General features: G+C 52.6%; 3 protein-coding genes across 3 annotated transcripts in view; 1 reads left to right on the plus strand and 2 right to left on the minus strand.

Moving 5' to 3' along the window:
• The window catches only part of Asb6 (ankyrin repeat and SOCS box containing 6), a 4,124-nt gene extending 2,886 nt beyond the window's left edge, over nt 1-1,238 (minus strand). Inside the window, exon 1 of the mRNA XM_052182098.1 lies at nt 996-1,238. Coding sequence (XP_052038058.1) covers nt 996-1,108 — 113 coding nt within the window. The 5' untranslated portion in view covers nt 1,109-1,238. The remainder of the gene's footprint in view (nt 1-995) is intronic.
• Nucleotides 1,239-19,960: 18,722 nt separating this feature from the next.
• On the plus strand, nt 19,961-56,322 carry Prrx2 (paired related homeobox 2). The gene is made up of 4 exons (XM_052182124.1): nt 19,961-20,352; nt 53,308-53,495; nt 54,463-54,641; nt 55,864-56,322. Exons 1-4 carry the CDS (start codon nt 20,109-20,111, stop codon nt 55,997-55,999), a joined length of 747 nt encoding a protein of 248 aa, XP_052038084.1. The 5' UTR covers nt 19,961-20,108; the 3' UTR covers nt 56,000-56,322.
• A 7,899-nt stretch (nt 56,323-64,221) lies between these two features.
• Ptges (prostaglandin E synthase) overlaps nt 64,222-70,169 on the minus strand; it is a 14,914-nt gene continuing 8,966 nt past the window's right edge. The window contains exon 3 of the mRNA XM_052182127.1: nt 64,222-67,653. Within this exon, the coding sequence (XP_052038087.1) occupies nt 67,404-67,653 (250 nt within the window). The 3' untranslated portion in view covers nt 64,222-67,403. The remainder of the gene's footprint in view (nt 67,654-70,169) is intronic.

Raw genomic sequence — 70,169 nt, forward strand, 5'->3', positions numbered from 1 at the left:
ACCAAGAGGCAGAAGAGAGAAAGTGGGCACTCTCGGGGACCAGTGGCCCTAGCCTGTATGCCCTTCCAAATCACCCACAAAAACTGCTCATGCCCTGGGAGGCGAGAGGTGGGGGGGTACAACTCTTTCTTGGTCAAAAGCGTGAACTGATTTCCATGCCATCCTTCAGCTTGCTGTCTAAGGGTGGCTCTGTCCAGTCCTCTCTCACACCACCTTGAGGGTGGCCTTTCCTAGACAAAACTACCTACTTAGTGCTTCTTGGGCCTGGACGCTCCGACTCTGACAACAGCCCAAACACCCCCTTCAGAGTCACCTTCTCGCCACGATGCCCCTCATTTGCTCTTCTCCCTAATCTCACCCACCAGACAGACCTCTTGCAACAGGTGGCCCTAAGATCTGACCAACGCCGGGCCTCGAAAATGCTTATCTGGGGCAGCTCTCTTGACTATGCTAGGCTCCGCCAAGGGAGGGCAGCAGCGCCTTGTTGTGCAGCCCTGCGGCCCCGCCTCCGAGTTCTGAAAAACGCCTGGCATTGCATTTACAGAGTAGGCCGCAGAGGAAAGAGCTGATGTTTAGAAAAGACATCCTTGGGGGACCTGATAGTCTGCAAATTGGGCTCACGACTCTGCCAATGCTGTTCCTCGGCCCCACCCTACTCCCTGCATCCCACGCCACGATGCTGGTCTGAGTGCTCGCCTGTCTCTGTGGCACAAGCACTCCGAAGGCGTAGCGCTCCGGGGACCCAAGGAACTATGCACAGGGCAAAGGGACCACACCGGCTTGCTTCCCCAGAGGCTCTCGGAGAAGCCTGCTGTCTGCAGAAAGTGGGGTCGGCCCCAGCCAGGACGTCTTCTCCGGCATCCAGGCACAGAGAGCGGCGCCGAGGCCCAGGCCCTTTGCCCTGTAAGATGCTGCGAGCCCGTCTCAGGCTGGGGCTCGAGCTCGCAGCCGCGCAGCTCCCGCCGCGACAACCACGGGGGACCGCAGCGACTCACTCGTCCAGGGGCTCCTGCCGCTCCAGATCCTGGATGCCCAGGGCGCCCAGGATGGCGTCCACCAGGGGCTGGTACTCGAAGATGATCCTGCGGAAGCCGTGCAGGAACGGCATGGCGTCGGCCGCGTGTCCGGACACCCACTCGCTACCACCTCCCGATCTACCGGTTCAGACCCCGCGCCGGTGAGCAATCCTCCTCCCAGGCCGCAGTTCCGCACCGGAAGTTATCCTACCACTCCTACTTCCGCTCCGTGCAGGCCTTTGAGGGAGCATGCGCAATCACACTGCCCCCTGCCGCCGGGGAGGACCTCACGGCGAGCCTTACTGCCCGACTCCGCCACGCGCTGAAATTCCCCGTGAGGCCGCTGGAGGGCGTCCGAGCTCCGAGGGGGCGAGTGTCCCCACTACTGACCGGCTCCTGTCCGAGGTGACACAGGCCTCGTTTGGAGCCTGAACACTGCTTTCTGCAGCCTGCTTGACTTTGGCTTCTCTATAAGGAAGGGCTACAACCACCTCAGGCTCTCTGCTCTGTAGACTGAGTGGCAGAATGAGGACCTTGCACCTCAACTTTTCCCCACAGACACTGGGGGACAGTTCCTTCTTCTCTGTCCCTTGACCTCCAGCCAAACAGGCTGCCCACTTTTGCAGCTCAGTGAACCTTCATGTCCTGGTCTGTAAAAGCGGCATAATGTCACTTGCCTAGACCCCGAGCAGGAAGGCAGCTGAGACGTAGCAGAAAGTACTGTACCAGGTAGCTTCTTCCTCCTACACAAATTTGAGTAGCTGCAACTTTGAGTCCGGCAGCAAGGCCCTGAATACTCTAGAAAGGCCAGTTATGGGGAGGTGCCAGGGGTCCTGAGACTGCACCATCATAGGCGTAGATCGAATCCCTTATGGGGGCGTGTGATCTCTCTGCCTGAAACCTGCCATCTGTCACAGAATCGCTGGCTCAGAACAAAGTTTCTTGTTTGTTTTAAGACAAGATCTCACGTAGCCTGAGCTGGCCCTGAACTCTCAGAATAGCTGAGGCTGACATCGTACTCCTGAGCCTCCCCGACTCCGCTGTAGGGATCTCAGGCTGGGTTTGATGTCCCAGGACACCAAACCCAGTGGACATTCAAGGATCTTACACAGAATACACAGCCCCTCTCATGTACTATGTCAGCTCTAGATGACTCTACACACAAGAGAGGAAATACCAGGTTGGTAATTGTTTTTTGGGTTGTTTAGGGAAGAATGGGGGAAAAGCAGGGGCGGCAGAGATGGCTCAGCAATTAAGAACACTGGCTGCTCTTTCAAAGGTTCTGTTCTTAGCCGGCCAGGACTACATAGTGAGGCCCTATCTCCGAAAGGGGGAAGGAGTGTGTAGAGGTGGCGGGGTATTGGAGAGATGATTCAGCTCATATACCCTCATAGTGGCCCACAGCCATCCTTAACTCTAGTCCAAGGGGATCTGGTGCCCTCTTCTGGACTCTGTGGGTATTAGGCACAAAAGTGGTGTGTAGACGTCCATGCAGACAAAACACCCATATTCGGGGGGGGGGGGGGGGAAACAAAGTTCCCTTGGGTAACATGGGGTGTGGCCCAGCTGTCAGGATGCTTGGGTGACATGCACAGAGCCTTGGGTCCCATACCCAGCACCATGTAGACTGGACATGGTGGCTTCCTGCTTCGGGTCCATGCCTTTGTCCAAGGTCACTCCTCCTTTCCTCGGTGGCTCCAGTCCCTGGATTTGGAGGCTGCCCTGACCCAGACGGCAGTATCTCAGCCTCCTGACATCTACAAGACCCTTCTTCCAAATAAGGTCACTTTGAAGGTCCCCAGACTAGAGCTTCAGGGGAACTCAGAGAATACAAGCCCCGTGCGACAGGTGAACCCAGATGTGGTGCCTCTGGCCTTGGTCTCCCCGTCCTCCCCCAGCCTAGCCTTTGATGGCTGAGCCGTGTCTCGAGCCAGGCTCCACCTATGACTTGATTACTTGCCGGCTCTCACCGGCCTGGGCCCAATGAAAGGCATCTTGATGTCACCAGTGCCTGAGTGCGGGGACAGAGAGGCTGGCTGCTGAGATGGCTCAGGAGGTGGAGGCTTGCCACCAAGCCTTTTGACCTGAGTTCAATCTTTAGGACCCTATGGCAGAGAGAGAGAGAGAACAGATGCCTACAGGTTGCCCTCTGACCTATACGTGCGCGCACGCGCGCGTGCACACACACACACACACACACACACACACACGACACACGTAAATACATGCATACTTAATATAAATACACATAGAACACACGAGAGTTGACTTGCATTTACTGGAGCCCTCCTGGGGTCCTAGCCCTGGGTTAAACCCTCTTCACCCTGATTCTGTTAAGTCCTATTAGATGAATAACATTATTCCTTTTCACGAGCAGGAATGTGGCTCAGGGAGGTTTCGGAGCTTACCCAGTGAAGCACAGCAGGATAGACTGTCAGCTAGTCTATCCCGCATCCTCCAGGGACCCAGAGGGTCCCTTCAGCAAAGTCTCTGGCTTTGGGTCTTTAGAAGGTCTAGACTTGCAGGAGGGAGGGACTGACCTTTGCCCTTTCATAGCCCTTAGGCATCTCACAGTGGAGTCAGGCTCCACTGCCAGCCAGTCACCCAGGCCCCTGTCTGTAGAAAGCCCCATGCCCCTTGACCCCTCTTGTCAGCAAGGGGTCCTGTTTCCTCCATCTGCCTCCCATTAAAGTTGTCATTCAGAGCCCCTGCCTTCAGCTCTGACCCTTCCCTCTCTCTTTCTCACCACTGCTGCTCTCACTCTGCCTGACCAGACAAGCCCCATCCTGCCACCCAACTCCAAAATTTCTCAGCCCAATGAGGGACAAACACACAGTGCTCAGACCCTGAGAAGGTCTGCACCTCAGTCTTACTCTCCCAGCGGAGTTTGGGGGTTATACTGAATAATGTCCAAAGGTAACCTTAATATATAAAGAACTTTCAAAAATCAATAAAACAATAAACATTTCCTACAGGATGTAGGCATAGGACATGCATAAGTGACTCAAAGGTGAAAAAGTCAACAAGCATGAGACAAGGTGGCTAGCCTCGCTACCTGTCCCTCAACAGTGACAACAGTGACTACCACACCTTTAATCCCAACACGCAGGAGGCAGACACAAGTGGACAATCTTTATGTGTTCATGCCCATTGTGGACTATATATTGAGTTCCAGGCCAGCCAGAACAATCAAATGAAATTCTGTCTTTAAAAAAAAAAAATTGTTTTAAACGTCTAAGAAACTCTCTCTCTCTGTGTGTGTGTGTGTGTGTGTGTGTGTGTGTGTGTGTGTGTTCATACAGACATCAGAGAACAAGTTTAGGAAGTTGGTTCCTCCTACTTTGTGGGACCTGGGGATTGAACTCAGATCTTCAGCTTAAGCAGCAAGTCCCTTTATCCTGAGCCATCTCGCTGGCCCACCCTTCTTTGGACTCGTGTGGATTTTCTCCTTTTCTGCAGAGACTGCATTCTACTAGGGACCTGAAGTTGGACAAGAGGAGAAGCTAAGGAATAGCTTGTGTGCACCTCTTACATCTCAGGCTGCAGGTTGGTCCAGCAGTGTAGACCTTGTTCCCCACTCCAGACCCTGTCATCTCCACCCCGACATCGCCACCAAGGTCACTTCCTCAGTGCTCCTGAGCTCCTGCATCCACAAGCCAGGAGTGATGACCCTCATTTGACTCAGTGGTGTCAGCTTCCGCGAGCCCTGTGCAGGGAGAAAGGCTCTAATAGCCACAGGAGCCTTGGCCTGAGGGTGGACTGGTTCCTCATTGATCCTTGGGAAGACAGACAGACCGACAGATGGACATATACACACGTGCACATGGTCCAGGAGGTGGAGGCTTACGTTTTGGCAGGTGAGGGGCCCTGCTGGGATGGAGGCCTGCAGCCTGGCTTCACGTCCTTGGAGGCCACTGTCCAGCCTGCCTTCATCTTTCTGCCCTGTTTCTGTCTCACACGAACACGTATTATCAGGTGTTCACACCTGCTCCACCACTGGCGTGTGCATGCCCATGCTCGCACGCACGCACACACACCACACACACCACACACACACACACACACACACACACACACACACACACACACACACGCAGGCACCCCGGCTCACTTTCTCAGACACAACATATAATTCACTTTCTGTCACTGTGCCTGGGGAGGGCAGCTGTCAGGACAGGTGGTAACTAGGCCCCATCCCAGGTCCTCCATGCCACTCACAGGAGACTGGTCTTTAAGCTGCTGTCCCTCAGAAGGCCCTGAGTGGGAAATAGGGAATCGTTCCCCTTTTCCCACCCTGCTTCCCCGCCGCACCCTCCCTCTGCGGTTCTTACGTACGTACGTATGTACGTACATACGTATGTAACTGGAGCCTTACTGTCCACCAAGTGAGCTATTTGGAAGTCATGGCTGCCACCACATGCTCCTCATGGAGGGCAGGTCTGAGCTCAGTCCTTGGGCGTGTGTGGGGACTGAGCCGATGAGCTCAGCCTATTTGTGAAGTGCTGTAATGGTCGCCACCCCTATCCGGGCCTTTCTGTTCCTGCTTCCCGCCCTTATGATGGCCCTGAGCAGCAGGGTCACCTTATACAGTCCTGTTCAGTCCAGCAGTCCAGTTCTTCTTCTTCTTCTTCTTCTTCTTCTTCTTCTTCTTCTTCTTCTTCTTCTTCTTCTTCTTCTTCTTCTCCTTCTCCTTCTCCTTCTCCTTCTCCTTCTCCTTCTCCTTCTCCTTCTCCTTCTCCTTCTCCTTCTCCTTCTCCTTCTCCTTCTCCTTCTCCTTCTCCTTCTCCTTCTCCTTCTCCTTCTCCTTCTCCTTCTCCTTCTCCTTCTCCTTCTCCTTCTCCTTCTCCTTCTCCTTCTCCTTCTCCTTCTCCTTCTCCTTCTCCTTCTCCTTCTCCTTCTCCTCCTCCTCCTCCTCCTCCTCCTCCTCCTCCTCCTCCTCCTCCTCCTCCTCCTCCTCCTCCTCCTCCTCCTCCTTCTTCTTTTCCTCCTTCTCCTCCTCCTTCTCCTCCTCCTCTTTTTGTTGTTGGTTTTTGGTTTTTGGTTTTTTCGAGACAGAGTTTCTCTGTGTAGCCCTGGCTGTCCTGGAACTCATTCTGTAGACCAGGCTGGCCTCAAACTCAGAAGTCCGCCTGCCCCTGTCTCCCAAGTGCTGGGATTAAAGGCGTACACCACCACTCTCAGTTCTAATGCAGGAGACAGAGGGCCCTAATTTATAAGTTCCCTCTGTAGGCTCACAGGGGAAACTGAGGCACTGGGAACTGAGAGAGAAGGCCTTTCCTACCCCTCTCTTGGGACATCTGTCCAGAGCCCCTCTCTAAGGCGAGATGCCAGTCTAGCTTCACTCGCCCTGTCTTCTGGCCTCTGCAAATGGTCTGTGGTTCAGGGTCACAGCATGGAGTCCTGGGGGTCACTTATAGCTGACCTGGGCCCAGGCTTATTCCCTGGTGGGCAGTCTAGGACCATGATGTGTATACTGAGAGGTGGCCCCACGCCATCTTCCTCATCTCCAGACAAGTCACAGGCCTTTAATTCTCTTGGCTGCAGTATCCCCAGGAATCCAGGCTTGCGACCTGGAAATATGTTCTCTTCTCAGTCCTGCCTGGGGCACATGAGAGCTGACAGGCCTGTGGGGCTGGGATGCGGAAGGTGACTTGAAGGTGACTGGAAGCCGGGATTGCTGTGGAAACAGGCTGCAAAGGCTTTGGCCATGGTGGAGGCCCTCAGGAGTCAAGGCTGGCCGACCACACATCCTTCCTGTCCTGAGGACTGACCTGCTCTGGGGGGGCGTGGGGAGCCTTTGCTCTGCAGGGGAGACTGTTGCTTGTGCTCACCTTTGAATCTGGGGCCCACATCCAAGACAGCTCCAGCCTCAGTGGTCTAGCTCCAACCAGGTGCCTGCAGGAAACATTGTAGTTTGCCCAGGGTAAAGTTCCACACTCCACACCAGACAGCAAGAAATAGCTGTTCCATGATGCCATTCCAGTTGAAGCCGGCACAGGACAGCTAGACAGTGCCCCCGGTAGGCCAAGATCAAATTGGTATGGTCAATCTAGGTTCAGTCAAGGGGGCAGCTTGCTTCCCTCTTGTCTATAACACAGAAATGACAGAATCTATGTCAGCCAGGGCAAGACCCTAGCAAATGCTGGCTCTGCACAGGACTGGTGCCAGGGTCTGGTGATTTCTCACCTGTAAAATAGATGTGGGTTTTTTCGCTTGACTTTCCCCCCCTCCCCGCCCCTGATGCTAGGGTCTCAAGTAGCCCAGGCTAGCCTTGAGCTTGTCACCATCTCTCAAGTGGTGATTTTTTATGCACTCCTGAGAATCGAACCTGGGTCCTCATGGTTGCTAGGTAAGTGTTCTCTCCACTGAGCCACACACTCAGCCCCAGACATACACCTCTTGACTACACTCAAACCCAAAACCATGCCTGCCTCGTGGCTCTCTCCTTCCTTCCTGGTTCTCCAGTCATCTTCCTGGCCCTCTGATCCCTACCTCTGTTTGTGTCCTCACAGTGTCCCTCTGGCTTGGGTTCCAGTCCCTGCCCTCCTTGTCCCTCCCCTTCTCCATGTGTCTAAGGAAGCAGCTCCCTTCTGCTCTGCTGGATTCTCTGTTCCAGCAGTGACATGGCTGAAGGAGGGAAGGAGACAGCCGGCCACATAAGATGTGGCCCTCTCCCGGCCCTCTCCAGCAATTTAATTAAGTTCCCCAGACAGCCAGGAGAGGTTCTTAATGATCAGATTTCCCGGCTCCCTCCTCCGGCACCAAGGGCCCACTGTCTCCCTGACGGATGGCGACGGGTCCTTCCTGCCCTGAGTCAGCTTCGCCAACAGGGTAGAGTACAGCGGACTGGTCTTCCCGGTGCCCCTGGCCCCGATTTCTGTCCCCCCTCCCCCCTTCCCCTACCTCCAGGGGTCCAAATGCTCTTGCTGGCTCTTGGCAGGCTTGGTCAGGCTCTGCTGAGCAGCCAGAGGGTGCCAGCATGCCTCTCTCCTGAGCTCTGCAACTACCCCCCCCCCATACCCTGTGCCTGCCAGAGCTTGAGGCCACGTAGGCACCAGTGAGCCTCTGTGATGGGGGAACCTCTGCGGCCAGGACTCTGAGCCCACTCCTCTGCCACCAGGGCATACCCTCAAGTCCCTCTGTGCCGTCTGACCACAGCACAGATGGCACAGAGGTGGAGGTGACTTGGTATTTAGGCGGATATTTTGGGGACAGGTCTGGGCCATGTTTGCCAGTTTATTACCCACACAGGGGATTGGAAGTCACGGTCAGCATGCGAATCTGGCCGACCCCAAAGGACCCTGAAAGGAAACTAACCAATCCCCTGGTCCATCCGTCGCTTGGGCGGATAGGCCTTCAGGCTGAGTGAAGGCTGGCCAGAGCCCAGGCCCGGAGTCCCTGCTGTCCCCTGCCCAGGGTCCCTGGACTCTGTGCATGTCACCCCTGTTCTCCTGGCTGCTTCTGGGGTAATCTCTGCTCCCCTCAAATCCGATGCAGCTCCCAAAGCTCAGTTCCTTCTGTGTGACCTCCCGTGGACAGCTTTGTGCCCTGCAGAGACACTGTCCTCAGGGGAGCACCCACACCCGACAGCTGGGGCCCTCTCTTCCACACGCCAGAGTGGGCCAAACGCAGCACGGCCACTCTGCCTGGTTCCTCCCCACAGTGTTACCCTGCCCAGCCCACAGCGGGCAGAGGACTAGGCTTGTCCATGTTCGTGGTGTGGATGAGAGATTTGTCACCTGAGCTCTCTGGTGGGGCGTGGGGAGAGTAAGGCACAGCAAGACAAGACCACAACGCTGAAAAAGCTGACCGCACCTTGCGCCTGGGGCGAGTAGGGCTGGCTGGTGCTCCGTGGGTCCGTCCCAGCCAAGTGCCCCTTCTGACTGCCTCTGCACTAGTCCCCTTGGACTCTGCTTGCTTACACCATGACACTCCCCTTCCCACCATACACACACACACACACACACACACCACACACACACACACACACACTCCTTTTGTCTCTCGGTTTCCTTTACTACAGGCTAAGCGGCCCCTCTGTAGGCATGCTGTGTCCCCAACACCACATAGAAAGCCCTCAATAGAATTGTTGATAGGCACTGGGCATGGTGTTACACACCTTTGGTGCCAATGCTGGGAGACAGAGGCAGGCCAGTCTCTGTGAGTTTGAAGCTTGCTTGGTCTTCTTCGTGAGGTCCTGTCTCCAAACAAATGAACACAGACCATAAAACTCCGTGAATAGTTTCTAAGCCCGGGATTTAGAGGCAGAGCATTTGAACCTGTCAAGGGATGGGGCCCAGCAGCAGCTGGTACTGGGGACACAGGAGTGGGGGTGGTGGTGGGGGGGTGGGGCACCAGGCGGTGACTCTCAGGGGAAGAAGGTTCTAGAGGATCTGGGAAGCCAGCAGCTATAGCCAGGGGGCAAGAAGCTTCAGGCCAGAATCAATTCAAATCTAGGATGAGCTATACTTCCTTGGGCGGGGGAACCCCTCAGGAATCTGGGGGCCAGGGTTGAGTATGTAGACGGGCGGGGTAGGAATGGGAAGGTGTGGAACCTGAGGAATGAGGTATGTATGGGTGCACAGGGTGCAGCTGCCAAAGCCTGCTTAAGGTTCCCCAGGAGGGACTCGAGGCATGGACCAGGGACCGTACCGCAGGCCAACCTCATGGACACTCGAACGAAACAAAGAAGTTGGAGACCTCATCCTGCCCCAGCCCTGACAAGGTGATGATGTACAGAGTTTTAAGTAAACCATCCTCATTAGACACACATCGTTTACTGGGAGAAAAATGATGCTGTCCCTGTGAAGAGGAGGGGAAAAGGAGGAAGGAGAGGAGGAGGAAGAGGAGGAGGAGGAAGAGGAAAAGGAAATTTCATTAATACAGATTGTTTTATTTAAAAGTCCTCAGGCATCGTCCCTTTGAGGACCCTGCGGGAGGAATCTGAGGCTGGCTTGTTCCTCTGTGGTTTACGGGCCAGCAAGTGTGGGAGGGGCTGGGGGTAATTCAGGGCTCCGGGCAGAAGGGTGTGTTAATCCACATGCCTCAAGAAATTTAAGCAGACCACTAAATCCCACTAAATCAGAGGAAGGGAAAGCTGGAGAGGGCCCCCTCCCCCCGCATTTCCCTCCACTTTAGAAGCCTGCTCTCTTTGATCGTAAAAATAGTCATATTTCACCCCCCTCAAATATCACCAATCAGTGGGCAAAGGAAGTGGGAGCCCTCTGGGAGTTTTCCCCAGATTAGACCCTTGGTTTAATTATTTAGCGCCTGCCTGGATGGGGTAGGCAGGCTGAGGAATTAGCCCTCCTGGTGAGGGCTCAGGGGTAAGTTACAAATGAGAGGAACAATTATAGCCCCAATTAACCGGCAAGCTCGGAGCCTTGTCCACAGCCTTGGGCCTCTCTGCACCCCAACTTGGTTCCAGGTGCACTGCAGGGCCTCTTCTCAGGGGCAGCCTCCTCCCACTACCACCACCACCACCACCGCCACCGCCACCGCCACCGCCACCGCCACCGCCACCACCACAATCACCACCACCACCACCACCACCACCACCACCGCCACCGCCACCACCACCACCGCAAGCGTAATCATAGCGAGATGTTGCTGGGCCCAGGTGAGATCAGGGCAGAGGAACCCCAGGACTTCAAGAAGGTGCTAAGAACCCCAGCCTTGTCTGTGCTGCACTGCTTAGGACCTCCCTTTCCCTGACCGCCTGAGACCAGAAGGGGCAAAGTTTGCTAGGAGAGCTGAGAGCTGGCGTGGGGGCTTGGTCGCAGCGTTAGTCCTAGTCTTCGGGCACCAGGGTTTGTCTCCTAGAGCCCCCCAAGCTTTATCAGTATACAGTAGGTGCTTACTAAAACACTTGGGTGCTTTTTCCTTTCCTTCCTTTCCCCTCCCTCCCTCCCTCCCTCCCTCTCTTCCTTCCTTCCTTCTTTCCTTCCTTCCTTCCTTCCTTCCTGAGAGACTTACTGTGGGGATGTTCAATCGTTGACTTTTAGGGTTCCCAGTGGTCAAGACAAAAAGAGAAATACAATTGTTCTTATCATTTGGTTGTTTGATTTATGTATTCATTTGGTTTTAAGGATAATTCTTCAAGAAGAAAGCATACATTTCCACCCTTAAATTCCCATGGAACCCCTGGCATGGTCGCTAGGAGCTTGGCCAAGCACAGGGTGATGGAGCTGAAGCTCTTGTGACCTTTGTCTGCCTTCCTCTTCTGAGGAGGTTGAGGGTAGTTGAGGTTCAGGAGGTCGCCTGACTTAGAGTAAAGCCTGTTGTGGTTGAAGCCCTGCTACTGTGACTGAATTTAGAATCTGTTCAAAAAGGTACATTGTCCTCTAGTGTCATGGGGATGGCCCACAGCTGCCCAGTTAACAGATGGCCAAGTCCCCTGTGCCAGTAGAGGCACATCTGCTTAAAAGTGTGCACACCTACCCTGCCGTGGGCTTAGACCATCTCTAGATGGCAAGGATTTTCCAATGCACACAACACTGGGGAATGGTCCCCTACTGTTGCTTAGGAATAATGACAGGATAAAAAAAAATATGTACTTGTTCAATACAACTGTTTTATTTTTTATTTTTTTATTTTATATTTTATTTTATTTTATTGGTTTTTTGAGTCAGGGTTTCTCTGTATAACCCTGGCTGTCCTGGAACTCACTCTAGACCAGGCAGGCCTCGAACTCAGAAATCCGCCTGCCTCTGCCTCCTAAGTGCTGGGATTAAAGGCGTGCGCCACCACCGCCCGGATATTTTAATTTTTTTAATTTAAATTTAATTCTTTTGCAACAGGGTCTTGTAGCTTAGGCTGGTCTTGAACTCAAGATAACTCTGCCTTCTAAATGCTGGGATCACAGATGTGTACCAGCATGCACAATTGTCTCAGCATGCTCTTCTGTCTATTTCTCTACTATCCATCTTCTATCTATCTATCTATCTATCTATCTATCTATCTATCCATCCATCCATCCGTCTGTCCATCTGTCCGTCCGTCCATCCATCCATCCATCTATGGGCTGGAGATGTAGCTCAGGTGTTAGAGTTCTTGCTTTGAAATAACAAAGCCTGGGTCCCACCCTGGCACCACCTCGCCAGGCCTGGTGACGCATACCTGTAATGCAGGACTTGGGAGGTGAAAGCACAGGGAAGAGGCAGTCAAGGCCATCTTTGGTGACTTAGCAAGTTGCAAGTCAATCTGCCTAGCGTGTGAAAGTTCCCTGCCCCCACGTGTGTATCTTTTTATTCCTAGCTGACTGACTCTAGGAGGGAGTGTTCTGTGGCTGGAGAGAACTGAGCCCTGGCTACAAACTGAAAGGTTCTCACTGAAGCCAGGAACCCCTAGAAATCCTCAGGAGAGAAACTGAGGCTCAGAAAGTTCATGGGAAGTAAGCTGATTGAAGGGAAGACAACCCTTACCCGCTTGGCTTCTCACACATTGGAGACTAGAGTTTTGGTTGAGCAGGACTCTGGAGTGTCCCGCTGTGATCCTAGCCTGACACAATATTTACAGAGTGCTGAGATCTGTCATGGTCACGCCTGGGCACCTCTGAGTCACATCTCCATAGTGTTTAGCACTCCCCAGATGAGCAGCAGGGACCAGGATATTCCTCTGGAAGCTGGGGGGGTGGGGTCTCTCCCTGCTCAGTGGTCTCACCTGCCCTGCTATTGAGGTGGCAGGGAGCTGCAGGGACCCACCTGGGACTCCTTCCATTCCCGCCTGTGAATGGAGTTGGATCTTTGAGTGATTGACAACCAAGTACCTTGAGGTGCTGTTACCATGGTTTAAAAAAAAATAGCACAAACATAATTCACAGAGTCTCAGAACCAAAGTTCCAACTCAGTGACAAAGGGACACAAAAGAGCTGGGGAACTCAGCCACTGTGCAGTCTTCCAGAAGACCCTACTTGGGTCTCCAGCACCCATGTTAGATGTCTCAAAGTTACCCATACTTCCAACACCAGGGATCTGACTTTCTTTCTTTCTTTCTTTCTTTCTTTCTTTCTTTCTTTCTTTCTTTCTTTCTTTCTTTCTTTCTATTTTTTTTTTTTTTTGTTTTTTGGATTTGCTTTTTTTGAGACAGGGTTTCTCTGTATAGCCCTGGCTGTTCTGGAACTCACTCTGTAGACCAGGCTGGCCTCGAACTCAGAAATTCGCCTGCCTCTGCCTCCCAGAGTGCTGGGATTACAGATGTGCGCCACCACCACCCGGCTGGGATCTGACACTTTCTTCTGGCCTCCTTGGGTATCTGCAGGCATACGGTGCATGTAAACTCATGCAGGCATGCATGCATATTAAATAAAACTAAACTAAAGAAGATCTGTAAGTCTTAAGAAAAATGAGGTGAGAGGTGGCTCTGTGGTTAAGAGCACTGGCTGCTTTTCCAAACGACCTGGCTCCAATCCCTGGCACCCACAGTGGCTCACAACTGTTTCTAACTCCAGTCCCAGGCAATCTGATGTCCTCTTCTGGCCTCCTAGGTCACACTGCACAGACACATATGCAGGCAAAACACCCATTATACTCATTGATTGAAATAAAAACGAATTGAAAACATTTTCCTGCAAAACCTTTGACCCACTGTGTGACTTTTCTGAATTTCCAGTTTTTTCCTGTTTGTTACTGGAGCAGCTTGTCACATACTTTTTCTGTCCCTTTTCCAGAGAACAGAACAGAGTGCAGCCCAGCTGCACACGAGGTAGACTGCCCAGCTGCTTCCCTACTGAGGTAGACTCAACTGTATTTTCTTTTTCTATTTTTTTCTGAGACAGGGTTTCTCTGTGTAGCCCTGGCTGTCCTGGAACTCACTCTGTTGACCAGGCTGGCCTCCAACTCAGAAATCCACCTGCCTCTGCCTCCCAAGTGCTGAGACTAAACACATGTGCCACCACCGCCAGCAGCAGCTTGCAGCTGTATTTTCAAACAATGTATTCTTGATGTCTTGTAGTTCTGACAATCAGAACTTTTTGGAAAAAAGCCATGGTCATGCCTGGGCACCTCTGCCACATGATAACCCTCAATAGCCTGGCAGAAGTGAATGTCCTCCTCCTGGTCACCTCCACCTTCTGTAGGCCCCACAGCCCTTGCAGGCGGTCAGTCACAGTCTGTGTGCAATGCCAGAGGCAGCCACATTGACTGTCCTGTGTCTTCCATTTTGGGGGTGCCCTTTGTGATTAAGCCCAGATAGACAATCCTGCCCCAGCTCCCCAGTTCGAGATCTCCCTGTGAGCAACCCCAATCAGCCTCGGCCTGATTTCCTTGGTGGCATAGCCACAGGTTTCATGAATTATGCTGTCAACAGTTTTTGGAGTCCACTGACTGTCGATCACATCCATCTGTCTTGTCTCTCCTGACATTTTTTTACATGGATACAGAGCAGGAGGAGATAATACATAGCTAGGCTCTCATTTAAAATTATGGTTGGAGGTGGCTCAGTGGTGAAGAACACTGGCTGCTTTTGCAGAGGACCTACACAGTGGCTCACAACGGTCTGTAACTCCAGTCCCAGGGGATCTGATCTCTGCTGACCACAGTCACCCATACAGTGTATGTACATATATACAAGCAAAACACTCACACATATAAAATAGTAAAATAGTCTTAAAGTGTCGTTAGGGAGGCTCAGGGGATGCCTCAGGCTGGGGACGGCTTAGTGGGTTAATGTGCTTTCTGCTCAAGCATGACTTGATCTCAAATCCCCTGCACCCACATAAAATTAAGGTGTGGCCAGATGGGCACTGGGAACCTCCATGCTGTGAAAAACAGGATCAGGAGGATTTATCTGGCTGCCAGCCTAGCTCCAGGATCAGTGAGAATAAGGTCCCCTCCTTTAGCCTTCAGATGTACACACACACACACACACACACACTCTATACACACAAAAATATGCTATAACAAATATATATGTAGCCGGGCGGTGGTGGCGCACGCCTGTAATCCCAGCACTCTGGGAGGCAGAGGCAGGCGGATTTCTGAGTTCGAGGCCAGCCTGGTCTACAGAGTGAGTTCCAGGACAGCCAGGGCTACACAGAGAAACCCTGTCTCAACAAAACCAAAAAAAAAACAAAAAAAAAAAACAAACAAACAAATATATATGTGATGTGCAGAGAGTTACCTGAGCAGTTAAGAGAACTTGGTTCCTATCACCCATACCCGATGATTCACAACTATTTGTAACTCCTGGATGTCATTTTCTGGCCTCCAAGGACACCAGGCATATGGTGAACGTACAAACATGCAAGGCAAGCACTAATACACATAGAGAAAAAAAATTTCAAAATAGGACAGGTGTCAGGCGTAGCAGTGTGTATCTGTAATTTTGGCACTCAGGAAGCTGTAGAACTCAGGACCATCCCAGGTTACACTGAGAACCTATCAAGAAAAAAGTAGGAGGGGAGACTTTTTCCAGATACAGAAAGCAGTTTATAAAACAGTCAGTACAACACAAATCAGTGTTTATGATATCTATGGTAATGTCCCTCTAGTTAGCTAGATATCTAGATATCAGCTAGAAGGATAGACCTTAAATGATTTTTGGTCATTTCTTTTTGTGGTGGTTTAAATAAGAATGGCCCCCATAGGCTCATATATTTGGATGATGAGTAGCCAGGGGTTGGCACTATTTGAAAGGATTAGAAGGATTAGGAGACGTGCCCTTGTTGAAAGAAATATGTCACTTTGAGGGTTCAGAAGCTCATGCCAAGCCCAGAGTCTCTATCTCAGGCCTGTGGGTCAGGATATAGCTTTCAACTACTGCTCCAGTGCCTGCCTGTGCGGCACCATGCTCCCTACTGTGACAGTAATGCACTAAACCCCCGAAGCTGTGAGCAGGCCCCCAATTAAATGATTTCTTTCATAATAGCTGCCCTGGTCATGGTGTCTCTCTACCACAATAGAAGAGTAACTAGGATTTTTCTTGACTTATTGCTGTTTCTAGGCCTTCAACTCAATATTAAATAAATTGGATGATTCTCTTCAACCCCCCTTTATTAAACTACCTTTCTTTTGTGAGACATGGTCTCAGTGTATGTTCCAAGTTGGCCTGGAACTTGCTGTGTAGCTGAAGCTGGTCTCATGCTCACAGTCCTCCTGCTCAGTGCTCAAGTCCTGGGATGACAGATACATATCGCCAATGTCTGACTAAATCAACTTTAAAAATATTTGAAGTAGGGCCTGGATAGATGGCTCAGCCCTGGGTTCGATTCCCAGCACCCACATGGTAGCTTGGACTATCCATAAAGTCCGATCCAGGGACTCAGCACTCTCTGTTGGCCTCGGGTGGCACTGGGAACATTTGTAAATAAATGCAAGTGTTGACTGCTGTGGGCTGGGCTTCTTTGCGAATGAGATAATTGTGATTTTCAGTTCTCTCAATTCTACTTCAAGCTTAAAACTCTCGGTAATGGGGTTGGTGAGACGGCCTGGCACCTGCTGTTAGGTCTGCGTACATGAGCTTCACTCCTGGAACCCACAGGCCGGAAGGAGAGAGCCGATTCCCTCAAGGTCCTCTGACTTCCGTGTGTGTGTGTGTGTGTGTGTGTGTGTGTGTGTATGTGACTTGTGTGTGTGAGAGAGAGAGAGAGAAAGAGAGAGCACGTGTGTGTGTGTGTGCGTGCACAAGTGTGTGCACACACCCAGAATAAATAATATAAAAACAAATAAGTAAAATGATTTATTTTTATTAAATAACATCTGGGAGCTAATCAGTGCTGTACCTCAAGGTGAGATCCACGTCCCGGGTGCCGACAGAGTCACAGCTATCCACAGAGCCCAGCCGCCCATCCCCATGCTCCAAGCCCTACAGAGCAGGACTCCCTGGCCTCTCCTCTGTCCTCCTCAGTCCCAAGATGCCACTGAGCCAGTGGGTTGCTTGAAGGGAAACCCTGACATCTATTCACTGCTGTCTCTGGGTTAGCCTCTAGGATGTGCTCAAATCACCATGGAAACACTTTTAGTCCATCCCTCTGGGAGGGAAGTCCCTGAGTTCTGCATTTTCTTGGTTATGGGTGTCCATTGGCTGTATTTCCAGGCAGAACTGGGTCTGAATCAAGTCTCCAGGGCTGAGCTCTGGCTCAGCAGCTGATGCCTCCTGCCCCTCTCTGCTACCCTGCACTTATTACCCAGCCCTCACCCCAAGACTGGCAAGAATGTGACTATGTGGACCCACCTGCACCTTCATCTATTTTGCTGATGCTGGAGCGGGAGGAGAAAGGGATGACTTAAGGCAGCAGAGACAGGCAACGGCGCTGAGCTCAGTCAAACCTGTGCCTCCAAGCTCCAGGTCCAAGATAACAAGATAACACCACCAGCCTGGCCGGCGGCTCTCAGTAGATGTTCCAAAAATAGCACTTGCTGAGCTGGAGAATCAGCTCAGAGGGTACCACTTGCCCAGCACTCGCAAGGCCTGGAGATCCGTCCCAGAACTACACAAAGCATGGCAAAGCAATAAGACAACCTTGGCTGTGGTGGTTCACGCCTTCAAAGCCTTGCATCCAGGAGGCAGAGAGGTGTGGGTCTCTGAGATTTCAAACCCAGCCTGGTCTACAGGACAGCCAGGGCTACAGAGAAGCCCTGTCTTGAACTTTTAATGTAAATACTGTCAAGCCTTACTGGGTGCCAGAGGCCACTCTTTTACTAACTTATTATTTATTTATTTATTTATTTATTTAAAAAACTATTTAATATTGTGTGTGTGTGTGTGTGTGTGTGTGTGTGCTCCGTGGCAGTGAGAAGATGCTTTGGGCCCCTGGAACTAGAGCTACAGAAGGTAGGGAGCTGCGGAGTGGGTGCAGGGGAATTGAACTCAGGACTTCTGCAAGAGCAGTCAGTGCCCCTTAACTGCTGGACCATCTCTCCGGCTCCCCAAACTTAGTTTTAAATTTGATCTTCATGTGTGTGTGTCATGTGTGTGCATTTGTGTGTTTGTGTGTGTGCGTGTGCTAGCATGTGTAGATCAGAGGAAAAATGTGGTTGGTGGCTCTTTGCCTTCTACCGTATTCTAGAGGCAGGGCCTCTCCTCAGCAGCCAGGTAGCTGACCCAGAGTTTGTCTCTCTACGTTCCATCTTTTCATTTTAAAAATCTTTTTAAAAATAAGTGCCAGGAGCCGAACTGACCTTACTTTATGTTTAGAGTTCATTTTAAAGATGGGCTTAGGTTTTGACTTCTCCTCAGCACAGACCTTGGAGAGATCGGGTGGTCAATGGTCACTGTGCCCTCCTGTCGAAAACCCCCGTGGGCCGGCGCAAATAAGAGTTATGTCATGTTTTAATACTATTCCTCCCTTTCCCCCTCTCTCCCCCTCCCCTCTCTCCTCCTTCTCCCTCCCCCCTCTCCCTCTTCTCTCTATCTCTCTCTGTGTCTCTGTCTCTGTCTGTCTCTGTCTCTCTCTCTGTCTCTTTCTGTCTCTCCCTGTCTCTGTCTCTGTCTCTGTCTCTCTTTCTGTCTCTCTCTCTCTCTCTCTCTCTCTCTCATGCATGTGAGTGCTCAGGCCTGTGGAGTTGAGCCCCCCTGGAACTGGAATTACAAGTAGTTGTAAGCTGCCCAACACAGATGCTGGGACTCGCTCTGGTCCTCTGTGAGAGCATCTTTCTCTCACTCTCTGCCTCTCATCTTGCTGTGGGAGCCCTGGGGTTACAGGTGCCACTGTGATCGACCTTGACATGTGACATCCTAGTCACACAGCAAGCACTTTTGCCAGCCCAGCCATCTCCCCCAGCCCTTGTCTCCACTTCCTTACTACTCTCAATAATTTATTTGCCAATCAAGGAAACTAGGGGCTAAGAGAGTTGCTCAGGGTCCAAGCACGGTCTTGATGTGAACACAGGAGGCTGGAGCGGAGCGTTGCTGCAGGACAACTCAGCTCTACTGCTCTGAATGGCGACTCCATGAGTATATGAAGGATACCACGTGGCCACAGCGTCCCCTACACCCTAAGGAGACGCATATAGGCTCTGGACCTCACTTTGCACAGCAGACAACAGCCTGGACAGACCAGCTTCAGTGGTTCTCCCAGCACTAAAAGGAACCTTCGCCTTCCATGCTCTGTCCATCTCCCAGACTCTTCACAATATCCCTGTGTCCTTGGGAAGAGGGTGCCACTGGGGTGGGTCAGAGTCTACGTGGAGTCCTTCAGGGTGGGTCTTGGGAGGGTTTTCTGCTGCCTGCTCCACACCCTGAAGACCTCCTGGTGGAATTCTTTTTTCATGTCTCTCTGGCAGTAGCAAGGAGAGAGAAAGCAGTTTAGGGGGTAAAACTTCGGGTGTTTGGAGTCTCTGTTCTTCTCACCCGCTGCTATTTCTCTGGGCTTCCTCGAAAAAGTTCCATTAAAGATAGACCTCGCTTGTCTTTCCCTCCCCTGTCACTCATCTGTCACCCTTGCTGAGTCTCTCCCTTGTGAACCCCAGGGATCCGGAGAGAAGCTCGCCGCTCCCAACTTGGTTTTCCTTAGGAGGGCCAATTCTGGGGACAGGCGCATAAGTGTCACTCACTGCGACATGAGAGCGAATGCCCAGCCTCCATCCCAGAACCTTTCTTTCAGCATGGCGGGAACAGGGTGGTCCTCAAAACCGTCTGATTCTTTCCATCAGGGTGGGAACAATGACGGAGAAACTGGGAAGCGTTCAAGGCCGGTTCTTGGCTCCGTAGCAAATTCGAGGCTAATCTGCAATATATGAGACCCTGTCTAAGGAGGAGTGGATTGGAAGGAGCAGGATCCGTCAACTTTCTTAGAGTGCCCCACCCCCAATATGCAACGTACAGAGGCGGATCCCCCACCCATCACCTCCAGGGACTCTGGTTAGGGGATTTAAGGACCCCCCCCTCGGGATTTGGGCTCCCCTAAATCGCTTCTGGGAGTCCGAGGACCCCGTCCTGGCCCCGCCTCCCGCCGGACGGCGCAGGACTGCGGGGAGGGGAGCCAGGGGGCGAGGTCCGCCCCGACAAGGGGCGTGTGGCCCGGGCTGCTGGCTAGCGAGCAGCCCGCCCGCCCGCCCGTAGGGGAGGGCAGAAAGTTCGGGTCCCGGACCGACTTGAGAGCCAGCGCAGCGAGCAGCGGGAGGCGGCGGCGGCCGGCAGAGGCGCGGCCGGGGCATGGACAGTGCGGCCGCCGCCTTCGCCCTGGACCCGCCAGCTCCCGGCCCGGGGCCCCCACCCGCACCCGGCGACTGCGCCCAGGCACGCAAGAACTTCTCGGTGAGCCACCTCCTGGACCTGGAGGAGGTGGCGGCTGCCGGGCGCAGGGCTGCGGGGCCGGGGCCGGGGCCCGAGGCGCGGGAGGGAGCGGCGCGCGAGCCGTCCGGGGGCAGCAGCGGCAGCGAGGCGGCGCCGCAGGACGGTGAGTGCGGCGTGGGAACCGCGGGGGCTCGGGGCTCGAGGTCGAGGAATCCCGTCCTTGAGAAACTCCGGCTGCGGGGTTCACTGGCTGCGGGATCCACTGGCTCTGAAACTTTTAGTTGGTGGAGTCTTTGGCTTGGGAGACTGTGGGACCGGCAGATACTGGGACACACACACACACACACACACACACACACATACTGGGACACACACACACACACACACACACACACACACACACAGCTCCAAGATCCCAGCTACACAGACCCATGGACTACAGGACTCGTGGACTGCCGGACAGCTTTGGGCACCGGCGGACTGGCTTGTTCACAGCGGGAGCCTCAATCGCACAAACCACAGCCCAGTGGTGAGCTGCTGTTGTTCCAAAAGGCCCTCCTTCGGAGAAGCCCCGCTTTGAACCAGATCCACTTTCAGTCTTGTGGATGTGTGACTTGGGGAAGCTGGCTACCTTGCACTCCATACCCACCTACCCTCAGAAGCTGGTGCTGTCGCTGCTGGGGGAAACCGAGGCTGTGGAGGGGCTGAGCCACTAGGCTGAACTTAGTTTAGGACCTTCTAGCTAAGACAGGTCTTCAGATAGTTTGTGGGGGTGGAGATATCCGCACAACCACACCGGTCAGTCAGGGGCTCTCAGCTAGCTAGGCCTGTCTCCCCCCCCCCCCCCGCCCCCGCAGAGGTTAAAGGTCATCTGGAAGGGGCTTTAAAAACAACCAATTCACTCAATACTACCCCTACACACACACACACACACACACACACACACACACACAGAGAGAGAGAGAGAGAGAGAGAGAGAGAGAGAGAGAGAGAGAGAGAGAGAGAGAAATTATAGAGTCCTCAGCTCAGCTTTTCAAAAAAGAGGGAGTTGGTGGGAAACACAGATGTAAGGATGTAGGGGTGGATTTGGGGGAAGTGAGATGTGGCAAAGGCTGAAGAATAAAGAGAAGTCCCAACTTGGAGAGTTTTGGTGAGGAGCAGAGGGAGTCACCAAAGGTCACCAAGGAGCTGGGAGGGGTGTCTGTGGGGAACACTTCTGTCCCCTCTGGTTGTGCTGAGACACCTGACTGTCTATCCCCAAACAGTGCGGAGAGCTGACAGAACAGGGGTTGGTGTCCCCCCCACACCTTCCCACCCACCCTAAGGACTCCACTTCCTGTGGAGGGTCAGGGTTAGAGGGATGCTCACACAAGCTAGGAGTCCCTGCTTTCAGACAAAAGGGGGTCCTGGGGAACCAGAGATGACAGTGGCACTGTCTCAAAGCAAAGCTGTGAGCACACGACTCCTGGGACATCCACAGAGTGTTTTGTATAACCCCCCACTGCTGCCAGGCAGGCAGGCGTGGTGGCCAGCCCCAAGGAGGCCCCTGCCTTCTGTGCTGGTGACCACTTCCCACCATTTGCAGGGGCCTGGCCACTCTCTTCCCTCAGGTGTCGGGTGATGGATGGTGACTAGGCTGACAGCCCTGGGAGTCAGCTTTTAGATCCTTGGTGGAAAAGGAGAGGATGGGGGCCAGTTCCGGCCAGAGGTGGAGGGAGGGGCCACAGAACTTTGAGTTCTCTGGTTTCACCTTGATGACTGAAGGGTGTGAAGCAGGACAGAGGGGGAAAATATTAAGGTGATGGGAGAAAAGGAAGGGGTAGACCAAGGGAGATGAAGAAGAGGTCACTGGATCGATGGTGAGGGAGCAGAGGCACTGGCCCCGGAAAGGAGCAGACAGGCAAAAAAAATTTGGTCCCCAAATTTAAGTTCCCCCCTACCCCCGTAATCCCAGACTGCAAGTGTCAGCGGAGGAGCGAGCGCGTGTGGACGGCTCCATTGGCAGCCTCTAGGGAGCTGGGTGGGTACTGGTGCCCCCTGGAGCCCCAGGATCTGGCTACAGTCCCCGAAAGCCCAGGCCTTTCCTGGGGTCCAGCTTCTTGCACACTAGGGTGTTTGAGGACAGAGGGCATGCTAGACGTAGAGTCAGGCAGGAGACCCAAGGGCAGGGTCCAGAAACCACTCACCCCTGCCCCTAGCCTGGAAGTTAGACCCAGATTTGCCCCTGGACTGTGGCGGCTCAGTGGCACCGTGCCAAGCTTCGCTCTAGACTGCAGTCTACGGAAGGAGGCCAGGCAGCTTCCCGTTGGTCCCTTCGGTCAGTTTCCCCTTCTCACCTCCATGGGTTGGTGGTTTCACAGTCCCGCGGGCTCCAAAGACAGGGGAGGGGGGGGTCTGTCTTTTCCACGTCCTGATGAGCCCAGAGCAAAACTGCTGGAAAGAGGTACCAGCTGGGGGTGAGCTTAGAGACCCAGGGTATGCAAGGCCCTGGTGCTGTCCCCAACATAGGAAGGAGGACGAAAGGGAGGAAGGGAAGGAGGAAGGGAGACAGAATGGAGTACCAGGCTCGCCCCCACCCTGGGGCAGCACGCGTGGGCCACAGGCTATGCTGTTAACTCTCCAATCCTGAGCCCTCAGCACTTCTAGGGTACAGACACCCTTGAAAATCAATCTGTCTGTGGCTTCTGCAGTTTTTCCCCTCCAATAGATAGTTTATTCCCTCCCCCAATAGAAAAATGCGGGTTATTGGGTGGTGGGGGAAGGACAAATAAATAAGCACTCCTGTTTCCATCCTGCTAATTAAAAAAACCAAACCAATCGAACAACCAGCAGCGGCAAACTAAATCTTTTGTTTTTAAAAGCCACCCGTAGACCCAGCCCGTGTCTGCCAATGACTTTCCAAGGCTCTGCTCCCCACCCCCCAGCCCCCAGAACTGGCTTTTTAAGCTGTGGCTTTGCTAGTGACTCAGAACAAACCAGGGTCTCGGGTTCCTTCTGAATCAAATGCTGAACTATGCCAAGCACGTTAGGAAAATAAACCCTTGTTCGCTGCCTTCACGATGGCATACAACAAAAGAAACCACATTAATAACCTCGAGTTTCTTTAAACCATTCCCTCCTGTGGGCAGGGCGGAAACCAGGCCATGGACCTGCTGAGAAAATAAACATGGCCCCAGGGGCTAGGGAGAGAGGCCTGAGTCAGGACAGGCTGGGCCTGCTCAGAGCTGGTACCTGTTTGCAGAGGCACAGGATGCTGGGTTGCTATGGAGACTAAGTGGACCTCAAGAGGATCCCTGTGTAGATTTTGGGTACTGGGACACCTGGAATCCAAGGTTCCGAGGGAGCTAAGACCCTTCTGAGCTGAGTGGCAGTTGGTAATTGGGGTGAGCCTAGGTTAGGTGTGGGACCTGTCCCTTCCCCTTGCTAAACAGGACCATGGGGCCACCTGGAAATGCTGGGGATCAGTGGGTTTCAAAGATTCTACAGATTGATCCTTCTGCAGTTGGCTTATTTTGTTCAGAAAGCATCTAAACTCATTTGTATATCAAGTGTCCAAACTCCTTCCCTTTTCAGGGCTGAATGATATTCCGCTGGAAGGATGTATCTATCATATTTTGTTTGCTATTTCCCTCATGAGCAGACATGGGTTATGGGTAGTGCTTCTGTGAATGCAGGTACAGGCTCAAAGGCTTTGGATTCTTTGAAGTTTGTTTCTCTGTGTGGAATTATTAGGTCATGTGGAGTCAGGCGGGAGACCCAAGGGTAGGGTCGAGAAACCACTTAGCCCTGCCCCTCGTCTGGAAGCTAGACCCAGATTTGTCCCTGGACTGTGGCGGCTCAGTGGCACCATGCCAAGCTTCGCTCTAGACTGCAGTCTACGGAAGGAGGCCAGGCAGCTTCCCGTTGGTCCCTTTGGTCAGTTGCCCCTCCTCACCTCCATGGGTTGGTGGTTTCACAGTCCCGAGGGCTCCAAAGACAGGGGAGGAGGGGGAGTCTGTCTTTTCCACGTCCTGATGAGCTCAGCCTAAATTGTCCCTTTCACCATGGGTTCTAGAGACCAATATGGACATCAAACTGATCTGAACATCAAGCTAAGGTTGTCAGGTTCACAAGTGAGTACTTTCATACACTGAGTCTTTTGCCGACCTGTCACCTGTGGAATGGGACCAAGAATTGTTCCTTATGAGGAGGGGGCAAGTCCTAAACAGTTATGTGGCACATAGTAGGTGCTCAATATAGAGCTTCTAGACAGCTTCATGACATACTTAGAGGGCTTATGGTTCTTATAATTTGAAGACCCAGAGGGATAGAGCAACCTGTCAGGTTGGCTTTGGGACTCCAAATCCAGACCTCTCTCTCCAGCACAGCCTTGATTGAGGACAAGAGAAGCTAAGAGTAGGAGACCCCTGGCTGGGCGGTGGTGGCGCATGCCTGTAATCCCAGCACTTGGGAGGCAGAGGCAGAGGCAGGCGGATTTCTGAGTTTGAGGCCAGCCTGGTCTACAGAGTGAGTTCCAGGACAGCCAGGGCTGCACAGAGAAACCCTGTCTCGAAAAAACCAAATCCCAAAAACCAGACAGAGAGAGAGAGAGAGAGAGAGAGAGAGAGAGAGAGAGAGAGAGAGAGAGAGATCCCTGGATTTGGGAGAGACTCGGATGCTGTGGGGTGTGGGAGCAAAGGGGTAAAGAGGTGGGGGATTGGAGGACCAATGGATGGATGGATGTCTGCTGGCTTGTCCTGAGGAGGGGTGTGGTGTTGGGGAGGACTTGTCCTAAGGAAGAGATACCTGGGGGCTGGGGAGGCTTAGTGGAGAGAGTGCTTGCTTAGCACACAAAAATCCAGCCTTGATCCCTCAGCACTTAGTCCTGAGTAGGGTGCACGCCTGTAATCCTCGCAGAGTAAGAGGATACAAGCGGATGAGGAGTTTAAGGTCATTCTCAGCTACATCTTGAGTTCAAGGTCAGCCTAGGCTACATGAGACCCTGTATCCGAAAAGAGGCAGATTGTGGTTGCTTCCCCGTTGGGAGTGGGGCAGGCAGGACTATGTGAAGATGGGGCTGAAGGCAGTGTGAGGCATGCAGGGAGAGTGACCCAGAACCCAGAGGCACCTCAGCCAAGGTCCTGTCACTGTGACATGGACCCTTTGACTATCCCCCCACTGTGTAGAGAGGAAAACTGAGGCTCAGAGAACACCATCTATGTGACAAGGTAGCTCACCCTAGTCCACGTGGGATTCCAACACGGGTATGTCTTGTCCTGAGTCATTGGGGGAGCCTTGGAAATATGGAAGTGTCCTGACAGGGCTACCTCACACCCTCTGACGGGTGTGGCTGCACTCAGGGGCCATGAGGCGGTCAGGGCAGGGAGAACAGGAGTCCAACTTTGTGCCACAGGCATGGAGGAGAGCCAGGATGTCCATCCTTTGTGGGGAGTTTGTGGAAGAAGCGTGAAGCTTGCCTGTCTGCCCTTCTCAACACCCATCCTCTGCCACAAAGGGCAGCGTGACAGGAGGCACTTCCCTCAGCTCCCGCTTCCTATCTGTCCAGTCTTCTGTCTGCCCACAACTCCAGTTCTTCAGCCTCGGCCCTGCTGACCTGCCCTGCTGACCCCCCCCCCCACTCCAGGCAGGGGTTGGCATAGGGCAGATAGAGTGTAGTTTGCCCAGAAAAGTCTGTCAGCCTGCCACTGTTTCCCCAAAGAGCGATCTCTTGCAGTAGAGAAGGTTTCCCAGCTTCACTAACTGCCTCTCCATTCTCTCTTTTGTAGTTTGGGGGTGAGAATGTTGTCACCTGCTAGTGTTTGGGGACCACATGATGGGCTGGCTGTCCTGGATTCACAGACTCAGGCACACGTGCCCCACCTGATGTGTGTGCATGGTCACACACTGTGAGGCTCCAGTTGGCCTAAATAGCTTTGGGTGAGGCTGGCTCAGGCCCCAGACCTGACAGATGTACCTGGCTACATTAGCCAGGGTTAAGTTCTCTTAGGAGGTGGTGAGGAGGGGAGACACTTCCTGTTCAGAGAGAGCTGAGGGGGAGGGTGTGTCTCCATATGCTCTTGTGGTGGTCAGGGCCACGGACCTGGGTGACCTGGGTATCCGGCAGCAAGCACTGAGCCATCAGGGAGGGGTAGGGCTTGTCAGGCTGACAGGAGCTGAGCTATTTGCTGTGAAGTAAGAGGCCACAGCCTCCGCCGAGGCTTACGGGTCTACCAAGCACAGAGGCAGAACCTGGAGGCCAAGAATATGGCTTCTCTAGTCGTCCTGGAGACCAGAATACTTACATCCTGCTGGTCCCAAGTTTAGGTCCCTTCCACATCTGTTTGTTCCCTGACCGATTCTGGGCGGAGGGCGGGGTAGGGGGATGTGGAGGGCCTGTGATGACAGGACACCATCCGCATGGGGCCCTTTATGGGTAATGATATTTTTTATTGTGCCCCTAAAAATAAAGCACGCTCTGGAAGAGATTAGCTTGGGGCTTTAAGATGAATTTTGCTTGCCTGTGTGTGGGATGGGTGGCCAGGACATTGTTGGTCTTTGTCGGTAAGGCTGTGGGAAGGTCTAGGAAAGGGGGGGTATGTTAAAAGACCGAGCAGTGGCTGGGCCTGAGCTGAAATCTAGGAGGCTGTCTTCAGAGATCAGCCCGGTATAAAGTGACTGAGGAGGTCAGTCTCAGGGGCTGGGTGGCCTGGAAGCTTCCACAGAGGACTCTGTGCAGAATAAGCGCCTTGGTAGTTCCAGATGTGGCCGGTGCGAGCATCCCATCTCTGTGACACTGCTGCCCAAGCAGATGTTGCAGAAGGTGTTTCTATACAGGGGTCAGAACATCTGAGTTCCCACCTGAACTAACCCGCCTTCCACCTGAAGCCTTCCAGCCTCTGAGGCCAGTCTCTGCACCCTGTGGGTGGAGTCAAATGGCTGGGCCACCTGTCTCTGGGCATAACGAATGAGATTCCAGGCCTCCTCTGTGATGCTGATAGAAATGTATTCCCAGACTCTGGGCAATCCGAGTTCCTGATCCCAGGTCTGGGTACCTAGATATAAAAGTCTCCTATCTGCAAGTTTGTTTCATCTGATTTAGTTTTTAGAGCTGGGGTCTTGTGTAGCCCAGGGTGAACTAGAACTCATTATATAACCAGGAATGATTTGACCTCATATTCATCCTCCTGCCTCCACAGCCCAAGCGCTGGGATTACAGACTGTACAAGGCTGCACAGTGAGCCTGGGGCTCTGGGTGTGCTAGGCAAAGCACTCACCAACCGAGTGACAACCTCAGTCAGCCCCCAAGAGGGCTTTATACCCTGCTAATGATCTTCCAGAGCCAATTGCCTCCACCGCGCTTCCTTTTACTGACTGAGAAACAGCCCTCTTCGTGACAGCGCAGCTGTGTAGGGTGCCATGGAAACGTGGAGTGGAAGGATCTGGAAGGGTGACTGCTCCAGCAACAGGGCCCCAAGGTCTAGATGCTTTCCTCCACCCACTGTGGTTGGTACCGCCCAAGCACCTGCCCTGGACCAGCCCAGGGGGTCCTGAGAGGCTGGGCTGAAGCTTCTGATGGAGCGGAGTCCTGGCTGGATCCTCACCCTCAGTGCCCTGGCTCCGCCCTCAGTGCCCTGGCTCCACCCTCAGTGCCCTGGCTCCGCCCTCAGTGCCCTGGCTCCGCCCTCAGTGCCCTGGCTCCACCCTCAGTGCCCTGGCTCCGCCCCCAGGTGTGGCGGCCAGGGTTCCGCTGGGGCTAGAAACCTCATGGTGGAGCTGGCTTCTCTATCACCCGGGTTCCTATCATCCCGAGTCTCTCTTCTCTGCCACCCTTCCTTTTCCATCACACTTCCTGTGCCTCCCTTCCAGGGCGATCCCCTGGGAATGAGTATCCGCAGACCCCAACGGTCGTCATTTCTTTCCATCAGTCCCACCTCCTTCCTGTCTCGCTGTCCTCCCCACCACCGCCCCCTCCCCCATGACAGCCTCCCTTCTTGCCTTGGGTGAAGCCGTTTACATGCCAGGGATGGCGTTATTAAAAATGACATTTAACCAGGGCTGGAATTACCGCGCGGATGGCTGCAAACCTCGGAATCAAAGCAGAGCCGCGGGGCGGGCGCGCCTGGCAGGGGCCTCGCAGCCTTCCCGCCGCCAGAGCTCTGCGACGGCTTCCCACATAAAACCCCCACAGACCATCGAGGTCTTGAAAGCCAGCGCACCTCCTTTCATTAGACTAACAAATAATGAGTAACAGAAAACATCTGTTCACAGCAGCCCTAATGCTCTCAAGATGGGCTCCGGGTGGCTGGGCTAGGCAGTGGGCACCCAGTGTATACCCAGTGCGCAGGGTGCAGGCTAGGGCTGTCCCCACCCCAGGCTAGCCCCCAAGCCTCATCCTACACTTGTGAGGCCAAGAGCTGCTTTTTCCTTGTGTCTTTCGGGCTTGACCATTTACTCTCCTTTCTCACTGATAAGGATTTGTAATCTGGGGGTCTGTATGCAAGGAGGTAGGGTAGCTGGATGGCAGGCACCATAACTCTGACGTTTAGGACTGATATAGGTCAAAGCACTGGCAATTAGAAACCCAGTTTGGAGTCCTGGCCAGGCCCTGGGCCAGCGGTGTGATAATGCTCAGAAGGAATACACACACACACACACACACAGGGGGTGAGTTTAGTCTTCAGAGCCGGAGGGAGGGTGGCTCTCCTGCCCTTATAGAAGCCAGGTGCCCTGTAAAAGCCCCCTTCACTACCAATCCTGGTCTCCAGTAGCTAGCGAGGCCCATTGCTAGGGGTCAGAAGGTTAGTGGGGGCACAAGAAGCCTAAATCTGAGCCCCACAACTCAAGTGTGGAGAAGACAGGCCTGTTTCCTGCACCAGGATATCCTATCACTGACTTCCTGCGGGCATCTTGCCTTTCTTCCCTTCATGACCAGGTCACACAAAGGACGCCCTGCCATCCCCAAGAGACAATGATAAGGAGACTGTCACTTCTTCCTTGCCAGCATCAGCTCTGCTTACTTATTTAAAAGAGTTAGATGGCACTCCACTATTCATTCTGCACACAGGTACCTTGCTGGGATATACCAGTGACCAGGCCAGACACTGTCCTGGGGCCCTTGGAAGCCAGCAGAAGGGCAACAGAGCCCCCATGCCTCTCCTTAGCCCCCTGCACTCTGCCTGGGGCTGGTTTGTCCTGGCAGTCCATGGTGAGGTGGGACAGGCTCCCCTGTGTCCCAGCTCAGAAAGCCAGAGTGACTTCTCCACGGTTGCCCAGGGAATGTGCAGGGACTGCTACAGCCACCGTCACTGTCACTGTGCGTGGCAGCTGCCGCCGCCACCGCCGTGGCCATCACTGCTGCTGTTCTCTTTCTGTTTGCTGCTAAGGTTGGATTTCTTTCTGCCTGCCCCCCTTCCCACCAAGAATCTGCTGTGAGAGACTCACTAGCACACACACACACACACACACACACACACACACAGACACACCCGGCTGGGCCTGTCCGAGGCTGGGGTTGTGCTATGCTGGAGGAGAGAAGCTGGGTTTCTTAAAGACATCCTGTTTCAATTGGGAGGCCAGCCTCTCCTGCTGAGCTGGTTCTCTGGGTACCAAGGCCGAGGGAGGAGAGTGTCAGGACTCTAGGAGGGACATGACCGGAGACAAGAAGGAACAACTGCTACTCTGGTTTCATCAGGAAGGAGAAAGAAAAAGATCCAGATCTAATGGCAGCTAAAAGCAGGTTCATTCTTCAAGTAAAACTGTTGCTGGGACTGCAGATTTGGGTCTTGCGGGGGTTGGGAGATCTTGAGGGCTCTAGTTTCTGTTTCAGTGCATTAAAAGTGAGGGTGGGGTCCCCGTTAACCCTTTCCTTGTTCCTTGCCTTGTCTCACACTTGCCAAGCCCAGGCTGGGCCTTGGGGTGAAGGGCTGTCTGGTTCCTACCAGAGGGACAACTGAGGAAGGTGTCCTGGGGGAGGCAGAATGTCAGGGGGGACCTAAAGTTGAGGTGAGGTAGCTAGGAGTTGGGGTTCTGGGTTCTGGGAAACAGAGAGAGATGCAGAGGCTTCTGGAAGCCTGTCTGTCCTGGAGGCAGGAAGGAGAAGCAGGAGAGATGACCCAAGAGTGTTTCTTCCTTCAAGATTGGCCATTATTGCTGGGCAGTGGTGGTGCACACCTCTACTCCCAGCACTCGAGAGGCAGAGGCAGGCAAGTCTCTGAGTTCGAAGCCAGCCTGGTCTACTGAGCTAGTTTCAGGACAGCCAGGGAAATTGCAGAGACGCCCTGTCTCAGGAACAACAACAACAGCAAGAGATTGGATTAGCCATGGTTAGAGCCATGCCTGGTGGCACAGGCCTGTAGTGAAAGCACGCAGGAGGCCGAGGCAAGAAGATTCTGAGTTCAAGGTCTGTGTGGGCCATTTTATGAGAGCCTGTGTCAAAAGAAAAATGTTGAAATGGGGTTGGGGATGTAGCTCAGTGGTAGAGCCGTTCCTACCACAATGGAGGCCGAGGCCCTGCGTTCTACCTTCAGCACTGAGAGAAAGAAGAGAGAGAAAAGATTTCCCACTCATGTGCACAGGGCATAATTCCCCACACTTGTGGGTATCTGGAGTGTGGGACCAACAGCTCCCCATCCCTGGAGGTGGGGTTCTCACAATTCCCAAAAGTCGAATGTGATAACAGCTGCTGTGTCTCAGTTGCCCTGAGCCTTCTGGCTTTCTCAGTCTCCAGAGGAGCGGCTCACCAGACCCGCCCAGTCCTGGCCTCTGCTCTAAGATCGGAGCATGGCTGTCCCCACATTAGGGGCATTCAGAGGAGCTCTGGAGATCTGTGCTATGGGAGCAGCCTGGTGAGTTGCCTGGCACCAGGTGTACAGAAACACACCTGACTTACAGTTGGTTCTCTCTCTGACACTCTGAGGAGGGGCAGACACGGTGTAGTCTGGTGGGGGTGGGGTTGAGTAAGGAAAAGTTCCCAGGCCCCACGATCTGCCTGGTGGCTTTGCAGGTACCTACCCTCCCAGCCCAGTGCTTCCCAACCCACTGGCCACAGTCCTCAGATCCCTGCCCAGCTTTCACTGTGGCCCGGGGCCCCTCAGAAGGGACAGCACTACTGTGTCCCCTTGCTTGTCTGCCTGGCCCTGCTGCTTTCTCCCATGCAGACAGAGGCACGTTGCTTTCTTCTCTGTGGCATCTGTGTAACCATAGCTAATTTCATGACAAATCCCGCCTCTAAAATACAGCACAACTATTTTTATAATGTGGCGTTTGAGGTTAAAAATTCCAATTAGAGATTAATTGCTATTTCCAGATCTGTGGATAAGATGGCTTTGGATCATGTGTGTTCCCGGAGCTGCACGAGGGCTCTCGTCACACTTAGAACATGCACACCCCTACTTGGCCAGGCCTTGCCTCCTGGCAAATTTGGGTGGATGTGGCATTGATCAAAACTCTCACTGCCCAGGGCCCAAAGGCCTCAATGGTGGCCAGGGTGGGCTCCCATCTCCAGTGACATAGTAGCTCCAGAGTTTGAAGAGCAGACGACAGGAGGAAAAATACATCTAGAGGGAGCGTCAGAGAAGGAAGGGTAAGGGCTGGGTGGGCCTCCTCTGCCCCGTGCCCTTGGCTCCCTCATCTGCCTTCTTTCCTGCAACCACCAAATCAGAACCTGATGGACGCCTAAGTCGGGCCCTGAGAGCAGGATGGATGGGCAAGGTGGGAACTCTGCCAGGGAAGGAGGCATGCCAGGCCAGCCCTGTTCCCAAGAGATGGAGATGGAAAGGGTTCCCTTTGGCACACTGGGGTCATCTCAGTCTCCCCACAAGGCTTCTTGAACTCTGAGAGCTCATGATAGCTCTCAGGTTTGGTGACCACCCTGGGAACCTGAAGTGTTCCCATGGTCCCAGTTTCTAAAGATGGATGTGATGTGGAGTCAGGAAAACACATCTTCCTGAGGACTTGTTGTTTATGTGTCTAAACCCCCAGAAAAGTAGGTCCCGGGAGGCCACAGAACCAGGCTGGTGTTACTCAGCTCCCTGGGGCAAGAGGCTCGCTTCCCTCTCTGGAACTCAGTGGCTTCACTGGGTAAGTGAGGCACTGGCAACAGCTATCCCAGAGATGAAGGCTGTGAGACAGGAAGCTACCATACCTGCCATTTTTATTATGATTATTATTATTAAAATATTTATTTATTTATCATATGCAAGTACACTGTAGCTGTCTTCAGACACTCCAGAAGAGGGCATCAGATCTCATTACAGATGGTTGTGAGCCACCATGTGGTTGTTGGGATTTGAACTCAGGACCTTCGGAAAAGCAGTCAGTGATCTTAACTGATGAGCCTCCAGACCCCTATTATTATTAATTATTATTATTATTACTGCTACTATTACTACTATTACTACTACTACTACTTCCATTACTAATACAGACAGTTCCTACACTGGAAAGAACTATTTGAGCATGCAGATGTGACCCTGGTAGCTGCTAGTCCCAAAGAACCCTTATCTCCTCAGCCTAGGGATGAGGGAGTACCCCAACCCAAACTAACTCCATATTAAGGCAAAAAAAAAAAAAAAATCCTGTCCCTCTGTCCCCAGCCCACCCTGGGGCAGGTGGGACTGGAAGAGTAGGGTCTGGGTAGCTGGTCTTTTGTTGACAGATTGGGTGTCAAGATGGAGTGGGAAGTCCAGCTGCGACTCCACCCTCCCAGGAGAGCTTTGCTTCTTCCAGGGGACAGTTAAAGAGTTCCCAGCCCTACCCACAGCCTTTAGCACAGCAGATGACTGAAAGCCTGGGCAGAGAGCTGGGGCAGGGACAGCTTGAGGGCGGGACTCCACCCTGGGGGCGGGGCTCCTGCTGCAGGTGCCGCTCTCAGGCCATTAGCTTCCTCCCCAGCCCCCAACAGTCCCTGTGACTGCCTGCAGAGCCACTCAGTCTTCTCTGAGTGAAATCTGGGTCAGCAGGGCGTCTCATTGGCACCCTGCTTTGTGGCCATAGTTAATAGTCTCTGTCTTAGGGGCCCCTGCTACCTACAACACACTGTGCGGGCCTCCCTTTTTCCTTTTGGGAGGCTCTGTTTCAGCCTTGCTTCTGCAGCGCCCCCTGAGTGCAGACAGGCATCCTCCAATTGGCTTCTTCAAGGCTTCATAGCCACGCCCAGGCAGAGCGGAGACTCAGCTAGCATCCCCTTTAGCGGATGGCACAAGGCTGAGGCTACTGGAGCTCAGGACGGGCTGTGAAGAGCCATAGCTCCTGCATGTACCTGAGGGACTCACCAACTATGGCAAGGACAGGGCTGAGAGCCCCAGAGAAAGCGTTTCCAAAGTGGGTCCATCCAGCATGGTTCCCCATAGACTCGAGATGCAGAAGGTGTCCCAGGGGTGGAGGAGGAACACTGCCCTCGCTTTGCCAGGGTCTAAGTATGTTGGACCTCAGGCAATGTCATCTACCGCTAATCTGTCTCAAGGGCTGAGTTTGTGAATCGGTTGCCTGTTGCTTTGCCAGCACACCAAGGCCCCTGGGCTCCACCCCAGCACTGCCTAAGCCAATGTGATGGCACACAACTGTAAAACCAGCACTGGGGAGGTGGAGACAGGAGAATCAGAAGTTCAGGTGTGGCCCATCTCTGTAGGAAAAGGCAAAGTCAGAGACAGAAAGGCCCGTGACAGATGTGTGGATGCAGCTGTGCCTAACACCCTACCACATTTCCTAGTTACTTGTTCTGGTTTAGCCTAAGCTAGCCTGCTCAGGTCCCCGACTCTCTGGCTGCAAGCTTGCTATCCAAACAGGGCTCAGAATCAAGGAGAGGAGGAGGAAGATACCCAGCTAGCATTAGAAGGCTCGTGGCTCGCTTTGGGGCTGTGTTAGGTCAACCTTAGGGGCCTGTGGCAGCCGGGCACTCTGTTGGAACTGTCATGCCAGAGTCTGCTGGGCAGAGTCCCTCCTCATCCAGAGTCTCTGAACCGGAGTGGCACCGGCAGTCTCTGCTCTGCTTGGTTCCTGTCCCCTCCTCTCTGGGAAGATTCCAACATGGATTGTTGAAGAAGGGAGCCTGGGATTTCTTACAGAGAGTGGAGCTGGAATTATTAGGGGGGTTCAGTTTAGGGGCCAGGCCCCTTAGAGGGCAAATTATGCTAATAAGCTCCACTTGTCTTGGGTTTGATTGGGGACAGCCACCTGACATGTACACACACACACACACACACACACACACACACACACACACACACGAAGGGTTTTGCTGGAAGGGGCTGAGATTTACCAGGGTTGCACATAGTCTGACCCCCACAGCCTGCTCTCCTAGGTGGGCAAAGGGCACTGACAGCCCTGTGCAGGGCATTAAATGGCAGGAACTTGACACAGTGGAGGCTTCCCTAGGCTTTGGCTCAAGTTCACCTTCATGACATCAACTTGGGATCTGCTGCGGTCGGGGAACTGAGACTCCAGCAGTTAGCAATCCTTCTAGCTTAGTGTCCCTGCTTCTGGGAGCCAGGGGAGAGACTTGAATTTTCTTTTGTTTTTAACTTAATTTTCTTTTTCACTTATTCACCCTGCATCCTGCTCGCCACCCCCTCCCGGTCACCAACTCCCACAATCCTTCCCCTCCCCCTCCTCTTCTCCTCCAGGCAGGTGGAGAACCCCTGGGTCCCCCCCCCACTTCAAATCTCTGTGAGGCTAGGCGGTTCCTCTCCCACGGAGGCCAGACGAGGCCGCCCAGCTGGAAGAACATCCCCGTACGGGCACCAGCTTTTGGGACAGCCCCCACTGCAGTTGTTCAGGACCCACATGAAGGCCAAGCTGCACATCTGCTCCATCTGTGCAGGGAGGCCTAGGTCCAGCCCGTGTGTGTTCTTTGGTTGGTGATTCAGATTCTGAGAGCCCCAAGGGTCCAGATTAGTTGGTCTTCCTGTGGCGTTCCTGTCCCCTTGGGGGCCTGTACTCCTTCCTCCTATTCTTCCATAAGAGTCCCCACGCTCCATCCACAGCTGTGGGTCTCTGCATCCTTGTAGGTCAACTGCTGGGTGGAGCCTCTCAGAGGACAACACGCCCCTGTCTGTAACCATGACAGAGCATCATTCATAGTGTTAGGGATTAGTCCCTGCCTATGGGATGAGTTGGGCTGGTTATTAGTTGACCATTCCCTCAATCTCTGCTCTATCCCCTGTGCCTGCATTTCTTGTTTTTGTTTGTTTTTTAAGATTCTATTTAACGTATATGAGTACACTGTAGCTGTCTTCAAACATACCAGAATCCATTATAGATGGGTGTGAGCCACCATGTGATTGCTGGGAATTGAACTCAAGACCTCTGGAAGAGCTGTCAGTACTCTTAACCACTGAGCCATCTCTCCAACCCCTATGCATTATTTCTTGTAGACAGGATAAATTTTGGGTTGAAAGTTTTGAGGGTGGAATTTTATTTGAAAAAGGAACTGTCTTTTCCCCTGCTGTTTTTCTAAAGTAGATTTCCCATACCCCGTCCTCCTATTCTCTCCTACAGCTCCCCGCCCCCCCCCCCCCACACCTCAGTGCACTGTCAGGCAATCAGCTGATCTTCACAGGGCACACCACCACCAGGTGTCCACAGTCAGGGTGGGGTCACCCTGGTGTAGGGCTTTGGTGGGTTGGACAGTGTATGATGGGTGGCCATTGTGATGTCACTGCCCTGAAAATCCTCTGTGCTTAGGCTCCCCCCACTCCCTTCTCTTTCCTGGGAACCTCCGACCTGTAATAATGCAGTTTTGCATTGTTTCACTGGGAAACTTGGATGGGGGAGAGATGGCTTCCTTCTCTTCCTGGCATGCATGTAAGGCTCCCCCTCATCATTGCCATCCTCCTCCTCTTCAAAAGATGTATTTTATATGTGCACGTGTGTCTGTTTGCCTTGCACATGTGCGCATGAGCTCTTGGTGGTCAGGGCTGTTGGACTGCATGAAGAATTACAGGCCTTGGGAGTCAGTGGTCTGAATGACTGACGGGAGCTGAACTCAGGTCCTCTGCGAGAGCAGCGAGGGCTCTTAGTGAGTCATCTCTCCAGCCCTACGCCATCTTCTTTTTGAGACAGGTTTTGCTGTGTAACCCTGGCTGACCTCAAACTTGTCGTGATGCCCCTGCCTCCAGCTCCTACATGTTCTGATTACAAGCATTCAGCACCATGACTGGCTTTTGAATTTTTAAAATATTAGTGTGTGTGTGTGTGTGTGTGCCCCCAGCAAGAGTATGGAGGCCAGAGCACAAGTCTGTGGAGTTGTCATTGTCCCTTCCAAACTTTCTGTGGGTTCTGAAGATTAAATTCAAGTCTTTGGGGCTGCTAACCTACTGAGCTATCACACCACCCCACAACTGACTTTGTGTTTTGAGGCTAGCCCAAGCTAGCCTAGAATGCACTGTTTAGCCCAGGATGGCCTCTGATCCTTTCTTTACCTTAGTGCAGGAATTGTGGGTGCACCCCCACAACACCTGGTTTCTCAGGAAGAAACAGCACCTCCTTTCCAGTGTAAGTGACAGCCTGCATCATGGGTTGTCCAAAGACTCATTGAAGGACATCTCAGTGGCCCCAAGTGGGTGTTGGTGCACACAGACACTTTTAACTTGGAGTCGATCTTGCCCGCCTGGGTGATGGCTGAATTTGGCAGTGTAGAGTTTAGATAGAAACTTGTAGGCTGGGAGTTCTGCTGCCGCCCCACCCCGTCCACACTCCATTCCCTTGCAGTCTGCCTGAAAAAAATTGTCTTGTAGTCTGAAAGAAAAGAAGGGGTAGGGGGAAGGGGCAAACATGGAAATGCAGCCTTTAATTTCAGCACTTGGAAGTCTGAGGTAGGAGGATTCTTGGGAGTTGGGGGCTAGCCTGTCTGCATTGAGCATCAGGGCTACTGGGTAAAGCCCTGTCTCCAAGAGAGGGGGTGGGGGGAAGGAAAGGGAAGGGAAGGAGAGGGGAGAGAAGAGGAGGAGAGTCAAAGGCTTGGATGTAGTAGCTCCTTGGTAGCAGGAAGGGGGTCCTGGGCCCACCCCTAGCAACCATGAGCTGGGTGAGGTGGGGCTCACCTGTAACCTCAGCACACAAGCAGCGAAAGCATGAGGATTAGAAATCCAAGGTCATCTTCAGCTACATGGGGGAGTTTGAGGCTAGCCTGAGCTACTTGAGACCCCCCCTCCAAAAAACAAAGAGGTGGAGAGGAAGAAGGGAGGAAGGAAGAACAAGGGCACACTTGCCAGGCCCTTTTCTAAAGTGGAATCATCATTTTACCTCCAGCAGCAGGGACTCAGCTGCCGTTGTCCCCTGCTTGCCTGCACTTGGTGATGTCAGTTCTGCGTTTGGTCAAACCCCAGCCTCGTGGTTCCAGGTGCCTTTAAGCCTCCTCAAGTCCTCCCTGCCCATTTGCATCTTACAGCGTCTTTCCTCAGGTGTCTGCAGGCCTTGCCCATGTCCGTTTCCCAATCAAATTATTTAAAAATTGTTCATGTTGACCTTAAGACGTCCCAGCACTGGGGCTAGGGGACAGAAGCAGGTAGATCTCTGTCTGCGTTTTGGGCTAGCCTGGTCTACAGAGTGAGTTTCAGCACATCCAGGGCTGCATAGTGAAACCCTGTTTTGGAAAACACTGCAAAAAATGTTTACTGTGTATGTGAATGTGGACACACACATGCCTCGGTGCACGTGGAGGTCAGAGGACAACTGTCAGGGGTCCAGTCCCTCCTTCCACTGGGGAGGGCTTGGCTTGCCCGCACAGCGCCCAGGCTGTCTGGTCCTTGAGGGTCACGATGACTCTGCCCTCCATCTGGGCTACCAACACACACTAGTGCTTGTGGAGTTTTGTTTTTAATGTGAATTCTAAGGATTGAACTGATGTAGTCACACTTGTGCAGCAAACAGTCTTACCTGGGGAATCGTCTTCCGGCCCTGATTACCATTCAATGTTGTAAAAAAAAAAAAGAAAGAAAGAAAGAAAGAAAGAAAGAAAGAAAGAAAGAAAGAAAGAAAGAAAGAAAGAAAGAAAGAAAGAAAAGAAAAGTAAAAAAAGAAAAAAAGCATTTCTTAAATTTTATTTAAAAATTATTGCTATTATTGTGCGTATGCATGTGTGATAGAGGGACAGACAGACAGACAGACAGTGGGCATTTGTATATGTATAGAATTCAAAAGAGGGCCGGGCGTGGTGGCGGCACGCCTGTAATCCCAGCACTTGGGAGGCAGAGGCAGGCGGATTTCTGAGTTCGAGGCCAGCCTGGACTACAGAGTGAGTTCCAGGACAGCCAGGGCTATACAGAGAAACTCTGTCTCGAAAAACCAAAAAACAAAACAAAACAAAACAAAACAAAAGAATTCAAAAGAGGACTGATTTTCGTGAGTTGATGCTGGCTTTCTATCATGGATTCTGGCAATTGAATTAAGGCTGTTCCAACAAATGTCTCACCTTCTATATGGGGATCAGGGGGATGGAGGGTGATGGGAGTGGTCCAGGCTAGCTCAGAGGGGTCTAAGCTTTGGGGTGACCCCGCAGCCCAGGATGAAGCCCCACACTCTCCAGGCAGGTCAGGCCCAGCTTAGCTCGGTCCAGACCCCGTGAGGACCCCAGGACACTCTGTAAATCTCCAGGGCATTCTCAGCCCTTCAGTCCAGAAAGGATGCCCTGGACTGCACACCCTTGAGCGCTTCCCGTCTGAGAGGCATGGCGTGGAAGTTAGCCAGGGTGACAGGGTTCCGTTTAGTGGTCAGAATCTGCCACAGGCCCTCTACAGTACTGAGGGTTAGGGTGTTCGCTGCAACAGGCTTGGCCACTTGAGTTCGGTCCTCAGAAACCACATGAAGTGGCTTCTCTGGAGAGGCAGGATGAGGAGGTGACAGATAAGATGATGAATGGTCCTGGCTGTAAAGTCCCTGATGGCCAGCTGCCCCAGCCTGTCACACACACACACACACACACACCCTCCCAGCCCCACATCTTAGAGCGGCGGTCAAGGGGAACAGGGCTCCTACCCTCATCACCTGCAGGTGATCTAAAAGTAAAAATGTTTCTGTTCATTCTGGTCTCAGGGTGGGGGTGGGGTGGGGGGGATGAGGTGGGGGGTAAACTGTTACTAATGAACATCTTCCCTGCTCAGAAGTCTGCAACCCGGTTTTGTTCTACAATCCAGACTTTCTCATTCCGGGGTGAGCAAGCACCCCAAGTGGATTTGGGGTGAATGAGTGGGACCGGGTTCTTCTGTTCTGCCAGTAGACATACAGCTCAGAAAAGGGTGAGTGCCGGCCTTGATGTGGCCCCACCTCTTATAAAGGCCCTCTGAAAGATTGCAGGAGCCAGGGGAGCCAGGACTGCGGCTCAGTACCCTGTCGTAGCTCACTGCAATCTATCACCAGATACTGATGTGTGACAACGTGACGGACTGCCCCTAAAGATCAGTCTCCTCCACAAACCAGCTAGGCTCTTCCTTTGATGGCCAGAAAGGCCTTTGTAGGGCAGGGCAGCTCTCAGGAGCACCAGTGAACCTGGTTATGCTCTGGGGCCCGGCTGGGGGAATGGATGGCATTGGTCACCCAAGATCCTAGAACGTCCCAGGAAATCTCACATCTTTGAGGTGACTGGGTGTCTTACAGCCGAGGATGGCATGGTCTAACCCAGTGCCTTCTCTGCTGTGCCTTTTCTGCACATGTCCTCTCAGCCTCAGTTTCCCTTCCTGGGCCGTAGTGGGGGATGGGGATGGTGACGGTAGTACCCGGGATGCGACAGGGCGGGGCGCGCCAGGCTGTTAACGGTGTCTGGGCCGCGGGGCTGCGGCGAGGCCGGCGCCAGAGCCGCGCCTGGAACCAGATGTGGCGGCGCCGCCCTGGCCGCCCTGGCGGCTCGCACGCTCGGCCTGGCGCGCACATGGCAGGCGGCTGCGGGCGCGGTCCCCGGGGTCCTGCGACCCCAGGCCCGAGTGGCGAGTACTGGACCCGGGACCGGATGAGGGAAGGGGCGACCCAAAAGCCAGCCCCCGACCGTTCCTGCTCCTCGCGTGCTGGCGACCCTCCCGCCCCCAGAGTTTGTTTGCTTAAATCCTGCATAAGCTGTTTCAAAGCTGAGTCATCTTAGGGCCGGCCAGTTGGGAAGGGGAGGAGAGAAGGGGGTGCGGCTTTGAAACCCCGATTCTGCCATGGGCTTGTCTGCCATCCACCAGACCAGAAGAAGGGGTCTCAATGAGGCCTGGCCAGCGACACACCTGCAGCCCCAACCTGACTCTGATGTCCCCATTTCAGCTTTGGGGTGGTGGTCTCTGGGCTCCCAGGGCTCCCAGGTGTGACTTGCTGGAGTACTATGTCCTAGGTTGGTAGAGGAGAGAAGAAAACAATGTGGGTAAAACCCATCGCCCAGTTTGGCTGCAGAAGAGGTGCTTGACTTGTTCTTAGGGAAGGAACGTGTGCGTGGTTTGCATCCTTTCTATTGAGTGGCTGGGAAAGAGTGGTCCAGTCCCGAGGAGACTCCCAGCTCCCTGGTTCTGATGTAAGAGGGGAAGGAGGGTGTCCACCTCCACACAACAAGCCAACTGCCTCTTGATGCTGTTGGGTGGGGACACCCCAGGCGTTTGCAGGGTCGGGGACAGTCCAAACTCCAAGAACTCCAGCAACCCCTATACCTCTTCCAAAATCTTAGAGGAGAGGACTCATGAACCCACTTCCCAGAGAAACTGAGGTCCAAAGTGGGGTGGGGTGGGGGCATAGAGGGAATGATGGTTTAGAGATGGAGTCCAATCTGTGTCTGGAGGCTCTGGGGACTGGGTGCTTAGCATCAAACTTCAGAAAATCAGTGAAGCTGGTTGACTCACTCTGTGTATGAGCATGTGCATGTGTCTGTGTGTTTGTGCATGTGTGTCTGTGTGCACATGTGTGTTTGTGCATGTATGTGTGTGAGTATGGGCATATATGCATTGTGTCAGTGTGTGTATGTGTTTGTGTGTTCATGTGGTGTGTATATGTATGTAAGCATCACATGTATGCATGCATGTGTGTGCATGTGTGTATGTGATTATGCACGAGAGAGAGAGAGAGAGAGAGAGAGAGAGAGAGAGAGAGAGAGAGTGTGTTCCTGAGTTTCTGCTCCTTTGGCCATGAAGTATCAGGAAGGAGAGGGCTGAACTCTGAGATGCTAAGAGTTGCCTAGGAATGAGACCTCTGTGTTCCTGGCAAATTCCCAGTTAGAAAGCAGCCATTTAGAGAGGGCAGTTAAAGCAACTTGCCTAAAGTTTGCACAGACATGGCGCATGTGGGAGCTTCCGGAATGTCTTCCTTGGGAAGATGTCAGCAACACCCTCCCCTTCCTCATGAGATTGTCAAACCAAAGTTTACCGTGGGGAGACAAAGAGTGTGTTAGGCTAACTTACAGAGCATGCGTGAGAGATTTCTTATGGGAGTGTGGGGGACCCCAAAGCAGCCACACCGGAAAGTCTTCACCCAGCAAGGACGATGGCTTCCCATAGCTTCCTAGATGGAGGACACACACACACACACACAACCTCCTTCAACCTTGTCCTCGCTGACCTTTTGGCCCCCCTGCCCCAGGGGCATGTGCTATTACTGCGAAATTGCATACAAATGGCTGGGATGAGAGGCTGGACCACTCAGGCAAGGGACTAGTGGCCTTATTCCTCCTGTGAGGCACTGTCAACAGCCAAGCAGCCTAGCCTAGTCCCCTGTAAGATGGTGGCTGTTTAACTTGGAGCAACGGTGGCATTCAAGTGGGTCACAACACTGGCAGAAATCTGCCTGCCTCTCCCTCCCAGAGTGCTGGGATTACAGGCGTGCGCCACCACCGCCTGGCTTGTCCCAGACACTTTGAAGAACAGAGAGTTTAATATTCATCCCCTTGTTTTGGGGGTGGATGGAGGGATTCCTGCTGTCCCCTTTGCTAGGCTGAAGCTCAGAACACTCACTCCTGGTCTCCCAGCACTGAGTAAGTCTGAGACTTGAACCCCACAGCTTAGCCTAAGTATCCCGCATTTTTCTCCATGAGCTCGGTGAATCCTCCTCAGACTTAGCTCATTCTGAACAGCTGGTCAGAAGAAAATGCTGGAGGTAGGGGTATGGCTGGAAGACCTTCAGTCAATCAGCTGGTCTTGACAAGCCAGAGGAAGGAAGAAGGGATGGAATCCTTTTCATTTTACACAAGAGAAAAATCTGGAAGCGACCTAAGTGTCCATGGAGAGGGGGTGGACTGGATAAGCAAATGTGGCATCTCCACTGCGAAATGATGCCACTGACTGCAGGGACAGTGAAGAGGCTAGGACACCCGGCAGGTGTGGGGTGGGGACTGAGTATCAGGTACTGGGTCAGCCTAGCTTCATGCTGCTCGCTTTGAGAAGCTTGATGTCCCCCTTGTCATCTTGAACCAACTCCACGAGATGTTAAGATAAAAATTGACAGAATAAGACCTATGCACTAGCCGGGCAGTGGTGGCGCACGCCAGTAATCCCAGCACTTGGGAGGCAGAGGCGGGTGGATTTCTGAGTTCGAGGCCAACCTGCTTTACAGAGTGAGTTCCAGGACAGCCAGGGCTATACAGAGAAACCCTGTCTCAGAAAAACAAAAAACAAAAAACAAAAACAAAAACAAGACCCGTGCAGTCCTCAGTGCCAGGCATGGGAGTATGCCTTAGAGACCGTGGTCCTTGTCTCTAGTAAGAAGCCTGCGGCATTCACGGGGCTGGCAGAGCTGGCAGGCAAAGCCAGGTCTAAAATGCAGTCATTGCACTTAGACTTGTGGTCCCCACTGCATGGCGACAGGGCCTATCGACACGACAGTCCTGGAGTTGTGCAGCACACAGCCTGAGCAGACGTCCACCCTGTCCCTGGTATGTCTGTCTGCTCTGAGTCCTGACCTGATGTAAAAAAAGCAGGGGTAGAGGGTGGGTCCTCATATGCGGTAAGAAGATTCGTGGTAGCTGTGTGGCAGGGGATTCGGGACAGGAAGCATACAAAACAAACAACAAATATTTACTGTGTCTAGAGATGTATAGAGAGGGGCCCCTATTGTCCACTGTTTCTTCTCTTTAAAAGAGAATCTGGTCTCTAGGGCCCCTCTCTCTATTGCTTTCTGTGACAATGGAAACTTCTTTTTCCATCCTGCAGACACCTAGCCACAGGTGGCTACTAAGGCCATGAGATATGGCCTGTTTTGAGGCAGAGATTTGAATTTTTTTAATTAATAATTAACCAATTAAAATGTACTAGGTTTTTTGATTTTAAGTGTGACTGTTTTGCCTGTGTACGCATATGTCTGTGTTCATGCTTGATGGCCAGAAGATGACAGTGGATCTCCTGAAAACTAGAAAATGGTCGTGAGACACCATGTAGGTGCTGGGGATCGAACCCAGGTTCTCTGCAAGCAGAGTAACAAGTGCTCCGGAGAGCTGGGAGTTGCCAGTGGGTGCTAGGAACCAATTTCTAGCTCTCTGGAAGAGCAGTGAATGCTCATAATTGACAATGAGCATTTTCCCCACTCAGCTGTCTCCCCGGCCCCTCCTCCTCCTCCCCCTTCTTTCTTATTCCTCTTCCTCTTCCTCCTCCTCCTCTTCCTTCTCTCCCTCCTCCTTCTCTTCTTCTTTCTCTTCTTCCTCTTCCTCCTCCTTCTGCTCTTCCTCCTCCTCCTCTTCCTTCTCTTTGTTTCGGTTTTTTGGCTGGTCTGTGCAGCCCTGGCTATCCTGGAACTCACTCAGTACACCAGGCTGGCCTCAAACTCACAAGGATCTGTCTGCCTCTGCCTCCTGAGAACTGTGACTAAAGACATGCACTACCACACTCTGCTCAAAGGTTTGGGCTTTTTGTTTGTTTGTTGTTGTTGTTTGCTTGTTTGTTTTCTTTTGACAAGGAAGACAGCACTGGTGGAACTCAATGCTGTGGGTGCCCCTTGGAAGAATCTGGAAGATTTAATGTTAGCCCTGCTGTGGACGGCCAGGGTCATGGCTGGGAAGGCCGCTTTAGAGTGGATGGAGTCAGGCCTAGGATGGAGCTCAGTTGGGAGAGCGCTAGCCTGACACAAGCCCTGATGCATCTGCAGCTCCACAGAAACCAGTGCATGCCTGAAATTCAGCGCAGAGGAGGTGGAGACAGGTGTGCCCAGTTCCAGGGCATCTGCTGCATGATGGAGGCCCTCCTGGGCCACATGAGACCCTGCCTCTAAAGGGAAGAGGGAATCCAGTGTGGTGGCGCACTCCTTTAATCCCAGCACTTGAGAGGCAGAGGCAGGCAGATCTCTGTGAGTTCAAGGCCAGTTTGGTCTTCATAGTGAGTTCCAGGACAGCCAGGGCTACATAATGAGTTCCAGTCTCAAAGGGTGAACAAGATGTTCTTGGGAAGCAGAGTGCCCTGTTCCTGTGCCTCGAATGATAAACTCAGCATTTCTAGGAGACCCCATGAGGAAATGGATTAGGGGAGCATTTCCTAGAGCGAGGGGTCACTGAGTCTTGGGAGGCTGTGACTAGGAACAAGTCAGAGATGTTGGAAAATAGCTTCTTTGGTGCAGACTCGATGCATCCTCCATGCAGGTGCCCCCGTCCTGGATAGAACTCTGAATCCTTTGGTTACTAGCCACTCAACAGACAGAAAAACTGAATAAGATCCCAGTGCTGTGTGGCCTGGGTTTGTTACATTACCTCTCTGATCCTCACCATCCCATATTGCTAACTGGGTTTAATAGTGAGGCCTTCCACATTTTAGGAAAGGCTCATAATCTGGCATCGAGAGTGCAATGATACTGGAAGAGGTGAGAGCCAAAAACCAGGGCTGGGGAGCAGTCCAACGCTGACCGCAGGCCCCCCGCTGCGAGGAGGCAGGGGCACAGAGCCTTGCTGGAGACGGCCCTTGGAGCCTCGCCTAGCAGGGCTGGGCCAAGCTTGCAAAGCAAATTTTCCGCCTTGCAGGGACTCACAACTGGGTCATGGAAAGCTCCAGCCTGCCTTGGAGCTGGGCCTCAGGGAAGGCAGGGCTGTCCAACGGTCAGGGTCACAGCAGGTCCCACCAGCCTGGGATGGGAGGACAGAGCTGGGTGGGCAGCCGCAGCTGGGCAGGACCAGGATGGGGGTCCTGGGGCCAGAACCTGGGTTTGGGGAGTGGGTCCTGGGAAGGATCGCCATGGGGTCCTTGATCGTGTTCTTGGTGGGATGCAAACAGGTCTTCCTGGGGGAAAGGAAGTGGGGGAGGGGATCTTGGACACTCAGAGGAGGAAGAGGAGGGAACACTGCTTTTCCCAAAAGGCAGGAGGAATACAGGGCCTTCGAAGGGGGTTTTCTTAGCCCGGGGCACTCAGTGGTGAGTTTGTTTCCTTCTCGGATGCGCTGGAAGGGGGCAACATTTATTGCCTTGTGGCTGCTGGACCCTGGCCCAATTGCCAGGCTATAACTCAGCTTTCTGCAACACACCCAGGAATCCCTGGCAGAGATTGGGGATGATAGAGTTTTTGTGTTCCTGAGTGTCCAGGAAAGCAGAGCTTGGGGCCCCCACTCTCTTGGGGAAAGTCCTTGGTCAAGCTATGCCTCAGTTTCCCCATCTGCAAATAAGGGGCTTTGCTGATGACCTCCAAGACCCCATTGGACTCCGAGTCCTTTAAAAGATGAATTGTGGAATAGGGGCCCGAGAGCTGGCTTTGGATTTGCTCAAACCAAGCTTAACCAGGTGTATGGCTTGTGTCTATAATCCCTGAGTGAGGCAGGAGGATTGCCATGAGTTAGAGGCCACTCTGAGCTTTAGAGGGAGACCCTTCTCAAAAGACAAAGCAAAACACTGGGCTGGAAAACCAGCAGCTCAGCAGTAGAGCGCTCCCAGAGGACCCAAGTTCAGTCCCAGCTTCCATATCTGTCTGCTCGCAAAATCCTGGAACTCTGACTCTAAGGATTCAGACTCCGTCATCTGGTCTCCATGGGCATCCACACACATGACACACATATGACACACACATATGAACCTTTACAAGTACAATAGGTATTAACAAAATAACTGAAGTTGGGCATAGGTGGTGCACGCCTTTGATGCCAGCAATTACAAGGCAGAGACAGGTAGATCTCTGAGTTCAAGGCCAGCAGGGTCTACAGAGTGAGTTCCAGGACAGCCAAGGCTACACAGTGGGATCCTGTCTCAAAAACTAACAGACAGACAGACCAAAAAACCTGGATGTAGTGGCTCACAGGTTTGCAGTTCCAGCCCTAATTGCAAACCGAGTTTGAGGCCATCCTGGACTAGCAGAGACCCTACCCAAAACAAGCAAACAGAGAAAACCAGCAAAACCCAACAGGAAATTAGATGTCCCTGGTGTCTGGTCCAGCCTCAGCTCACCCTCCTGCTATCTGTACTCTGGAGCGGCCTCAGGCCTCACAGGGGAGAGGAAAGCCCCCAGGGCCCCCTTGGGCCTCTGTGCCCTGGTCTGGAGGCAGTTAGCAGGCAGTGCCAGCCCTTGTTAAAATGTAGGTCCTTTGCTAAATTGGCAGCTGGCCATCAGCCTTAGATTAAAACCAGACCGAAGCCATGAACCCCTTCTCAGGCTGGATTTGGAGCTGGGGCAGCCCCCTCCCCTTAGCCTCCTCAGTTCCCCACGTACTTCATCTGCTGCCAGGCCCCTCACCTTCCACAGCTTAGGACTGGGAGTGCAGTCACAGGAATGGAGACCAAACTGCCCATCTGTGTGACCAGGAACACTCGGCTCTGGTGTGCTGAGGCCTGAGAAGCCATAGGCCTGGGGGGCATGTGGGACTGTTAGCACTGGTGTCTCACGGGAAGCCCTAAGCCTGTGAGAACATCTTTGTGTGCCTGCTCTTTTTATGTGCTTGAGAATAGCTCGTAGATGTTCTCTGTCAAGGGCTGCACCCCTGTCCCCTCAGGCCCCGCAACCTTATCCCTCAGAAGCTTTGGCCTTGCTTTTGACCTATTGCTTGATCTGCCATGCCTCAGTTTCCCCACAGGTAAGATTGCACCACCAGCTACCAGTGAAGGGTTGATGTAGGATTAAAGGAGTTGACTTGCTCTTCCCACTTTGTAGCTGTGACTCCTGGGGCAGGGAGTGGTCGAAAGGCGTGCATGGCCGAACCATACCCTAGTGATAGGCGGGAGACCCAGCCTAGGATTCCCTTGCCTCCTTGGCCAACCGTCTTTTCTTCTCTCATTATTTTCTAGTTTCTTGAGACAAAGATTCACTGATTTAGGCTGGCCCCAAACTTACTCTATAGCCCAGGATGTCTTTGAACTTCTGACCCTCTAACCTCTCCTTTCCTGATGGTGGGATGGCCTGTGTGCACAACCACACCCAGTTTAAGTGGCAGTGGGGGCAGAACCCAGGGCTTCACCTAAGCTAAGCAACACTGTCGTCGAGCCACACCCAGCTTGCTAGCCCTCTTCCTACTAATGGAACATTCTCCCTTCCTGCTCTAGTTGTAGCACCCAGGGCCAGAGATGTGACTCTCTTCTCCAGGGGACATTCAAAGGAACCCTGGTCTCTACCAAGGACTTCTGAAACCACATCCAGGTCCCACACTCTGTGGCACCCCCAGCCCCTGCCTGCTCTATCCTTGGCTGTGATATGAACTACATACTGTTCTTGTACCCCCGACCCCCTCCTCTGAGAAAGGCCTCGTGCTAATTTGTTAAATCCGAGTCAAGATCCCATGGTTTATTTTTCCGATCATGTTGGCAGAGATCACGGGGAATGGAGCCTTTTTGGTCAGAATGAATGCTAATTAATAAAAGTTATTTATTTGAGTTGGAGCTCGCCACAGCCCAGGGGTCAGGCACAAATGACTGTTTGCAGTGTCCATGGCTCTTGAGAAAGGATGGATGGACGGGCTGAGTTTATTTGTCTTCTGAAGAATTCTCAGCTAATTCCCTCCAGGCTATTTAGACACTTAAATTACACGGAATAAGAAAAGCTGTGGGCATATGAAGGGGAGAGGAGCACTTGAATGTCTGGCGGCGAGAGGGACTTTAAAATGCCTTTGGGTCTCAGTTGACCAAATAAATGCCATGTGCGCCTGTCACCGTGTCATTGTGGTGTCATTGGGAACAGTGTCACTTCAGTCATAAAAGACCAAAGGCTCCAGCAAGCCTCCAGTCTCAAGGTTCCAACGCAGTCTCTGCAGAGCAGCGGAGCAGTGGGTGCCAATGGGAGCGATTTGGGCTTTGTAGATTTTCTATTTGCCTGTTCCTTTGCTTTTATTTTATTGTCTATTCTTTGTGTTGTTGTTGTTGTTGTTGTTTTTTCGAGACAGGGTTTCTCTGTGTAGCCCTGGCTGTCCTGGAACTCACTCTGTAGACCAGGCTGGCCTCGAACTCAGAAATCCGCCTGCCTCTGCCTCCCAAGTGCTGGGATTACAGGCGTGCGCCACCACGCCCAGCTTTATTGTCTATTCGTGGGGGTGGAATCAGGGCCCTGTTCGTGCTCAAATTCTAACACTAAACCTTGTCCTCAAACCCTCTGATGGTTCCTGTAGAGTTGAATGCTCACTAACTTACCCAGGCTCATCTTGAACTCACTCTGTAGCAGAGGCTGGCCTTGAATTTGTGGTCTTTCACAATGATCTTTAAATGTGTTAATCCTATGTGCTAACAAGCCCAGCCATTGTCTTTATATTTAATGGGGGAAAGTGTTGGGTTCCATAGCTGCCTGCAGCTATTACGAAGTGGGTTTCTGGAACAGAAGCTGAGGGATAAATAGGGAAGGGGCGAAAAGAAGTATGGCTAAGACAATATTCACTGATCAAAGCCAGAAACTTTAATGGCGCCAGACCTTTTAACAGTTTGGGCAAACCCTTCCCCCCAGACTCTGGGCTGAGTTCCGGTGGAAGTTGTCTAGCTTCTCTTGGAGGTCCTCGTCTTGACTGCTCCGGCAGCTGGGTGGGTCACCTGCTTAATTCAGGAATTCCTAGACCTGGAGGAACAAAGAACTTAACCTTTACTTCGAGCACTCCACCCTAGGTGGAGCAGGATCCTGGCTAACTGGGAGAAGTTAACCTTGACCAAAGTCAAACTCTGACCAAGTGCATGACTGCCCCAATATGGCTCTGTACAGGAAAGAGGGGCAGAGAGTGGTCTAGAAACCAAAGGAGAGCCGGGCGTGGTGGCGCACGCCTGTAATCCTAGCACTTGGGAGGCAGAGGCAGGCGGATTTCTGAGTTTGAGGCCAGCCTGGTCTACAGAGTGAGTTCCAGGACAGCCAGGACTACACAGAGAAACCCTGTCTCAGAAAACCAAAAAAAAAAAGAAAGAAACCAAAGGAGACTGCACTCAGCTCTCCTGGGACGCAGCCCACCAGTGAGCACTGGCCACAGAGAGAGCACCAGGATGAGACAGACAGGACCTGCACGCCAAAGGCCTGGGGCTCCGAGAGCATTTATTCATTTTCCAAATACTTGAAGCCAAGCATGGAGCCCAGAGGGAATCCCTCTTCTCAAGAGGCAGAGTTGGAACCTGTAGCAAGCAGCGCTCGCTGGGCCAGAGCTGTGGGCTCAGGACTGTGACCTCTGGGGGTACTGCCTGGGCTGGGCTGGCCGAGGCTGAGTCCCGGGTCCATCTGCCACTGTGCTAGAGAGGAGCAGAGGACCAGGCTGTCCCACAGAGCAGAAGGGCTCATTTGTTGAGCCATGGCTGTCTGTGCTCTTGTGCTGAGGACTCACATCAACTTGTGTCCTAGAGTGAGCCACTGTCCCCAACCTCCCATTAGGAAGATTTCCTTTAGCAAGACACCACCACCCAGCCGGGTGGGTGGTGGTGGCACACGCCTGTAATCCCAGCACTCTAGGAGGCAGAGGCAGGCTGATTTCTGAGTTTGAGGCCAGAAATCTGGTCTACAGAGTAAGTTCCAGGACAGCCAGGGCTACACAGAGAAACCCTGTCTCGAAAAAACCAAATCCAAAAAAAAAAAAAGATACTGCCCAAGTCTGTGGTAAAAGCTCTGAGAGCTGGACCAGACAGTGTCACCAAGCCTGGCAGTGAGATAGCTGTGGAAGGGACCCTGGAAGGCTGGAGCTATCAAGGCTTCCAGCAGGCAAGGGCCCCAGCTCCAAATGCACAGCCCTGAAAGAGCCTAGAGCCTCAGTTTCCCCAAGTGTGACATGGCTCCGCACCTCATAGCCATGCAGGGCTTCTGTGAGAGGTTCCAGGATCCTTTCTGGCCTACAGTTGGTTTTGCTGGAGTGTCTTGCATCCAACTATCCTGCTGTCCTGACCCTGGGGGACAATGGATAAAGCCCCTTGAGGGACCCCTGCTGGCATGGGAAAAGCCTGGGCCTTGAGAGTCTTTGCTGGGAGTCAACCTCCTGCATATCTGGCCCCAGAGCCATTGTTTCTTCCCACCGCTGCTCAGTGAGGCGAAACCTGTAAAAATGGTTTTCATTTAAACACCCCCCAGTTTCCAATTGCTCAGAAACTTCCCGAAAAACTCTCCTTTTTTGGCTGAAATGCCTCCTGCATTGGGTGTGTGCCCAAGCGGCCTTGCCTGAAGGGGGCCGGAAGTCAGCTCCAGGGATGGCTCGCGTTCCAGAGGCTTCCATCTCTGCTTCTGGGATCCTGCTCACCTCCTGACTTTCAGCGCCCAGCCTTGGTTATTTTGGTTTAGGATTTCTTTCCTGTCAGGGGGTGGAATGGGGGGGGGGTGAAGTGGGGGCAGGTGGGGTGGGCGTAGGGGTGGGGAGAAGGGCATTCCCAGGCACCAGGCACTCATCCATCTTAGCCTTTTCTCCTCAGACCAGACAGGGGTGTGGAGTGACAAGGAAGCGGGGGAGGGGACAGGTGACAAGGCCAGCTTGCGCCAGCCATTCTGCATTCCCAGCTGCTGCTGCCTCTCCCCTTACATTTGGCTCGTGTTTGCAAGAGTTTCCCAAAGAGGGGAAACTCTGAGTGTAAGCTCATCTGCTATGCCAGGGTCCCTCAGACTAGTTGCTGCTGCCATTTTGGAACAGAGAGTGCCTGGACACGGGGATGGTGTGCGTGTGGGTGTGTGTGGGGTGAGGTGAGGGTGGGGGTGGGGTGGGAGGTGGGGGTGGGGAGGACACACTGTCGGGTGTGCTGGAGCACACTGACTAGCATCCTTACCTCTGACTGTTAGTCCAAGTCACACCAGTGAGGAAAAAAAAGTGTGCAGGGCGGGGCTGTAGCTCAGTGGTGGAGCGCTTGCTTGCCTATCATGAGGGCCTGGTTCCAGCCCCAGGACTGAAAATAAATAAATGAGTAAAGTGGCATCAGGGGCTGGGTGTTGGGGCAAGCTTCTTTAATCCCTGCACTCAGGTTGAGTTCCAGGTCAGCCTGGTCTACAGAGTGAGTGCCAGGTCAGCCTGGTCTACAAAGTGAGTTCCAGGACAGCCAGAGCTACACAGAGAAACCCTGTCTCTGTGCTGTGTGTGTGTGTGTGTGTGTGTGTGTGTGTTGGGTGGGGATGCATGTGTCCTACTGCTCCTATGGAGGTCAGAAGACACCTTTCAGGGAGTCAGCTCTCTCCTTCCACGCAGCAGTAGTGGGGCACATCTAACACACACTCATTGGCCAGAACTTCCAGGCTCTAGGAATCCACAGCAAACGTGCACCGCAAAAAAAAAACCTTCTGGTTTACCATGGGGCAATTGATTGAATATTCTTTTAGCCTCCAAAGATTTGAAACGCACCAAGTATGTACCTTGAGGGCCCTTTAACAGTTGTGTGAGAATGCGCTAGGTCCTGTTCACAGGCTGAGTGCATGAACCCCGGAAGGCTCGTTACACAGGGGCAAACATGGATATCACAACCGACGTCCTTGGACAAAAGGGAAAATACTACACATGTTGTATCTTGAAAAGACAATACTGGAGGGTTAGAGCAAAAATTAATTAAAAGACTGGTTTCTGCAGATAGAGGGAGGGGTGGGAGGGAAGGCAGAGTTCAGTGTGCAGAATGGAAGCCTCCAGAATATCAGTAAGTACGGCGGACCACCGAAGGCCACGGGGCACAGGGCACGGCTGCCTGCTTCTTGGCTCTTACGTTTTGTATTTGGGGCATGGGTCGGAGAACATGGGCCTTGCTCTGCTTCATGCCCTCCTGTGCCAAGAGGACAGAGATGTGTCTTCATGATTAAAGCACACATTTTAGAAGCTGGGAGTTGGCTCAGTGGGTAAAGCCCCTGTGTGCAAGCATGAGGATCTGAGTTCAGATCCCCAGCACCCGTGTGAAAAGCCAGGTGCCTGTGGCTGCAGCACCGGGGTCCGGCTGGAGACCACGGATCCTGGGGATTCGGGGCCACAGAGTCTGTCTAGCTCCAGTTCAGAGAAGGACACTAACGCAAATGAATGAATAATGGACTAATAGGTGGGTGGGTGGGTGGGTGAATGGATGGGTGGATGGGTGGGTGGGTGGGTGAGTGGATGGGTGGATGGATGGGTGGATGGGTGGGTGAATGGGTGGGTGGGTGGATGGGTGGATGGGTGGGTGGATGGATGGGTGGATGGGTGGGTGGGTGAGTGGGTGAGTGGGTGGATGGGTGGGTGAATGGATGGGTGGATGGGTGGGTGGGTGAGTGGATGGGTGGATGGGTGGGTGAATGGGTGGGTGGGTGGGTAGATGGATGGGTGGGTGGGTGGGTGGATGGGTGGGTGGGTGAGTGGGTGGATGGGTGGGTGGATGGATGGGTGGATGGATGGGTGGATGGGTGGGTGAATGGGTGGGTGGGTGGGTAGATGGGTGGATGGGTGGGTGGGTAGGTGAATGGATGGGTGGATGGGTAGGTGGGTAGGTGGGTGAATGGGTGGGTGGGTGGGTGGATGGGTGGATGGGTGGATGGGTGGGTGGATGGGGGGTGAATGGTGGGTGGGTGGGTGGGTGGGTAGGTGGGTGGATGGGTGGATATATGAATAGGTAGATGGGTAGATAATTGGCAGGTGGCTGCATAGATTGATACATGGGTGGATGGATACTTGGATGGGCAGACAGATTGGTGGGTGGGTGAGTAGATGGATAGACATAGGCCAAAGACAGCAGGTGAGCTAAGAGGACACATTCCAACCCTCAGGTCCAAGGCTACCTGCAGAAGGAGCCTCAGGAAAGCCAGTGTTAAGAGGAGTAGATGGCAGATCTTATGGATGTCCCTGGACAGGGCACAGGGACCCCACATGACATGGCATATTGTGTGCACAGGGCAGCCATTTTACTGACACTCCATCTTTCCTCAGGTGACTGTCCCAGCCCTGGCCGTGGCAGTGCCACCAAAAGAAAGAAGAAGCAGCGTCGGAATCGCACCACGTTCAACAGCAGTCAGCTGCAGGCGCTGGAGCGCGTGTTCGAGCGCACACACTATCCCGACGCCTTTGTGCGCGAAGAGCTAGCTCGCCGTGTCAACCTCAGTGAGGCACGCGTCCAAGTAAGTGGTGCGCATGCCCAGGCTCCCAGGGAGCACACATCTCCCAGGGAGCACACATCTCCCAGGGAGCACACATCTCCCAGGGAGCACACATCCAGGCTGTCAGTCACCACTGACCCAGGGACAGGCACTTGCCAGTGCAGACAGTTAGCTCAGAGCACCTGGAGCCAGGAGCATGAAGTTCAGATGGAAACCTCACGAAGCTAGTGTCTAACCCTGCAAATGCATCAACAGTGCAGGCTATGCAATGATCCAGGGAGCTGACGTTTATGTAACACTGTAGAGCAGGGGCGGAAGGCCCAGTGGGCCAGGGCTTGCCGTGGTGTGAGGACCTGAGTTCAGATGCCCAGTACCCGTGTAAAAAGCTGAGGGAGGCAGTGTGCACCCACAGTGCTGGGGTGGGGGTGGGGGTGGAGACAAGAGGATTCTGGGAGATCATCTGGGAGATCGCAGCCAGTCTAGGACAGGCAAGCTCCAGGCTCAGGGAGACTCTTGCTCAATAGACAAACAAAACAAAACAAACAAATAAATAGAAAAAAGACAACGTGGAGTGAAATAAGGATGCCGTACTGATCACTGACCGCCGCATATCCATGTGTGTGAGTGCGTGTTTATGAATACACACATATGCACACAGCACGTACACACACAGCTAGGACCTTAGGGCAGTGCTGTGTGGGAAGCTTTTGGGATAGCTCTGCTCTGTGTGCCCACCTCCCCTTGTAGCCACAGGACCTGAGGGTTCACCTGTCCATTGGGTTGGGTCTTTTTTCTTTATGTGTCATACTTCCCAGCACATAACGCAGACAATGTTAATCATCCCCATTCTAACGCAAGAGTCAAGAGAGGGTCAGAGAATGAAGCCACCAGCTCAGGTCCAGGGCAGCACAAGCATGTCCCCAGATCCACAAGGATGGAGGTCCCCTCAAAGTTTCCCAGACTCTGCTTGCCACGCTCTCCCTCACAGGTCTGGTTCCAGAACCGCCGTGCCAAGTTTCGCCGGAATGAACGCGCCATGCTGGCTACCCGCTCTGCTTCGCTGCTCAAGTCTTATGGCCAGGAGGCGGCCATTGAGCAGCCTGTGGCCCCCAGACCTACCACACTGAGCCCAGATTATCTATCCTGGCCGGCATCATCCCCCTACAGGTGAGAGTGGGGGACTCCTTTGTATCAAAAGGTGCAGCTAGACACCCCCCATGGGATCGTTAAGGCCACCTCTCTGGGGAGCTGGAGAGAGCTGGATGGTGTATGGATGAGTGTGTGTACACGTGACAGTACTTGTGGGTGTCTAAGAGCCTGCATATGAGTGCTCACGTACGCACAGGATCGTAAGCATGTGTGTGTCCACACAAGCATTGACACACAAGTGGAAAGGGCAAAGTGGACTCCAAGCTGAGGTAGCGAGAAGGCTGCAGGAAGAGTCTCAGCTTAGACCCAGCACTCTTTGTCCATCCTCCAGAGGGGAAACAGAGTCTGGCAGTACTGAGGGCAAGTCTTTCTGCCCTGTGATCTTGGCAAGGTCTGAAGCCATGCTGAGGAGTGGCATTGATGAGGTAGATAGATGGATGGATAGATGGAAGGAAGGAAGGAAGGAAGGAAGGAAGGAAGGAAGGAAGGAAGGAAGGAAGGAAGGAAGGAAGGATAATAAAAAGCTCCTTCCTTGGGCTGGAACGATGCCTCAGTGGTTAGGATCACTGACTGCTTTGTTCCGTTACCAGCACCCACATGACTGTTCAGAATTGTCTATGAGTCCAGGTCCAGAGGATCTGACACCTTCTTTTGGACTCTGCAAGGACCAGACACTCACGTGGTATACTGACACACATGTAAGCAGACACACATACACATAAAGAAAACAGAAGATAAATCTTTAAAAAATAATGGCTCCCTCTGAGATGGCCAGGAGGGAAGAAGAAGGTGCTAGTTGGCCACCGGATCTTACAGCCCCTGGAGTCCCGTCTCCTCACCAGAACAGCAAGCAGGCCCTGCAGGAGCCATGAGCCTCTGGGAGCTGGTATTGAGGGGCCCCTGGGTCTCCAACCTCCTTCCCTGACCTATCCTCACCCAGAAGCGCCTGGCACAGAGGAGTGCCAGGGGACAGGGCATATGTCCGACTCTCAGGAGGGTCACAATCCAGAGAGGAATGCCAATAAGTAAAAGGTGAACATCCCACACTGTAGCCTCGGCCATCCTCCTGCCTCGGCACCCGGTGGTGTGGGCTGGGGGGGCTCGTTTGACCCAGTGCTGTGCCTGGATGTTTGTCTCCTTCCCCAACCCTGCAACCCTGGCCAGGGCTACCCTGAGCTCCTCAGGGGAAGCAGGACTAGCCAGACCCACCAACGGAGTCCCGTGTTTCTTCTCTCCCCAGCTCGGTGCCTCCCTACAGCCCTGGAGGGTCAAGTCCTGCAACTCCTGGAGTCAACATGGCCAACAGCATCGCCAGCCTTCGCCTCAAAGCCAAAGAGTTCAGCCTACACCACAGCCAGGTGCCCACAGTGAACTGACAATGTGCCTTAGGCCCAGCTTCCTCCCTGGCACAATGGCAGACCGCAGCAGAGGAAGTGGCCTTGTGTGTCGCTGTCCTCAGGCAAACTAGGCAGCCTCTCCTGTGCCTTTTTCTCCATCACAGCTTCCCGAGTTCCAGAGGCCTGTTGGGTACTGGAATCGGCAGTTGAACAGGTCACTGCTGTGGTGGCTGAGATTGTGGCCTAAGGCCCCTGGAGTGGCCCGGCCAGAAGGCGGAGCTGGAGTCCGCCGAGGAACTCACTCACTTATGTATTAAAACCAAAAAGCTTTTGTCTTTAAGGAATAAAACCATTTTTCTTAAGCTCCACGAGACTTCAGAAGGGCAAGACGAGCGCTCCCAGGGTGCCAGGACTGGGTGGCTTGAGTTATGGCCGCCCTGGTAGGCTTCTGGGTAGCCTTCTAAGGCCAGCACTCGGCCTGGGCTGGCTCCTCACTCGGCAGCCTCAGTGGGCTTCGCTGCCTGCACACCTGCACAGTGCTTTAAGTGTGGTCCTCAGGCGGGAGGAAGGGCAGAAGGCTTCATTTCCCATTTTGAGCCCCACTGGGACACCTACACCTAGAGGAGTCTTGCTGGACGGCAGCGAGGCACATCTCTTTCACTCCGTGGGAATGTAGAAGAGGGGTGACCACTCCTAGAGTGTGGAGAGGGGTGCAGGGATTAGATTCTTGCTACTGAGAATGTTGACATGTGACATCCATGGACAGTACCCTAGTTTCTTTTCTAGTTGCTGGGGCAAGATATGCTGGCAAAAAACAACTGAGGGGAGAAAGGATTTATATTAGCTCATATCTCCAGGAGACAGCCAGCACTGTGGAGAAGTACAGGTGCAGGATCCTGAAGCAGCTGGTCACATCCGTCCTTAAGAGCAGAGTGAGGTCACAGGTGTTAGCACTCAGCCTCGCCTCTGCACTTCCAGCCAAGAGTCCCTGCCCACCAGTGTAGGGAATGGTGCCGCCCACAATGGGCACCATTCTCGCGTCCTTTAATGTATTCAAGACAGTCTGCCACAGTCGGCCAGAGCCAAACTGATCCAGGTCATGAGACTTCTCCCCACTAAGGCTACACCAGGCAGACCTCTGCTATTATATGTGCTGGGATCTCAGACCAGCCCATATATGCTGCTTGGTTGGTGGCTCAGTATCTGAGAGATCTCAGGGGTCCTGGTTACTTGAGACTGCTGGTCTTCCTATGGGGTCGTCCTCTTCTTCAGCTTCTTCAATCCTTCCCCTAATTCAACCATAGGGGTCCCCGACTTCAGCCCAATGGTTGGGTGTAGGAATGTGCCTCTGTTTCAGTCACTGCTGGTAGAGCCTCTCAGGGGACAGCCATGCCAGTCTCCCGTCTGTAAGCACATCATAGCGTCAGTAATAGTGTCAGGCCTTGGTGCCCCCCCCCCCCCCGTGAGATGGATCCCAAGTTGGACTAGTCAGTGGACTGACTGCCTTTCCCTCAGTCTCTGCTCCATTTTTGTCCCTGCAGTTCTTTATTTGGGTTAGAAATTTTGACTGTGGGTTAGTAACCCTGTTCCTCCACTTGAGGCCCTGTCTACTAGCTACTGGAGGTGGACTCTTCAAGCTGCCTCTCCCTGATGTTGGGCATTTTGGCTAAGGTCACCCCCGTTGAGTCCTGAGAGTCTCTGGTACTTTCTAGAGGCCCCCACCTCCCACCCCCGAGGCAGCTTATTTCTATTCTTTCTCCTGGTCTTCTGGGCTTCTCTTCTGTCCTCCCCCATTCCTGATGTGTTCCTCTTTTCCCCTCCCCATCCCCTCTCCCACCCAGGTCCCTCTCTCCCTCTGCCTCCCCTGATTATTTTCTTCCCCCTTCTAAGCGGGATTGAAGCATCCTCACTTGGGGGCCTTCCTGCTTGTTACACTTCTTATGGTCTGTGGGTTGTATCCTAGGTATTCTGTACTTTTTGGCTAATATCCACTTATCAGTTAATACATATCATGCATGTTCTTTTGGGTCTGAGTTACCTCACTCAGAATGGTATTTTCTAGTTCCATCATTTGCCTGCAAAATTCACAATGTCCTCCTTTTTCATAGCTGAATAGTATTCCATTGTGTAAGGAGCCATATTTTCTGCATCCGTTCTTCAGTTGAGGGACATCTGGGTTTTTTCCAGCTTCTGGGTATTACAAATAAGCTGCTATGAACGTGGTGGAGCACATGTCCTTGTGGTATGGTGGGGCATCTTTTGGGTATATGCCCAAGAATGATATAGTTGGGTCTTCAGGTAGAACTATTTCCAATTTTCTGAGGAACTGACAGATTGATTTCCAAAGTGGTTGTACCAGCTTGCAGTCCCACCAGCAATGGAGGAGTGTTCCTCTTTCTTCATAATCCTCACCAGCATGTGGAGATACACATTCTTATACATTAAAAAAAAATTTTTCCAAAAAAGCCAGGCAGTGGTGGCGCACACCTGTAATCCCAGCACTCTGGGAGGCAGAGGCAGGCGGATTTCTGAGTTCGACGCCAGCCTGATCCTCAGAGTGAGTTCCAGGACAGCCAGGGCTATACAGAGAAACCCTGTCTCAAAAAAACCAAAATCCAAAAAAACAACAACAAAAAAAATTGTTTCGGGGCTGGAGAGACGGCTTAGTGGTTAAGAGCACTGACTGCTCTTCCAGAGGTCCTGAGTTCAATTCCCAGCAACCGCATGATGGCTCACAACCATCTGTAATGGGCATCTGATGCCATCTTGTGGGGTGCCTGAAGACAGGGACGGTGTATCCACATACATAAAATAAATAAATAAATCTTTTTTAAAGGTGTCTTTAGCCTTAAAACAAACAAACAAACAAACAAACAAACAAACAAACATAGCTCTGAGGTCGTAGGCAGACTCCCAGGCCAGAGCTGACAGCTGACCCCATTGAAAAGCTTACCCCCATTCACAGACAGAAGTGGGGTGACAGAGGCCATGTGCCACCAGGCAGTGTCATCATTTAGAAGGGTCTGTGGACAAGGAAAGGAGATGAAAGCTTCCCCACCCCAGACAAACCCAGGGAGAGGACAGTCTTCTAGTTAACAGAAATCCCAGGACAGCTCCTAAAAGCCAGAGAGCTGTTCTCCATCCTGATGGCCTGCCCACGAGTGGCGGGTTAGCTGCCCACCAGGACAGTGGCATAGCCTATCTGTGCTTACTGCAGTGGCGGGCTTCCCCACATCTGCACCTCTGGCTCACAGTCCGTGGAGCACAGCACTTTTTTTTTCTTAAAGATTTATTTATTTATTTTATGCATATGAGTACACTGTAGCTGTACTGATGGTTGTGAGACAGCTGGTGGTTGCTGGGAATTTGAATTCAGAACCTCTTCTTGCTCTGGTCAGCCCTTCCTTAAAGATTTATTTATTGTTATAAATAAGTACACTGTAGCTGTCTTCAGACAGCACCAGAAGAGGGCGTCAGATCCCTTTACAGATGGTTGTGAGCCACCATGTGGTTGCTGGAATTTGAACTCAGGACCTCTAGAAGAGCAGTTGGTGCTCTTAAGTGCTGAGCCATCTCTCCAGCCCAAAGCACAGCACTTTAGACAGTCTAAAACAAGCTATTTTGCAAAGGGCATACTGGGGCTCAGGGTGACCTTGAACTCCAGGTCTTCTGACTCTGCTTCCTGGATGGTGGACGTGTACCACCACACTCAGATGGGCATCATTTTGGGTGTTTTGTTTTGTTTTGTTTCTGTGTGTGTGTGTGTGCATGAGTACACCACATGTAAATGTAGTTCCCAGAGAGGCCAGAAGAGGGCATCAGATTCCTAGGTGTTGGAGTTATGCAGTGAACTGCCTGATACAGGTGCAGGGAACCAAACTCCCGTCCTCTGAAAGAGCAGCAAACTCTCCACCACTGAGCTGTCTCCTCGTCCCCTGGGCATCTGCGTTTCTTTAGAAGGTATTAGAAGGTTGGGGTGCAGCTCTGTTGATAGATTATTTGCCCAGCGTGCACAAAGCCCTGGCTTCCATCCCCACCACCTAAAGGTAGACATGGTAGTGGACACTCCATCTTTTTATTTTAAGTTTTAAAAATTCATTGTTATTTATATGTATTGCATGTTGCCTGCTTGTCTGTGTGTGCAGGATGGTGCTGCAGGTGACTATGGACGCCAGAAGAGGGCGTCAGGTCCCCTGGAAGTTATAGGCAGTTGTGAGTGACCTGGTGTGGGGGCTGGGAATCTGGGTTCTGTGCAAGAGCAGGAAATGTCCTTAACTGCTGAGGCATCTCTCCAGCCCACCCTACCCCCAGGCCTGCCAACTTTCTACTTTATAGTTCCCAGAGACAAAATACCACACACACACACACACACACAACCCTGAAGGTTGGCTTGTCTGCTGTAGACATGGGGTCCCACTGAGGGGGACCTGCAAAGTGGGCCCCAGACACGCCTGCATTGGAAAAGGCTGGAGGCCCTGTTCCCACGGATGACCAGAGGGACGTCAATGTCGCTTCCACTCTGGCACTCTAGAAAAAATAAACCGACTTAATAGTTTGCACATGCTGCTCTGGGAACCTGAGGGAGGGGCATGCCGCCCTCTCTGCAAAGCCGAAACTATTTAAACACTGCTGTCCCGGCCGTGCCTGGCTACAGATCCGCGTGGGCAGCTTCCCGGGCAGCCATCCCGGGCGATCATCTTTCTATAAAGCCAAGGCACCTGAGTCCCCAGCCTGGCCCAAAAGGACACTCCATTCTCCCCTGGCTTTGACTATTTGACCAAGGAAAGAGGACATTGGGTCTGCTTTTATTTCTTATAGCAGACAAAGGAGAAAGAGAGAGATTCTTGAAAAAAAAAAAGAAAACAAAAAAGAATCCAACAAAAGACCACAGCGAGTGCCTCAGGGCCTTGAGCAGGGCCCTTCCTGCCCCATCTCTGGCTTAGGTGGTACTGGGGTGGATTCTTGTGACTCCACCCCCACATACTCCACCCCCACATAGACACTACACACACACACACACACAGAGAGAGAGAGAGAGAGAGAGAGAGAGAGAGAGAGAGAGAGAGAGAGAGAGATTTGAGACAGGGTTTCTCTGTGTAGCCCTGGCTATCCTGGAACTTGCTCTGTAGACCGGGCTAGCCTCAAACTCAGCGATCCACCTGCCTCTGCCCCCCAAGTGCTGGGGTTAGAAAGGGATGTGTCAACACTCGTGGCTAAATGCACATAATTAAAAATAAAAGTAAATTTTTAGGGGCTGGAGAGAGGTTTTAGCTCTTCAGAGCACCGGCTGCTCTTCCAGAGGACCTGGATTTAGTTCCCAGCACCCGTGTGGCAGGCAGCTCACAACTATCTGTAACTCCTGTCCAGGGTCACAAGGAGAGCTCATTCTGCTGTTCTTTTCTGGCCTCTGTGAACAGCACACACACGTGGTACACAGACACATGCAGGCAAGCACGCATAAAATAAGACACCCCCCCAAATAAAATAAACTAAATAAGCCTTGAAAAAAATACTCCCTCCTGCCAAGCATGGTGGCCCAGGCCTTTAACCCAGCACTTGGAAGACAGAGGCAGGCAGAGCTCTGGTCTACATAATGGATTTCAAGTCAACCAGAGTACATAGAGCCCCTATCTCAAAAGGAGGATGGATAGATACTCTGGGCAAGAGAATGAGCTCTCGTTGTCCAGGGAACGTTGCTTATCACATCTGGTGTGAAAGTGGTGGGCTTTTTTTTTTAAGAAGAAGAGAAAGAGAAAGAGAAGAAGGAAGAGGAAGAGGAAGAGATGAAGGAAAGAGTAGGAAGTAGAGATACATCTGGGTAGAGTTAGAGGATAGTAGGAGATTGAATTTTTTTTAAAAATTAATAAACTAGTGTGTCTAAACAAACAAACAGCCAATTTCTAGACTATCAACAAATAGGACAAAAGTAAAGACAGGATGATTCTGTGCTGTAAGCTTGTTTGGTGAACAGAAAAAGAAACCGCCCTGGTTTTCTTTCCCCCTTGTGATAAACACAGTGGCCATGAGTGGCTTGGAGAGAAGAGCCTGCGAACCTCACAGCCTACAGTCTGTCATGAAGGGAAGTCAGGGTGGGAACCTGGAGGCGGGAGCTGAGGTGGAGACCATGGAGGGGCGCTGGCTCCCCAGGGCTTGCTCAGCTTGCTGTCACATACAGCCCAGGACCACCTGCCCCAGGGTGGCCCAGCCCACAGTGGGCTAGACACCCATAATGCCCATCAGAAGTCAAGAAAATGGCCTACAGAAACCATCACCAGGGCCTGGTGAGATGGCTCAGCAGCTAAGAGCACTGACTGCTCTTCCAAAGGTCCTGAGTTCAAATCCCAGCAACCACATGCTGGCTCACAACCATCCATAAGGAGATCTGATGCCCTCTTCTGGAGTGAGTGAAAACAGCTACAGTGTACTTGCATATAATAAATAAATCTTAGAACAAAATAAAATAAACCGGGCAGTGGTGGCGCACAACTGTAATCCCAGCACTCTGGGAGGCAGAGGCAGGCAGATTTCTGAGTTCAAGGCCAGCCTGGTCTACAGAGTGAGTTCCAGGACAGCCAGGGATATACAGAGAAACCCTGTCTAGAAAAAAAAACCAAAAATAAATAAATAAATAAATGAATAATAATTAAAAAAAAAACATTGCCAACCTATAGGCAAATTTTTTCTACTGAGATTCCCTCTTCCCAGACAACCCTTGCTCTTACTCAAGTTGACAAAAACAACTAACCCACGCAGACTCCGTTTCCCTCATTCAAACTTACAAAGTGAAGTTTCTCAGATCCATGGCTGGTGCAGATACATGGCAGCATCTCTGGGAGAAACGAAAGCGAGCGTGCCCTTTAAGGAGAGTCCACAGACCGCCAAGCATATGCCACTTTGTTACACAGCATTTGTCTGTTACATTGTTGCCTCCTGAGTGCTGAGGTTAAAGGTGCGTGCCACCATGTCTGGCTGTTTGATTTTTGATACAGTCTTTGTTCGTTTGTTTGGTTTGGTTTGGGTTTTTTTGTTGTTTTTTTTTTGTTGTTGTTGTTGTTTTGGGATTTTTTTTGTTTTGTTTTGTTTTTTTGTTTTGTTTTTGTTTTGTTTTGTTTTGTTTTTTTTGATGTTTTGAGACAGGGTTTCTCTGTGTAGCCCCAGCTCTCACTTTGTAGACCAGGCTGGCCTCGAACTCAGAAATCTACCTGCCTCTGCCTCCTAAGTGCTGAGATTAAAGGTATGCACCACCACTGTCCATAGAGACAGTCTTAAGCAGCTCACAGACCCCTCAAAATTCCATATAACTGAAGATAACATTGAAACCTCTGATTCTCCTGTCTCCACCCTTCTGAGCCCTGGGATTGCAGGTATGGGACTTTAAGAAAAAATAGCTGTGAATCCAGTGAGAGCCACAGAGAGGCTGAAGCACAATTGCTTTGAGTTTGAGGCAGCCTGGCCTATTTTGAGTTCTAGGCCTGCCTAGGCAATGTAATGAGTTATAGGCTACCCTGGGCTACAAGATGAAATATATGTGAGCTGGTGTGGTGGCCCTAGCCTGTAATTCCAGTAAGTACATGCCATGCACTCTGGGAAGTTAAATACCCAATGGCCAGGGCTGACTGAATAAAGGGCAGTGTCCAGGAATGGCTAGGCCGTTGGCACATCTGCCGTCTCAGCTCTCAGGACGGCTGCAAATCCATGGCCAGAGTGGGGGCCGCAGATTATATGGGCCAGCGAGATAACTCAGCAGGTCAGGGCATTTGCCGCCACGCCTGGAGATCTCAGGTCAGTCTCCGGGTGCATGAGATGGAAGGACAGAACGGGTCTTGCTCTCCATTGTACTCTGACCTCTACATACCTATCACGATATGCATGTACCCACATGTACACACGCAGAATACCAGACAGCCAGCCTGGCTACTGGCCCTTGGGTTTCTATGAACCCCAACTTGGCTCTGTCCTCCCTCTGATCCCTCAGAGGGTAGGGAATGTCCCAAGATACTGGGCACCAACTAGGGACAGCTGTGGCTTCCCAGGTTCCTAGAGGCCCAGTAAGCTTTCACCCAACTCCTATGTCTGGGACTCTAGGGCTCCAGGCTGATCTTCAGTTGACTCCTCCCTGGGACCCCATGAGCCCAGGCACACCAGTGTCGGATCCTAGGATCAGGAGGAACTGGTCCTGTGTGGGTGGAGTTTGGGGAAATGGATGCTGTCTTAGTTAGGATTTCTATCACTGTGAAGAGACACCATGACCACAACAACTCTTACAAAGGAAAGTGTTTAATTGGGGCTGGCTTACAGGTTCAGAGGTTCAGTCCATTCTCATCATGGTGGGAAGCATGGCCTGAAGGCAGACATGGTGCTAGAGAAGGAGCTCAGAGTTCTACATCTTGATCTGAAGGCAGCAGGAGACTACCCACTAGGCTCTCTTGAGCATATGAGACCCCAAAGTCCACCTTGACAGTGACACACCTCCTCCAACAGGGCCACGCCTCTTAATAATGCATCTCCTTCTGGGGTAAGCATTCAAACATGAGTCAACTGGGGGGGTCATTCCTATTCAAACCACCACAAATGATCTCAGACAAGAGACCAGGTCAGAAAATAAGGAAGTGAGAGATACTGGTGTGGAAGCAGGGCTTGAGGCTACAGGCGCTGTGTGTTGCAGCCTCCAGCTGGATCGGCACATGGTACCACCAAGCTGCCTCCCTGGACAATGCTCTGCCCTGTGCTGTGGGCTGGACCACCTGTCTTGAGCCCAGATTTGCAGCCAGGAGATCACTCCCTGCATCCCCTACCATGAGGGCTGGACCAGAATAGGCCATTAGGTCCTGTCTCTGTTCCTGCCAGCTGCCCAACCACTGTCCCCACCTCCCAACCGCTGTCCCCACCTCTCTCCGACTTTGAACACAGCAAGGGAACTCCTGACCACCTTAATGGTCCCAACTTCACACTCCTCAAATTCTAACTTCATACCATGACATACCTGTGCTAACTTCTTTGTTTTTGAGACAAGGACTCACTGTGTAGACCAGGCTGGCTTCCAACTCGGACATTCTTCTGCCTGTCATCTCCCATGGATGCTGGATTAAAGGTGTGCACACTTGAATCTCTTTACACTTCCTGGTCAGCATCAGAGTGACACCCCCCCCCCCTCCATTGGACAGCCCAGCAGGGATCAGAGGACCTTCTTACTCCACATGAGGCTGTCACTGTCCCTTGCTTGCTGCCTTTCCCACTGCAGTGCCAGGGAACAGGCAAGAACAACAAAACAGCAGACCCTGGCCTCCATCTTGCAGGCCCCACAGCAGGCAGACATTGTGGGTGATATGCGTTCTGCACCAGGCAACTGGCAGGTTCTTACTAGAATACCTGGCTCTCACAATTCCACCTTCCTGAGAGGAAAACACTGAAATAGATCAATATTCATCTGCCCTGCCTGGACCTCTCAACCCCTATCTTTCCTGGGCCCCACCTTGCAAAGTTTCAATTGTCCTAGCCCGGGAATTCAGGTCAAGTCTTCTTGGACCCCTGAATCTCTCATCTAGAAAGCTAAAATGGATCTGGAAAGATGGCTCGGTGGTTAAGAGCACTGGCCGCTCTTCAAAGAACATAGGTTCAAGTCCCAGCACTGACACAGTGACTCACAACTGTAACTCCAGATCCAACACCCTCTTCTGGCCTCCATGGGCACCAGGTACACATATGATACAGACATACATTTATACAGAACACCCATCTATATAAAATTAAAATGCTGAAAAAAAAAAACTTTCACCTGAATTCGCCTGGTCATATCTAAAATGCAGAAATGCCTCCTTCTTAAAATTATTTTAAGTATTAATTGGGGCATTGGGAGGGGGCAATGACAGATGAAGGTCACTTCCAGCCTAATGTTCAGTGACAGATGACACTCAAGAGGGCCCCCCCCCCCCCCCATCTACAGTTTTTGTTCTCTCAGATGGGCACTTCAAGAGCAAAGGTTTCATCTCACCACCAGAGGGCAGTGCTGTTCACTTCCTGTACACCATCCCCGACTTTGAGAGGCTGAAGCCTGGGGGGAAAGGGGGGAAGGGGGAGGGGGCTTTCCAGCAAAAACCCCTCCCCAAGCCCAAGGAGCAGGTCTGGGGCACAGGGCTTGCCCTGCAGGGAGGAGAGGTAGTGTGGCTAGGCCTTGGCTGGAAAGCCTAGGAACCTGGCACACCAGGTTCTGGAGCAGACCCTGTACCTGCAGGTGGTCACATCTCTGTAGAGCAGAAAGCCAGCCTCCTCCTAGGTGACAGAGCTGCAGGAAGAGTCACCACTTGGCAGGCAGGATTTGGACACCCGTGGATCCCAAGCCAAACATCATCTTGTCAGGGAGCTCCTTGCTGAAGAAGGACTTCTCTGGAGCAGCCTGGCGGAGTGTGATTTCTACAAAGAAGTCGCCTGCGCTGGCTTGGCACTGTGGTGGTGCAGGCCTGTAATCTCAGCACTTAGGACAGGTAGGCTGTTAGCTCAAGGTTGTCCAGACTACATGGTAACCTTGAGGCCAACTTGGGCTAAGGGAGATCTTGTCTCACAAAAGGTAAACACATGCACATCAGAACCTGGAAATTCCCAGTAGGCACCAGGCCAGCTGGGACAGCATGGGACTTAGACACCGAACATTCACAGGTCACACTCTGCTGTTTAATGACTAAACCTGGGCAGGACCCTGGAGGGACACCACACATACACAAGTGAGATTTTCCACAGGAGTAGACATTTGGCATCTTCAAACCTCGCAGATACTGAAGAAGCCCAAAGTTCCTTTTCAGCAGCTGGTCAAAGCCATCCTTAACTTTCAGTCTTTGAAGGAGCCAAGGCTGGGTAGCCCACAAGCAGGCTGAGCTATGAACACTCTCACTACCCTGAGCCTGTGCTACCTAAGACACTCAAACGACACAGGGAGGTATCAACAGGGGACAGGGAGGCTCTGACCTGCCCACCACTGAAAAAACAGGGAGCTGGCCACTGCTGGGCCTCTTGTGAGGACGTCCTCGGACACACACCAGCCAGGTGTCTCCTCTGGCTGGACCAGAATTGTAGGTAGGCTGTAGGTAGGTCTGAGAAGCCTTCATTTTTAGCCCTATATGGAATGATGACTCTGTCGGACAATCCTCTGCCCTTTCTTTTATGAGTAAGAGGGAGTGTAGGGTGATGTTTAAGGCATTTTGTGAGGTCAAGGAAGTTCTGTCGATCTCGACAGCTCATCCATAAGTGGTCCTAATCAGGCACTTCACTCAGGATCCCGAAAGGCTAGGAGACACACAAGTGCACACTGTGTGCAGAGAGCCACACACCGAGGTTAGCCAGGAACCCAGGACCTGCACCCATCCCTAGTCTAGAAGGGACACCGAGTCCTCAGGTTCAGCCTTCATGGCTCCATCCCCGCTGTGGTAGCTGAGGAGGTTTCAGTCGCTGGTCACAGATGGTGGGCCACTTCCCAGAGGATCTGCAGGGCCATGGAGAAACAGGCGAACTGGGCCAGGACATAGGCCCCGGAGCGAATGCGTGGGTTTAGCTTGCCCAGGTAGGCCACGGTGTGTACCACACGGCCTGTGAGGACAACGAGGAAATGTATCCAGGCGATCAGAGGGTTGGGTCCCAGGAAGGAGTAGACGAAGCCGAGGAAGAGGAAAGGGTAGATTGTCTCCATGTCGTTGCGGTGGGCTCTAGGGATCAGAGGGTTACAGTTAGCAGGCTTAGTGCTGAGGCTCCCAACACACCAGGAACCTTCTGGAACCGCCAGATACCCCAAACCCTTCCTGCCCAATAAGCCAGATGCTGTGGAGCCAAGGAGGACAGCCCAGAAGTGGCTTTGGCTGCAGCTCAAAGCCCTGTTAAAGGGCTTGGCCAGAGAGGCTGCCTGCCGCTGGATTGGTGCTTGTACGGGCCCAGCTTTTCCCACAAACCCCACAGTCCCTTCTGTCCCTTAGACACCAGGCAGAAAAAGGAGGATTCAGAGGACTGGGGTCTGAGGTGAGTGACAGGCACGCTCTGAGGCAGGGCCTGAGATCCACCTGCCCTCTGAGGGCAGGAGTTGAGCTGTGTCTCCTGCTGGTCTCCATCTCTTTCCAAGCTAACCAAGCAACATCTTTGCAGAGATAACCGTAGGATTCTTTCATTTATCAGCTCAGTCAAGCACAGGACTCTGGCGAGGCCCTCCCTTCCCTCAAGCACGCCATCTGGCTCTTTGGTGAAGAGGCCTATGCCATAAACATGAGCCGAGGGAGAAAACTCCACCACTGCTGCTCAGTTCCCAAGAGCCCCTTGGACTGTCCCCGCTCTCTAGGACAAATGAAACAGGCAGTCAAACCACCCTCTTCTGGAGAAGTGATCGCCCGGAGCCATCAATGAACGCTTAGATAAACATGAACCCAGTGGCCGAGTCTTGACCTTTCCCAGGACGGGCCCCAGTTCAGTATGGGGACGCCAGGACTTGCAGCTGCAGTCCATCCAAGCAGCAGCCCAGGCCAACAGGCCAGCCCAGCCTGGCCCAGCGCTCTTGTGGTGACCGACTTCAGTGGCCTCGTCTTGTTTCCCATTGCTAAAGAGAATCTTAGCAAGGGGCCAGCAACTTTTTACTGAGTAGAAGAAAGTAGGGAGAGTCAAGCAGAGGTCTGGAGCACCCAGCACCCCGATGCTGCAGGGGACCGGGGCAGTAGTCAGGGGTGGATATGTGTTACAGACTAAAGGATGGGAAACTAGCCAGGCAGGGAAAGGATCTCCTTGGGAAGTACCCAGCATATGCAAAGGTCCTGCGGTCAGAACAGCAGCACAGAGTTCAAAGGTGACCTGTTTGCCCGAGTAAAGTACACAAGAGGGAAGTGAGGCAGAGGAGTAGGAGTAGGGTGGCTGGGAATGCAGGAGGGAAATGAAATTCACCCAAGGACATAAACATTCCTGAGGTGGGGATGGAGCTTAGTGGGTGGAGTGCTCATTCTGAGCTCTGCTTAAGACAGGGGGTGCTGGAAATGTTTATGATCAAAAGCTCAAGGTCTGGAGTGACGGCTCAGCAGCAAAGCTCACTTGGTGCTCTTGTAGAGGACCCAGGTTCAAATCCCAGCACCCCTATGGTGGGTCACAACCATCTGCAGCTCCTGCAGCTCCAATTCCAAGAAATCTGACGCCTTCCTCTGGCCTCAGATGGCACCGCACACACAGTGCACACAGACATGCAAGCAAGCAAACACACATACAATAAAAATGATTAAATCTTGGGTCATACTCAGCTACGTAGTAAGTTGAGGCAGGGCTGAGCTACATGTAAGACTTTCTTTAAAATAAAAGGGGGGGGGGCGTCTCAGTGGACAATCACGAGGACCAGAGTTCAAATCCCCACTACTCATATTTAGAACAAGACAAACCCTGGGTGTAACTACAAGTGCTTATGACCCTAGTGGGAAGGATGGGAACAGGGGATTGTCCTTGTCCTAGTTCCCCGGTCAGTCAGTGAGAGACCCAGCCTTGAAGAGCCTCATCTCTGCACACCCACACCTCCCTCTCAGTCTCTCTCTCTCACACACACACACAAACACACTACAGACAAACTAACAAATGCATGCATATACAGACATACACCACACACAAATGTCTGCACACACAAACACACACACACACATACCACACACACATACCACACACACACACTCACACACACTCCCAACAGGGCCTGGAACTTTCCCAGATATTGCACCTAGGCTCTTCTTCCTGAGACCCATCTGAGTGACTCTTCCTTCTCCTTTCCCCCTGCACCATAACCTTGTGACCCAGACACAGGGCAAATCTGTGTGCCTGATTAGGGCAGCGCTCAGCCTGTTGTGGGGGATTCTACAGTGGCCCACAACACAGGGTGACGGGCATGGATGGACTCTGGGGTCTGACCACAGGGAAGGGTAGGAGACCTAAAAGCTAGAACCATTGACTCCCCACACAAGCCAGTCTGGAACACCCTTGAAAAGAAAAATAACCAGTCTCAGATTGTTAGGATTCCAAACTCCACCCCATGATTACCTGGCAACAGCCAGGTAGGCCTGGCCCACTATAAAAGGGGCTGCTTGCCCCCTCCTCTATTGCTTTTGCCTCTCTCTTTTGCTTCTTACCCTCTTGCTCCCCCTCTCTCCCTCTTCCCTCCTCCCATCTCTCCACGTGGCCATGGCCGGCCTCTACTTCTCTGCTCTCTCCTTCT

Source organism: Apodemus sylvaticus, chromosome 5 (assembly GCF_947179515.1).
Source record: "Apodemus sylvaticus chromosome 5, mApoSyl1.1, whole genome shotgun sequence".
In the NCBI taxonomy this organism is placed as follows: domain Eukaryota; kingdom Metazoa; phylum Chordata; class Mammalia; order Rodentia; family Muridae; genus Apodemus; species Apodemus sylvaticus.

Excerpts from the sequence above, each read along its gene's own strand:
- Prrx2 (XM_052182124.1), top strand. The coding sequence starts at position 20,109 with ATGGACAGTGCGGCCGCCGCCTTCGCCCTGGACCCGCCAGCTCCCGGC. Across the intron at positions 20,353-53,307 it reads CGAGGCGGCGCCGCAGGACG|GTGACTGTCCCAGCCCTGGC; the intron begins GTGAGTGCGGCG and ends ATCTTTCCTCAG. Across the intron at positions 53,496-54,462 it reads TCAGTGAGGCACGCGTCCAA|GTCTGGTTCCAGAACCGCCG; the intron begins GTAAGTGGTGCG and ends TCTCCCTCACAG.